The sequence below is a fragment of the Anguilla rostrata genome, chromosome 15 (assembly GCF_018555375.3).
Source record: "Anguilla rostrata isolate EN2019 chromosome 15, ASM1855537v3, whole genome shotgun sequence".
Taxonomy (NCBI): domain Eukaryota; kingdom Metazoa; phylum Chordata; class Actinopteri; order Anguilliformes; family Anguillidae; genus Anguilla; species Anguilla rostrata.
This window is the reverse complement of record NC_057947.1, coordinates 3,985,916-4,056,175: the sequence shown is the minus strand read 5'-3', so window position 1 is coordinate 4,056,175 and position 70,260 is coordinate 3,985,916. Positions and strand designations below refer to the sequence as shown.

Genomic DNA, 70,260 nt, shown 5'->3' with positions numbered 1-70,260 from the left:
TTTCAAAACCTTGTGACAAGAAATATAGCCTACATTGTAGTAGGCCTATGACATCGGTCTATCACTTAATTTAATCAAAAGTAGTGTAACACATTCTGTACAATCATCCTTTGTTTTGTTGTTGAACTGCGTCTCAAACTGTTTGCAGAATAGATATTTAGTTGACTACACTTTACATACTTGATTTAAAAATCCACCTGCATGGGCGGCTTTAACCATACAGGCTACTGTATGATACTGGTCTGAGAGACGTGCAGACTGGGATTCAACATTTTAAATTTGATCACGTTTTAAATTTATTTGAGCTGATCATACATTAATGCTACTTATAGCTGGGAGCAATAACATTGCAAGTTAATCAGGAGGTGCTTGAAGTTTCTTCCATGTTATTATCGAGGGGTAACCAAACTCTTTGTCTCTGACCAGATGTTCGTGTGAAGGCCACTTTGCCTCCCCGAGCTCAGTCTGAAGAATACTGGCTCTTCTGCACACTGCAAAATGCTATGAGTTTTGGGGCGGGGGGGCAGGAAAGAGGGTTGGTGGGACAGAAGCATCTTCTGATCTGTAGCATTGTGAGCCTGGAATGTGATAGGCCTATGTATTGAATGCACACTACAGTGCTAAGAGGCAAACAGCAGTGTTTTGACCTCACCGGTTGGCTACACCCAGTTTATGAGAAACCGAGCCGGTATTAGTCTGCTCTACGCATTTTACGTTTAAAATTTACTGAGACTATTTCTGAAGAATAAGGGGTCCTGTCTTTCAATCAATGGATCCAGATCAGGTGGACAATGGCACAAAATGCTGCACAACTCACATGTTCGCCAGTTATCCTGGGTTTGCAAAAAAATTCACCTGTAAAACAATGAATTATGTGCGGTTGGCAATAAACTAAAGTCATTTATTCTCAACATTAAACGGGACCCAATGTGTGCTGCTTACAGTACTATTTCTTACTGTCTTTCAGAGGATGTGACAATGCACAAACAAAGAATTTTATAGATCTGAAGCACCTTTTGCTATTAGTCAGCTGAATGCAGTTTGTCTTTGGTTACCGCACTGTTTATTACCTGAACTCTTATCGTTTAAGGTAGATTTAAAACTGTCCTCAGGGCCAGTGTAACAGCAATGATGTAAGACTTTATGTATAAATGTTTCGCTCTTATTTTTTACAGTGCAAAATGGCATAATAGAATATTATACCAGGTGAACTGCAGTAATTTGGTCCATAAAATATTACCACTAAATATTTATAGATGGGATACAATTAGAAAAATACAGGCATATTATCCCTTTATATAATTAGTCAAATTACATTAACTGTAGCCCAGAAGTCTTTACGGACCTGAGACTGAAAGGTTGTCACTTTTTATTATTTAAATATTTTCTTGAATTCAAGTCACTGTTATTGAGTAATGGGAGAAATTAGCTGTCTGCCAGTAAGTAATTGAATTTCCTCTGTTTCAGAACACAGCTGGTTCTGTGTACCAGCCTGATATATCAGCATTCCTGTCTTTTATGCATTTTCACAGTATGCAATAAAATAATAATGCAGACATGTTGATTAATAAAAATCTCAAATTCCAATACATGTTTACTTTTAAAATATTTACAAACTCCAAGTGAAATAATTTTGCCATTTATGTGTTCTTGGTGGCCAAACAATCTGGTAAACTGAAAGAGCCATCAGTAAAACTGTCTCTCGGGGTGTTGCAAAGACACCATTTTAATGGCTAATAAATCTGAATGTGATTGAAAAAAAAAACAAAAAAACAAAAAACAATCTTTGAAATCCTCCGACCACAGGCGGTTTATTTGGCTTGGTACAGTGCCCAGACCTTAAATGGCAGCACAGATGGCGACTACTCTTTTTTCCCCCACTGTTCTTTATGGAGAAAAATCACTCAATTTGATCTTTTTTGTATTACTCACAGATGTCTTTGGTATTATAGAGTGCCACTCCAGTAATAATTCATGATGACCTACAAGTGCAGAAACACTGAGAATTATAAGGTTGACAAATTGATCTGAATCATTTATTTTACGGATGACGTAGTTCGAGCGAAATTGTTTGCATTATGAAGATGGATGAGACAGTGAAATGGAGAAACATTGATAAGAGCCTTACGGTTCTGAAACTACTTAATTTTAGAAATTGTATATTGCCATATGCTTCTAGTTAATGAGCCTTTCAGATATATGGGGTTCAAGTCATCACAATGCAATGTTTTAATATTACCACATACAGTATTTTTTCCGACATTTTATAGCCCATATATCCTGAACTGTGCAGCCAATTGATTTTTTCATCTGGATTTGTCTCCAGACACTCTTAATATCAACCTACAGCCTTCTAGAATTTTCTCAGCCCAGTCTGGAAACCTGTGCTGTACTGAGGTGCGGGAGATTTCAGAGTAAAAATGCATTTCAAGATCTGAATCAAATAATGTTTTGTGCAAATATGGACGCATACAATAGTCAGATGACCCAGGAGTTGTAATGAATGTGACAGTAGACATTCACTGCCACACATGTCAACTCCAATCATCACTCAGTCAATCAATACTTAATACTGATAGAAGGAAATGAATAAGATAAATTAATTATGGAGAGTGAATATATTAATAAAAGCATGAAGAACACCGTTCTAGGCAATTAAATGTTACAAGCTTTGGTAAAAATGTTACAAGTTTGGCTGTAAGCCTCTCTGGATAATATTGGTAAGTGACTGCAATGTAATGTGATGTCCATATGAAATGCCTATTTATACATATTTTAATATCTGTTGCTTTAAAAAAATAAAAAATAAAAAAAACAAGTTCAATGTTAGAAGTACAGTATCAAAATAAGCTTAGATATATTTTGAGTTATGCTAGAGTACAGGGGCAGTAACCTATTGTAAAATGTGTTCCTTAGCAACACTGATATAAAATGGAGTGGAATGATGTGGGCACAGTTTTTCTCAACACTGCATCCACTTTCAGAAACAAAAGCACAGTGAAGGTACATTTTTGTTCCTCATGGAACAAATTTCCAGAATGAATCCGGAAAGTATAATAATGTACAAAATTTGGGTACTCATAAGTACCTTTTACAAGCAAAAAATGTACTAAAAATGAATTATGCATTGCTGACTAGGGGTACACGTTTTATGTACCTGTGGAGTACCACCCCTGTGACAAGTGTTTGTACCTTTATAGACACTTCTTTCATACCTTTTTCCTGAGAGTTTCGCTGAAACAGAGTAGAGTTCCCTGAGTACGTAAGGAGAGACTGTAAAGCTGTCTCAGGGCTGGGTTGCCATCAGTATAGGACACATATCGAAGCATAGCATTGGGTAGTAGACCCCTGTGCATAGCATAGTAGATCCCTGTGCGTAGCATAGTAGATCCCTGTGCGTAGCATAGTAGACCCCTGTGCGTAGCATAGTAGACCCCTGTGCGTAGCATAGTAGACCCCTGTGCATAGCATAGTAGATCCCTGTGCATAGCATAGTAGATCCCTGTGCGTAGCATAGTAGATCCCTGGGGTCTACCCACTTCAGCAGAGCACATTTAATTTCTAACTACCATTAAATTTAACCGTCATTTTAATATGATGTCAAAATGATGTCATTACTTACAGAGTTTCAAATGTATATATGTCAGATGGTATGGAACAAATTGTGCTACGAAATTAATATTTGAAACATAAAATGCTACAAGTATCGGCTGATCAGAAAGCACATTGGGCAACTAGGGGTAGGGTACTGAGTGTCAGTGATGCACTTCTGTTTCAGTTTTCATAGACACAAGACTATTTCTTGTTTGATGGTACAAGAAAGGTGAATAGCGCCCCCTATTGTTTTTTTTGTTTTCTTTTTTGCTTAAAGCTCACCTTGAATGGCAGGTTGACAGCACCATAGAAGCTTATTTGTGCTTTCATTAAATGCTCACTATGTTCTAAGTCTGACGGATGTATTTTCATACATGGCACATATTTTTTCTGTCAGTTTGAAAAATCCACATTGACAAGAAGTGTCGCTAATAAACAATGGTGTGGTACCTATCATGATATCTGAAACCTTATCTTCCTGGGTGAGGCTTTCACCATTTAGTGGTAAGAGCTGGTGTGATTATGGTTCATTCCAGATATGCAACATTGTTTTATAAACATATATCAGCTGGATATGCCAGTCGGAGTTCCAATTTCCAATGCATCTCCAATACAGTGTTGGTATTCCTGTTTTAATTCTTCCCAACAATTACATATAATACTCTGCAAGGATGCTATCTTACACATACTGTGATGACCAACGTATCAACACATCCCACGGTTAATAATGACACATTATAATAATGGTAGCTTTACAAAGTGAGATGGATATCTTATATTTTCCAGTTCTTGGATAACACCAGCAGTGTTGTTATCAACTAGCAAGGTCAACCTTTGTAGTGAGACAAAGAAAATAATGGTATAATGCATAATTACATAATTAACAGCTATAATGCATCATTTTCTGATCTCAAGGAATATCCTCATTATAATTTCTATATTTAACTGCAATTTGACAGAATAAGATGGCAGTGTAGAAACATTTCTTAAATCAAAGGGCTAACATTTTTTCTTTACAGTGCAACAACTTTGTAAATCAGCCACAACCAACTACTTTATAATAAAGACCATTCATTCAACATGCCCCATATTAATAACACCAGCACAAACTATTATTTATCACAATATCTAATGATATCATTTAGTTGAATATGACCACTACACAAATACTATTTATTTATGTATACATTCATTTAGTCTGCACAAAACAAACAGAAAGGCACAAAAAGACAAAAAAGATTTCTTAAAAACCTTACATGAATTCACAAGAGGGTGCCCTTATCCAGAGCAGTATATTCTTTTTTGTACTTGTACATTATACGCACTATGAAACCCACAATCATTGAATCAGCTCCTTACTGTGCTTGCTCAAATGAATGTCATTACTGCAATGCACTTCCAAGTAAATTTGTGAAAATTCTCATTAAAATATTTCTTCTTTCATATCCTAAACACACATCGCCATCTAGTGACAGAGAAAAGAATTGTCTGCTCAATGACACCAAGTTGAATCGCCTATTTAGAAAGGTACTGTAAAAGGGTGGTGCCCTCATTTTTAACCACCTCAGAATAACGGAGCAAAACAAATACAATTCATAAATGTGTGAAACACAATATAGTCTTTGTCCATTTTTCTGTCCCAACCAAAATGAAAAGAAATATATTTAATGACAGCTTTTTAAATTTTAAAGAGTTAGCCGACTATAATATAATAAACTACATTTGTAATACCACCTGCCTGTAAGAATGCTTCCAGTGTTGGTGGACATTTTTGTAGCTACACCGTGTGTACCCCTGCATTTGGACATTCATTTACCTCAGGGCTGACTTGCTCATTGAGGGTGTTATTATTTCGATGCATCAAAAATTGTTCCAAGTTGGCATAACTCCCACTATAGGGACAGAATAATAACAGCTATGCATATGTTAAGAAGGCAGTTAATTTGCCTGCTTGTATAACACATCTTAACCATACTGCATATTGTTTCATAAATAGTGCATAAATAGAAAATGTTTGGCCCTTAGATATCATTTTATAGAAAAGAATCAGGCCCCCAAGAAGAGGCAACTGAAGGACATTATTTTAAAATTATTTATATCCACAGTGCCCAGCTGTTCAGAAACTGAATTTATGATGAAGATAGCACAAAATGATATTTCATTTTGTAGTACATGAAATACATTTTAAAAAAACGTATATAATAAATTTATATTTGAAGCAACAGGAGACAGTATGATGCAAGTGAATATAGCCCACAGTTAAATGAAAGGTATTTGGCAGGGCTCTGCCCTCCCCCCAAACTTTGACCATTCACTTTGAATAATTAATTATTTAGATCCACCCCTAGAAACCTGCATCTTTTTCCAAGTTAACATTTCTCACTTTATTTCCTACTCTTTCTCTGCTCAGGAGACTCAGCCAATCATAAAATGCTCTGTTCAAAATAGCAAATATACATATATCAAAAAAAAAAAAAAAAACCTTTTAGATATTGCCTTGGTTTGTGAAGTGCTTACTGCTTCATTACTGAAAACTATCCTGAGGTTCAGTGTAGTAGCTTTCTATGATTGACAGTGATGTACAGTACAGTATATCCAGTCTGTTTGTTTATCTTGCATACACTCAGCCATGCTTTTAGAGTCTTTAAACATATGGAGAAATACTTAGAAATATTGAATTTAGTTATTATTTGCCAGTAATATTGAGTTGGGTTCTATGGTCCTTGGTATTCTTTTGAGAGTAGAGAGTGGCATTAGAGAGAATTACTGTTACTTTTTTAAAAACTTACTGTTACTGTTTCACTGTGACAAACTGGGGGAAAATGACTTTTTTGTTTTGTCACCTTTTCTTATTAGTTTCCAGTAATATGAAGTTGTGTTCTATGGTTTCCTGTCATCATTTTTTGAGAGATTTCTGGAAATCTGTCACATTACAAGTGGATACTCAAGATGACATTGTTACAAATGCGTATTATATTGTAGCTCATTATTAACAATAATCACCAAAGAGGGGAGGTGCTGTGGAAAATCTCAGAGAAACATGGACCAAAAAACAGCAGTTGCAGCAGTCTGACATTAACCTCCTGACCACATACACATAACTGGGCATGTGTATGAACTTAAATAGAAAAGATAGAGTCAATGATCTTGAGATTTTAAAAAAATCACTAAGCAATGCAGGCCTATAAAGTTAGTACTGAAGTACAAGTTGAGAAAAGAGAAAAATGTACAGTGCGGTCAGTATGTATTTGGACAGTGACAGCATTTTTGTTGTTTTGACTCTGTACTCCAGTACATTGGATTTGAAATGAAACAGTGAATATGAGGCTGAAATAGAGACTGTCAGCTTTCATCTGACAGCTTTCAGCTTTTCAGCTTTCACATTTTTACATCCATATCAGGTGATCTGTGTGGGAATTACTTCCCTTTTTACGCATAATCCCCCATTTTAGGGGAGCAAAAGTAATTGGACAATTGGCTGCTCAGCTCTTTCTTGGTGTCTTTGCATTATTAGTTCATACGCAATAAAGCTAACAAAAGGTCTAGAGCTGATTCCTGGTGTGTATTTGGATCTGTTGCTGTTGTCTCTCAAATGAGGACCAAATAAGTGTCAATGTCAGTGAAGCAGGTTTTTGCAAGGCTGAAAAATCAAATGAGTCGATCAGAGACATAGCCAAAAAGTTGGGTGTGTGAGAATCAACAGTTGTATACATCGTTAGGAAGAAAGAACGCACTTGTGAGCTCAGAAATAGGACACAACCGAGTAGGCCATGGAAGGCCACTGTAGTTGTTGACCAAAGAATACTTCAAAATGGTGAAGATAAGACCCTTTTCAACAATTAAACAGACCTACAGCACTCTTTAGGATGTATTCAAAGATGTTTCAAATACTACCATAAAGAGAAGACTACACCAGCAGGACCTCAGAGGGTTCACTACAACATGCGACCCAGTGGCCTGCTTAGAGTTTGCTAAAGAGTACATTTAAAAGAGTTCTAGGACAAAGTCTTATGGATGAGATGAGTACTGACCTCTACCAGAGCAAGGGAAAAAGGAAAGCGTGGAGAAAGAAAGGACCTTTTCATGATTCAAAACACTCCCCCAATGACACATAGTGGAGGTACACCAAAAGGTTAAAAATGACCTGACTTTTACAAGATGTACTGTGACATTAATATTTCACAGTACAATGTTGTAATCAGCATTTTACTGTGCAAATCAATGGTTACCAGCATTTTGCAATATTTAACAGTAGTATTTCACAATGTGATCAGACAGTTACTGTGAAATAAATGCAAGCTAAACAATATTACAGCAAAATATGGTGAAATTTGAATTGAACTGGACCACGCAGCATTATGGGATATGGCAGCTGTGGTTGAAACCTAGTGAAGCGGCACCAACAGCAAACTTTCAGTCGACTACTACATATATGATTAGTATTAAGCAATATTACGTTTTATTTTAGCATTCAGGTTTACAAACAGTGGCTTTCCCTTTATGACTGTAATATATAGCTATGTACTGTATATATCTATATTTTTAAATCCCGTAACTGAGATGGCTGTGCTTTTATTTGTAAGGATTTTTAGCCGGAGTATGTTGTGTCAAACTATGGAGGTAACTGTTAACCTTAACTTCACGTAGGCCTAGCTATCTGAAATTATCAAGTCAACGAATGTATCAGTGGACAGATAATCCTTTTTGTCTAAGTAATTTATCCTTTTCTTTTGAAATAAGGTTGCTCATGAGTTAACTTCGCAATGAACTGCTGTCCAATATCAAAGCGCTAATGTAAAACAGTTTGGGAAGTGGGCATTGGATGATTTAATGCGATTTTATACTGAAATAATTAGCCAACTTGTCAGTTTAATTGAGTGTTTTACAACTGCAGTGCTTCTGATGAGCCATGTTTATCGGGCTGTGTTGTGTGATGAAATAAATGTGACATTAGCCTCACTTGGATCTCAGTAATTCCTTCTGTTGTATTCAGTGTTTGAAGAAAAGAGGCATTAATGCATGTACCTTGGAGGAACAATGGCAAACATGTCTGTGAAACTGAAAGCTTTAGTCATGGTTGACAAGTGTTTTTTGGGCATTGACCTAGAAAGGGGCTCTAAGTCAAAGAAGAGGGCAGGTTTCAACCAGAGAATTCACACTTTTCTGAGAGAACTAGTTGATTTTGTGTGGATGTCAGTGTAAACATAATTTTCTGACTGGACTGTATACAGTGTTTACATTGGAGGATTTATAGATGCATTTTTGTTTATTCACTCACTCACCACTTTAGCTGATGTGTGGTGAATGGGGTGCAATGTGTGGAGCAAAATGGCTGCCGAGCATCAATCAGGTGGATGCTACACATTGGTGGTTGAGGAGAGTTCCCCTCATTCATGACATTAAATGGTCAAATTAACAGTTTTCAACAATATTAACTGTCATTGTATAGTAAATTGCTGGCTACTGAGTTGTATTACTTTTACAATTGATATGTGAAAATACAGGTATATACTATAATTAAGAAACAGCTAATGACTGCAGTTCTACAGTAGAGTACAGCTATATCTTAGTATTCCATGGTCTTGTTTACTGTAAAATCGCAGTAAACAGTTGCCAATTAATTGTAAATTTTTTAAAATAGGTTAACAGTAAATTACTGTGAAGTTTACTGTAAAGATACTACAACGAGTAGCCAGTAATTTACTGTAAATTTACAGCCAATTGTTGTACAGTGTAGTGTTACAGCTTGGGTATGTACAGCTGCCACTGGAACTTGCACACTTGTCTTTGCTGACTGCTAATGGCAGGAATCATCTTATCTGCTCACATCCAACAAAATGCATCAGTACTCTTTGGACAGCGCTTCACCTTGAAGCAGGACAATGGCTCTAAACATATACTCATTCATTGTTTTATTTCCAATCTAATGTGGTGAAGTACAGAGCCAAAGCAACAAAAAAAGTGTCACTGTCCGAATACTTTTGCATTTAACAATGTAAGTCCGTAATATTTACAATTGCATCTGGCAACATCAAATAAATGATCAGATAAATTTCAGTCTCGACGATGCAATCAAACTGTGCTGCGCGCTGCAATCGCTCGCTTTCTCCCAAAGGAATAAAATTTGAAATTCCATCTGGGAATGATTGGTCAGCCGAAGTCACGTTGCTTGTGTAACTCTGTCAGACAGAGCCTGCACCATTGTTTTCTCTAGCAGCCGGAAGGTTGGGTTTAGCTTCAGAGGCAAGTATGCAGATGGGCTAATGGTCAGACCTTAATTACAGAACTCGCATCGCAACAATGAAATAGAGTTGTTTTATGTGTAATACGAGTATGACGCGCAAATGTAAAATCTAATTTTCTTTTAGCATCGTCATTCGTTCAGAGGGATAGTGCGTAAGAGGCAGCGAGTCATCTTATGATTTGACAGGATGAATGGTAAGGTGTCTTCGCTTCATTATATTACCTTTTCTTAATCATCATACATTCATACTCATTTTTCGTATATGCTACGGTTAGTCGTTTTTACTCGCGCGGCGGCTAGACAACAACCGCTGCAAAATGCTATGTGCATTACAACTTATTGTTTATTTCACCAATAAGATTAAAATCCAATGGTATACATGACACAACACCATGAAATAGAGTACATGTCATTCGAATGTCGGTTCGCTGTGATCACTTCAGTAAGTACTGAGCCGCTGCAATGTATTCATAGTCATTTCTTTGTTACCAATCTCCATACACGCAGGATGTACACCACCTCCATCCATACATCCACACATCCGTTCATCCTGTAATTTTAGACAATGCAGTTGGTTCGATTTAGAGTATGCGGAGACGAATGTGTTTAATGCTTAATATTTAGCAATTGGTTTTGAAACAATGCTTTGCAAATATACAATAATAATAAATATAAAATAAATAACGTATAATAGACACTTATTTTAGTTTTATTTAAATATTCTCTGTTCTGATCCTATGGTCACATGGGTGTGAGGTTTACTTTTTAATTTTTTTATGAAACTACTATTGTTATTTCTCTCTCTCTCTCTCACGCTCAAACATGTGAAAGTATTCTAAATGATTCATACAAAGATATTTATAGAAATTCCCTATTTATATTTTTCACCATACAACCACACACGCACATGCACACACACACACACACACCACACACGCACATGCACACACACACACACACCACACACGCACATACACATGGACATGCGCACACACACATTAATGCAAGCACTTAAGGAGAAAATCAGTATTTAATTGTTATATATCTAACCAATTATATTACATGCACGCATGCATGGATTCATGCACGCTTGCACACACACACACACACACACACACACATATATAAATTCCAAACAGAAAACAATATAATAAAATCATTATACATGTGGTCATGTTGTTGCTTACCAGAGTGTAACAGGGCTACCCACATAAGGGTGGAGGTTACTGTGCTTTAAGTGGTACCCAAAGGCAGTACCAGAGAGACTAATAATGTACCAGAGGATTATACCTGAGGGCTGTCTGCCTTGACAGGGAGAGAGTGTGATAGAGCTTTCTTCTCTGGTCATCAGGAGGTCATTATTTACGTCTTCATCAACTGGGGATCTCCACACGAAGGCCACAGTAATCTCCTTCTGATGTGTCAAAGTCCTGCAGGAACAGGGATATTCTTAATTATATTACAGCACTTCCTGTTTTCTGAACTGGGGAGGTGGCTGATTCTCATAACACTGACTGCTTCTGAGTTTGTGACTGTTATATGTAGATCTATATTTCTATTTCTCTCACAGATGCCTCAGGAGCTAATGGTTTATGCATTCAACATATAACACATTAGTGCTATATCATTTACAGGCTTTATTACATTAATTAAGAAAAACAGATGGCATTCAATGATGCATTTTTGGAAATTATGTTGTTTATTTAAAGGTCTTGGTTAATGAAAATGAACTGAATCTGGTCTTCAAATGTAAACATGAATACTAATTTTATTATTCTGTGTAATTCTGTTCACACTGAAGATGGGTGAAATGGGATTTATGGGGCACTTTATCTTCTGCTGTGATACTGAGCCTGTCTGGTGTTCAGGGACATTCTGGTTAGGAGTTCAAGAACTTGCAGAATGATGGCGGTTTTGCCTAAGCACGTATTTTTCTCACCTACAATACTGTTTGCTTTCAGTCAAATATGGGGTGGCATAAGCATAGGAGCCAGTATGTAAACTTTTTAGATGGGTCATAAATGAAGCCTTTGTAGTTTACTGTAATTTACTGTAATCTGTCTTTTATTGGTTTCTTTTTTTCTGCTATGAACCTCTTTGAATAAATGAATTAATTAATTAATGTATATTCTTAAAGTTACTAATAATTGACACACAGGCATAAGCTCATCCACGTGTCATCTCTGTGAATTTTCTTCCAGGACAGAGGCATTTCATAAGAACATAATTTCACCACTTGCCGATTAAGGTAAGAAATATTCAGTGAAAGTGTTATTTCTTTTGATTAAGAGGTCTAGAATTGGACATTCAGGGACACCGTTTTCAATGTAGCAGGCATGCTAATTTTCTGGAGGCCCAGTTTTCTCCAAAGCCATTTTAAAACATCCTGTTGTCATGAGCCAAGGTCAGATTTATCTGTGACATTTTCATGGTCAGCAGTGCTACTGTGACGTCACTTCGGAACCGCTCGCATATTTGCATTGCTTGTATCGGGAAACCTCAGACGGGGCGAAGCCCTAGGGCATTATGGGAATTAAACTCTGCGAATCCACACTTCACTTTTGCTGCAGATTACTGTTTGATCCTCCAATGAGCAGCAGCAGCACTCTCTCTCTCTCTCTCTTTCTCTCTCTCTCTCTCTTTCTCTCTCTCTCTCTCTCTATGTCTGTCTCTCTCTCTCTCTCTCTCTCTGTCTGAGGGAGCTCCAGCACTAGCTTATTCTCTAAGGCAGAGGTCACTGCTGAATGGATGAAGTCGCTTCGGGCCTCTGATTGTCTGGCGCTGCCTGGGGTGTGCTTTATTAAGCCTCATCGATAACGGCTTCAGAACTCAGCGGCGGGTGAAATGTTTGCCTCCGTTTCGATCTTAAGGGGATACAGTGAGTCAGGGTAAGACTAGAGCCTCTTGTACAACAGCCTTGACTACATGTCGTACACACGCAGTACATTATGTACATGCCTTAGGCTTACCAGATCTGAAGAAACCTGGGGCGCATCAATAAAAATCAGTTTAGATGACTAACATGCTTTGAAAATGGAGTCAGTTTAACAGCATGATGCACAGAAAGCAGGGATCATGTGATTCTTTCATCTCTGCTTACTGTTCAGTATGAACACGTGTAAAACAATTAGTTAAACAAGAATTTCAATTTAAATGACCTTGTGTTTAATTGATACTCTGGCTCTGTCAGATTACAGTATTCTTTCAATAGTATCCTTTGTTATTGTTGTGTTGTTTTAAAGTGGTATGAATAATAAAGGGTATGTAGGGTGTCAGTGCTTGGCTTTGATTGACAGGGCAGACCGTGCCATGCTGACATGTGTGGCGGTGAGTGAGGAGGTGGCAGGTGGCGTAAATATCGCGGGGACTTTTGTTCCCAGCATTACCACTTTGTTACATTGCATTACATTACAGGCATTTAGCAGACGCTCTTACCCAGTGCGACTTACACAACTTTTACATAGCATTTTTTACATGGCATCCATTTATACAGATGGATATATACTGAAGCCATGCAGGTTAAGTACCTTGCTCAAGGGTACAACGGCAGTATCCTCTTGGGGAATCGAACCTGCGACCTTTAGGTTACAAGACTAACTCCTTACCCATTGTACTACACTGCCGCCCATCCTTCTCCAAAACAGAGCAGGTGCAGCGGACTGACTGAGGTCTGCAGGAGGACTTTAGCCCAGCTGCCGATTGCCCTGCGTTATCTCACGCACGGAGTGAGCTTCATCTGCCCGTTCCTCTCTCTGTCCAGTCCACCGGCCCGCAGGGACGCAATTCAATTACCGCCTGTAAAAGAGTTAAAGGGGTATTAAAACGTGTTCCCAGCCAATTACCGTGCGCATGCAGGAATGATTAAGCAAGGTCACCGCAATTACAGAATACGCCGTGCGTTCGCTATGGCGTGGGCCGGGAGGGCTGCGGCTCGGTCCCGCCGAGCCAGAGGCATTAAATATTCATGAGCGAAGGTGTCACAGTTAGTTATTTTTAAAGACGGCAGAACAGAGACCGACGTGTTCCGCGCAGGTGAGGAATCTCCGCAACACGGATTCGTATGGCGCGTACAACCCAATCGATCTGGCCTTATGGGCAGCAGCAGGTGGAGCCCATGCATATTCATGAGACCGGCCTGTTGCATCATTCACGCTCAGTTTCATGAGCCAATGAGAATGGCCTGAGCCGAATACTAGTTCGCACCTGGGTAGGGATAGCAGCATCAAGCTTGCAGAACTGACCGGTGGGGTAGTTTTGCAGTAAGTGCATTTATCTTTTTTCACGTTTGAAGAAATAAGGCAAAGAGCAAAGCAGAGATTTCTGGGGGTAGAATTCTGGCCAGCTCACAGCATGGCACGTTGCCATGGCGCCTGGCTGGAATGTTCAGTCTGTCTCGGGCTTATTAAAAGTTCACCCCTAAGGAAAGCGCAGCATCTCATCAGCAGTGGTCTGCTCGCGTAGATAAACAGACTAAAAAAGACTGCAAATAAAAACTGGGAATTATTTCTCATATGAGCTTGTGCCTCCCTAGATACCCCACCCCCACCACACATTCCTCCTCTTTTCTACACTAATGCTGTCGAAATCTGTTCTGCACCCTCATCAGCCACTCAAATTGCAGGCTACCCTGTGGGACCTGCCCCGAAATTGTGTGGGTGGCACAAGTGTGCTGTGCAAGCACAATGCTATTTAGCCACTATAAAAGAACTGTCACAGGCCGGCTTGGTTTGAGAGACATTGGACTGTATTCAGCTCAACATGACTTACTATTAAATGGAAGGTCACGCAGTGCCAGGTCATGTAGTAGAGGCAGAAACTCTGGGGGTTTTCAAGACCAGGCTTGTTACGGTGCTAGATACTATGTAGTCTGTAGGTAAGCACTAGGTACACTTTAGGGGTGGGAAAATGGTGAGCATTGTTGGGCTGAATGGCCTGTTCTTGTCATTATGTTACAGTATGTTATGCTGTTATTTTATGTTATGTTATATATTCTGCTATGTTATGAAGGCATTATACTTTTTCTTCACAAGCTCAGTTTGGCAAGTGCTAGCTTTAAAAAAAATCACATATGAAAATCCCATGTGAACACCCAACATGTGAAGTGTACACATGTGACCTATATAAATAATCCCACTTACATATATTTCAGGCGTTTTCATGTCACATGTTATGTGTAAATTGTAATTCACATTTTAAGATGCAAATTTCAGGACTTCATGTGACCTATTTTATTTTAAATGTGGAAATTTTCACTCACATGTGAAAACAAGCCAATCACATGTGAATATGTCCAGTTCACACGTGACATTGTTTCACTTGTGAATATTTAGGAAAAAAGTTAAATTCACATGTGAAATTGGGATTTTCACAAGTGAAAAGGCAAATTTCATGTGATGGGCAAGGTTTTTGGTTTTTGGACCACTTCCTGTTTCAAGCCAGTATGAACAATAGCGCATCTTCCTATGTGGTTTTGTACACAAAGTACCATTAGGACAATGGGTATTTTGTGTGTGTGCGTGTGTGTGTGTACAGTCTAGGCATACATAATTATTGTATTGCTTTGTGGACGTTGTTTCTTGTGTTGCTTAGATCTGGAAGTGCAGCTCGCTTGCTTTTAGGATAGTGTTCCTTGAATTATTGTTATGGATGTTTGGGTATTTTTTTTGGAAACTTAGCAAGTGAAAAAATGGCCAAATTGGTTTCTCATGGTTCAGCTAGTTCTACCATTGATCCTCTAAATATTTAAATTTCAGGTAGTGGTAGTTTACATCTTGAAGATTGTTTGATCATACTTTGCAATAATAAAGAGTTGCATATGGCGTTTAATCGTTTATCTTTTTACATTGGCTTTCTTGATTATATTTTCAGTATTTAACTTCACATACTAATGCCATCAAGAATGACACTTATTTATTTGTGAAATTAAAAACACCTCATTTAAATGTACAGTATTTTAATTTGTATTAAAAAAAAGTATTGGATAATATATGACAATATACCAACTACTGCCAGTTTGCTCTCAGTAGAATGTATTTGAATAGAACAGAATGTATCGTAAAGCAAAATAATCAATGTACTGTATTTGCATGCATCAGAAAATCCATTCTTGGACAGCCTCCTTAAATTAAAATGTATTATTCAATGTGTTACAATATATTTTCCTTCTGTAAGGGACCATCAACAGTGTATATTTATTTTAAATGCTCACTGTTTTATTGTTCGATTCATAATTTGTAGATTTTACATGATATACCTCATAGCTCATTTGTCTAAAACAGCTACATTGACATGCAGTAATTTAAGGCAGACTGTTTTATTGTTTGCATATATCAAACAGGCTGATGTGTTCCAAATCATCACCAAATCAATGGATAAATGAATATAGTGCGTTGAGTGGGACTGAGTGCATTTCTACTGCTGTTGACCTGAAGCATAAGCAAATTAAAAATGTTGTATTAATTATACTTCATGTTGAAGACTTAAAAAAAAAAGTGTCAAGTGTTATTTATTAAAACATTTTTCACAATTTTAAAAAATAATTTACGTTTATTTGCAACCATTTTGATTGATAATGCTGGTCATTTACAGTTTATTTGAAAAGTAATCTGCATTGGAAGACTATTGGAAGCTTTTACTTCCAAAAGAATGTAATGTTTTTTTAGGCCTGCCATCACTATGACAACCGGTTTTAAAGTGGGAAAATGGCTTGGCAGCACATTTTATTGTTAGGAAATTGAAGAGATTATTTAATCTGCATGTGAGTTAAGTCAAAAATGTCTCACAACTGTCTGATTCATTACTGTATTGCAAAACGTGCCAAAAGGCAGGTGAAGGTATGATGTTTTATCTGTGGGAAACTCTTTATGTCGGTTTCAGCTGTTTTCATTCATTTGACATTATTGGTCGAGATCTACATTTAAACGTATTTAAAAGTATTGTATCGAGGCTCCATAGATGGGCAGTGATCTTTTATGTACCTTGGCAATGAATTAACTTGTCTTTGGAGAACTGTGTTGTGGGCCGTTAGGGAAGGGAGGTGGAGAGTGGCGAGGAATTCAGATACGATTAAGTAAGGCTCAGCTTGCCATTCTCCTCGTGTGCATTCCCAGGGGAGCCGAACACCCATGGAAACGAGCAGAGTTTCAATATTAGTATGCTGCCTTGCTGATGCACATTTTTATGTATTTCTGTGTGAGCTTCGGACTTCAATGAGGTCCAGTGACTACACTGGCTGTACAAAAAGGGGGGGGGGGGTGCTATCCTTATACACATTTTGGAATTTCCCATTAAGTGCACAGAACTGTACTATAAATGCCATTCCCTCCTAGTTTTCAGAACCTTTTTTTAAAAAATAAATTATGGGGGATAGTAATTAGATGTCAACAGCAGAGAACCGTGGTGCTATGTTTGTGAGTCATTGACAATATTTCCATTAAATTTTAGCCACCGTCGGTCACGAAACAAGACGCAGAAACGCTAGGATCATTTGGGAATGTGATGCCGGTGGATCTGAGCGGGTGTCGAGTCATCTTTTGGTGGCACGTGCGCTTTTTCAGGGTCTAATTTTGTGCGTCTCCCTCTGCAGCCCCCTCGCCTTTGTCCATCCCATCAGCCCCCTCTGCTCGGGTCTCTGGCTCTCACCGGCTCTCAGTGCGGTGCGGTGGGGAATGAAGAAGGGGCCCTTGGATCAAGGTAAAACGCGATTCTGCATTCTGAGACCCCGACCCTCAACAAAAGATCAAATATGCATGTGGATGAGAATCATGAACTTTCGGTGCAGGCCAGAGCAATTTCATTTGTGGCATCGCATGTGGATTTTTTTCCCCCATTACAGTATTAATTACAGATGCGACTGGCTTTACAAACTAGCGTGCTGTCAGAGTTACTTTGTACCTTCACAATACATTAAAATCTTACCAGGAAGGTACAGATAAAAGGAAAGTCTATGAAAACTCAGATGCCAGACGGGATCCCTCTGCTTGCATTAAAGATTAAAGGAGCTCTCTCATTGTTAGGGGATTTTGGCAGTACTGTTTTTGCCAGACTACGGGCTTCCCATAACTTTTAGGAAGCGTGATAAAATACAGTCATAAATAAAATATTCCTTCTAATGAATTATTCAGGTAATCATTGTGATTGATACCGGGATGAATGCGTCTGATTATGTCTCCGTGAGACTTGATTTATGAAGAATGAGGATGAAGGTGCCTTTATGTGGAGACAAATAACGCTTCCGTCTCCATCTCCAGCATCAAATTTTAATTCCCCCTCAATCAAACGAAACAAATTCAGGCAATGATGTTCCATAATAATATTTTCATTTCATCGCCATTAGTTTGTGTTGGATAGTAAGCTCTAAAGAAGCAGCATCGTTTTGCAACAGAGGAAACCCTTTTTGGGTCCCCGTTTTAACAATTCAGGAAAGTTCCGCAGTTAAGAAGATGAACACAAACATTGTCGATTTTTGGCCGAATGGAATGTGCTCTGCACCTAGGCTTGTTTAGGGTGTGTATAGTAGGGGCTGGGTCAGCACCTGACCAAATACACTGGAAACACATGCCTTGTGTGTAATGTAATGTAATATAATGTATGTAATTAATTAACTGAAAGATTGGTGATGCAGGTGGCTTCCTGCATGTTAATCTAAACATTAATTTAATTACAAAACACACCACAAACCTTTGAGTTGCGCATGACATCATCCACACGGGTACACGGGTACACGGTGTCCTTAATGGAGCGTTATTACAGTCCAGCGTAGTCACGGTCACCTAAAGTACTATGAAAGATGATCGAGAGGTCAAAGGTGGTGAAGATGAGGCTGCGAGAACAGACCTAGGGAACAGGTAAACACACGAATTACACAGCGTGACGTCATCGTGTAACCAATCGGGAATATTAATTGGAGAGGAAAATTATCTCTGCACGTTGTTCTTTGTGTGTAATTGCAATAGCGACTGCCGTAAGAAGTGATGAACGTAGCATTTCATCTCCATGGTAACAGACAGAGCCCCTGTTTCTGGAGCCAGCTCCGTGGTTGATGTGTGTGTGTGTGTGTGTGTGTGTAGTGGAAGTAACAGGCAGGCTATTCCAATGACAGCCACCTCACCGAATAAATGTCGTCTCATCTCTATCCATCCTGCAGTTACCGCTGGCGTTGGCTCTCTGCACCCTAGAATTAACAAAAAAAAACAAAAACAAACAAACAAAAAAAACGTTTTTTTTTTTTTTCTCTCTCCTGTCGCTGGGTGAAGCACGAGATCGATAGGCTGCGCACGGTCTGCAGCAGCGGGCTCGTCCGTGCGCGGCGTGCAAAGCAGACGAGCAGCCCGACTCCCTCCTCTCGCGTGCGCCGAGATGTCTGCGGCCTCCGGCGACGGCGAGCTAACGCGCGGAGCTCCGCTTCCATAAATCACCGGCCGCGCGCCGTCCGCCCGAATGTCCTGTTTTGTTCTTAATTGCCTCGTTTGTCCTTCGCCGTGATTCGCGCGCTCTCTCGAGCCTTAATGAACACGCGGAACGTTTCAGTCCTTTTGCCTTTTTTCTCCTGTTTCTTTTCATCCTGACAGAATGTTTACAAGCCATTTGTCTTGTATGTAAGCGTGAGATCAAGGATGGAGTATTTAAATGACAAAAAAACGTGACTGAAGATGAATTCGCCATTTGTGCTCTGAATTCTCTCCATGTCAGACAATGTTGTTTTTACAAAACATTCACACATATTTACTTGAATATTACTTTTGGCATTTTGACTGTCCGAGCTGAACAAATGCAGCCGAGGAGTTAAAACTAAAACAATTCAACATAATTTGATAATATGCTGTAAGTCAGACATTAAATTTTATGATGGCATTAACAGCGCTGGCTGTATTTAACTGACATAAATGCATAAATATAAAATAAATTTAAGAAACTTGTACTATAATTCCTTTCATCTTCAGGGCTCACACCAGACACTCACCTGTAGAGTGTACCTTCATTTTATGTGTCTTGAGGCTCTTTATAAAATAATTTAAAGCCAGATTTGCATGCCAGACCATGTGGTAAAAGCACAAGCATGGCTGAAAGGCTGGTGAAGACCATGCAGACTGCAGACGCTTCTGAGTTTCTTTCTGAGCTCAACTCTGCATGGCTGTAGAGGCTGCTGACAGCAATGGTGATTTGTTGCCAAGCTAAAGTTTTGCCCGGGTATGACACCTAACTTCTGTAAATACTACAATTCTGGGCGTCCTACTTTTCTGTAAGCTGCATCACATTTTCTAAAAAAGTATTCTGAAAGTGTGGTGATGTGCTGTACATGGAGGCACTGTAATTTGGTTTGCTAACTTCTATCATGTAATGCTAAAATAATATTTTGCACCACGTGTTTGTTTATGTATCATTATACAACAGCAAGTACTTTTCCCAGCTCTACAGATTTTCTAGTATTCCAATTTAAAATCATGATGCCATGAACCTTATGAACCTATGAACAGATGACATACAGTATACAGGTATTTTTTCAGCTATACCAGCACACCTATTTTGTAATAATGAAAATACTCCACTCCCTGTTTGGTTGAAATGTAATCTTTATACGCATAAATTGTGTGCCATGTGTTACTAATATGCTTTGGATTAGTGTGATTAAGGTATAAAGGCAGCCCTGACAGAACACTGAAATGTAAATCCTACAGTCTGTGATGTCATAATAACATGGGTAGTAATACGCAGAATCCAGAAAAGACTTCACAGTGCTGGAGCAATTGACCCATGGCCTGTAGCAACAATCTCATTGGGAATCCCTCTATCCTTCTGCAGTGCTGAGACTCAGAGGCTTAGAGGAAGCTGAGAGATCTACCGGTCTCTGGCTCGCCAGCACTGGAGCTCAGTTTCAGACTGCCTACTTCAGGTTTAGCTATTATCAGACTGGGGTCTGAAACAGACTCAAGAGGTCCATGAGGTTGAACAGAGTCATTGAGCCCTGACTGTCCGAACGACGAAGATTACAAGCATCTTCTGCCATGATCCTGGCTTACACTGTAATGGCCTTGGTGTTTCAGGTATTTAAGGTGCCTGAGATGGATCTCAGACACCTTTTAAAAACCTTGAGGGCACAACGTGGGCCTCTGGGAGGGTATTCTCATTCTGTGACGGTGTTGATGCAGCTCACCCTGGGTTCTGGCTCTTGTGCAGATCCCACAGAGCTTGAATGACACACCCTTTACCTTCTATATCCCAGAGGTCCCTCTGTTCTGGCCATGAGTAACCACAGGGCCCAAGTCACAATGGAGTATGACCATGCAATCCAGATCTTTCTCCCTGTAAAAATCAATAAAAGGGAAAAGGGAGATTACATTAGTGGATGGTAATGGATATTAGTCCTTCACAGAACAAGATGCTCTACTGTTTATTTGTAATGTAACGTCACAGTATGTCATATAACTAGCCAGGCTATAACATGTCCTCTCAATGCGTTGGAATCCATAGTTTTAAACACCAAGCCCACGTTCTGTACTGTAGTTTCTGTCCATTGAACTCCCTGCTCCCTAAACGGGGAAGTCATGGATTGGCTCTCCTGACACGTTTGCGTGGCGCGCCTGATTCCCCGTCCCCGCGGAAAGGACGGGGGCCCCGACTGGCGCTAATTAAAACCGGCCCGTTCGGGGAGGAGCCCCGCGGAATTCCCGAGCCCCCTTTCCCACACTGTAACGGTGCGTGTGAAAGATTTACCGGGGAGCGAGAGGCTGGAGAGTTTTCGGCGCAGAACCGGTACGGTCTGAGAGGAGAGGGGGGGCGGGGCGGTTTTAACTGAAGCTGACAGCTGGCCAGCTGGACCCCCCCCCCCCGTTCGGACTGCCGGTTGCTCGTGCAGAGTCCTCTCATGGAACCGCGATCCCTTATCTACGAGAGGCCTCGAAGGCTGCCCTTCTGCTTTTCATTGGGCTTATTTTACTGGGCCTCTGGGCTTCCCCTTTTACAGCAAACCCCTGAGCGCCATTATATCTGTTCCTGCATCACATTAAGTTTGGGATTGTGAAGTTTTACGTTGTATTCATTCACTGTCCTTTGATTTACTGTAAAACAATAGTTAGTTGCACTTCCAGATGACTGACTTGAATTTGACTTCAGGATGTTCATTCACAGTTTGATGTTGGTTTTCCAAATTTAAATGAACGTTGTTCATTTAAAAGTGAGATGTAGTTCAGTTTGTGAAGCACCATGCCTTGCCATTAGCACATAGTTGACAGTTCAGAATAAGCAGTCTGAATGGACGTCGAGGCTGATGGGAGCAGTTGCAGTTAGCATGCCATGCACGTTGGCTGTAAGAAAACGGATTCTCGGTCCTTCTGAAGGACCAACAATTAGTTTGCTGACTGCAAGACGATGTGGGGTTTCCTCAAATCATGTTTCCACTGCTTACTCTGACAGCGCAGTTTGGAAATGCCCGTCTCGCTAGGAATTTTCACACAGCTGAAAGTGCCCTCCCAAAGTTCCGATGGAGATGCAGCCATTGGTGTGCTGCAGATATTCAGGGATTGGCTGCGGGTGAAACGATTTTCAGGACTCGTTTCATCCAAATCGTTCTTCAGGCCAGCTAGGAAAAAACACAAACGATAAACAGTTCTGAAATAAGCTACATAGCACACGTTTTTCTTGATCTCCTTCTGCGGTATCGTATACCATATTTTTCTTTCCTTTTTTTTTGCTAATGGAATGACTGGCGGTTGAGAAATGCGAAACACGCGAGAGCTGAGAGTGAATTTGGTGTCCCTTCCTTCATTTGGCGGAGTCTATTTTCAGAATGAGTGATAACCGCTCACTGTGGGCTGTGGGTCACACAGTTATTTTTCACAAGCCCCAGTATAACGTGCCCCACTAATGATGAAAGTGATTCACTCCGAAGCATGCATATTTTATGCCTACTTCCAGAGGCCAGATACACTTGATCAAAACTTAGACGCCAAGACAGACAAAATGGATGCAATTATCAGTGGTTGAGAGATTCACCTGTCTGCACAGCACATTTTAAAATATATACATTTTACATTTAAATGCACATTAACTTCATATCGGAGAGTTTCACAATGTATCATGAAATGGAGAATTAAAAGGGAACTGAATAAACGAATGGAACATGGGTTGTAAAAATTAAACCGTGCCAGGGATTTTATAAATGTTATTGTTACTGAAAAATGAGTACAGCATATATAAGCACTCATTCCGTGACCACACAATTATGTGTACACAAACTACAGCGCACTGTACATGTCTCTTTAAAGAATTGCTAAGCAATTAGGTTGCATGGTGATGCATGATGGCGAAAGGAAATTAAAGTGCATCTGGTCTCCTTCAGTTAATTTACCTCTGTCTGTAGTGTAGCGCCCAGCCGCTGGCGGATCGGAAGAAACACGCGGCTCCCCAAGGCTGTGGCGGCCGCGTGCCGACTGGCTTCCTGTATGCAAATTACATTTTCCGCAGGCAGCGTCATTAAGGACAGACAGATTGAATTTGAACACTGCTGGATTCGCAAGGCACTTCAAACCACCCCCCCACCCCCCACCTTTTTATTTTTTTTGACAAACAGGACGATAGCACTGGAACCACATTTGGTATCATATCTGATTTGGAAATACAGTACGTTGCGCTGCTAAGTTGGCGGTTGAGGTGCCAGCTAGTACGCTACTTCGAGGGGAATCAGTCGGTGGGCATTAAGTGCATAATTGGATGGTCTCCAAGACTTGTGGGATCAGCGGTCTCAAACAAACCTTCGCATTCATGCCAACTCTGAGGGGACCGATGGGTTTCTGCCTCTTGCTTAGCATGCACATGCAGCATTTGTACTTCCTGAATGCGTATAGACCCCTATTTTAATGGAATAAACTCTGCATAAATTTAGTTCAGACGTACTGATTGGTGTGCCTGAACCTGTTTTAGTATTTTAACGGTGAAACGGCAAACAGGACAGGGTTTTAATGAAGGAGTGACCGTGCACTAGCTAATCAGGATAATTTACACATTGCCCTACAATTAATGGCTGCAGTACATCCATTATTTTTCACTTGTGTATTCAGATAGACCTCTGCCTAATATACTACTTGTACACTGCTAGTTCTTGTGCCCTTAACAAAAATAGTTAATAAATTGATTAAGGATTTGTCATTTACAGTAAAATAAACAAAAAGCTTATTTGGTGTTCTCTGAAAGTGTGCTATTTCACTCAAAGCATCTTTCAAGCGAGCTGAAAAAATCTAAATCATAAATAGTGTTAAAGTGTTATATAGCACGCTTTGTTCTTGACATCCTGCTGTGGCGCGGATTCCCACTTTGTCATGTCTTTGTTTCCAGGATGACGGGCAACTGACAAATGCAAGACACTCAAAACATGGGAAGAACAGAATGAATCTTTTGCTTCTGCATTTATTTGGCCTGTTATTAAAGTGAACGGAGGGGGAAAAGTTGGGCTTTGTTTTGGTGATGAAAACACCTGGCACTGGCACAAATACAGCTGTAGATAGCTTACATTACTATATTGGAGGGGCACAAAATGGCTTTCTCTTTTTAATGTAAGCAGTGATGCGGGGCAGAAGGAAAGTAGGAATTGTGATATAGCCTAGTTATTGCAGTCTGCGGTTTAAACAAAGATCCAGTTTGGCCTAAGTTGATCAACTGCATTAGACGAGCTTGATCCAGGCATGAAATTGAAACTTGAGTACCATATTTAATTGCTTTGCTTGCATTGTGGGCAATGAAAAGGAATTAGCTATCTGGCTAGCTAGTAAACCTAAAATGGCTGCGTAGTGTATATGCTAATACACACTGCACCAATTTTCAGTATCTATAGAGATATAGGGGACATCAGGGTGAATAATTAAATGAACTTAATAGCTAGATTACTTTGCACCCATGGCAAGTAGTGAGTGTGTGTAAAATACCATGAGACATTAACTGTCCCATAGCCATTTCCCTGTCTTTTCTCTTTCTAAAAAGAGAGATAAGCAAACAAGAAACTAAGCATAGCCATACACCTAGCAATAAGCAATCATGTGTGTAAAAGTATTTTTCCTCTGTGCCTAACAGGCTGTTCTTTTATAAGAGCCTAGCAAAGTAAAATGTAAGCACCTAGGCTGATTTCCAGTCGCCATATTTTGTGTGAGCTTGTAGGTGAGCTGCTGTTGAATCTCCAAAGATGGTGGAGGAAATTAACAAGATACACTTTATAACCGAAGTCAATGGAAAACAGTGACCGGAAGTTGTAATGAGATTGTAGTCGAGGAGGTTAATGGAGATGCACTGAGACTGAAAAGTCATAAAATATTAATATTTATGTGAATATGCAAGGAGGATTGGGCCATTTGAAAAAATGATGATCTTTAGAGCGAGCACAAAAACAAGCTAGCATGCTAGCTGCTGAATATATTTGGTTGTGAAAATAATGTGACCGCATGGACAAATGAATTGAATTGTTCAATCCGGCAAGGCAACATCCTTCATAAATGTCAAACCTACTTCATAAATTTAGCAAAAGAAAGCACAATGGAGACCAGGGATTGAGTCATCTAAAACTATTTTTCACAAAATTGAGATATTGGCAATATTGTTGTGATCATGACTTTAGATTGTGAGTAGAATAGTTCACTTGTGATGGTAGCTGCCTCTTGCCTAATTGTTGTAGTCCACATGGACAGAAACTCCAGCACACATCCCTCCTTGTCCTCCCTCTCAGATCTTCCTGGGTTTGGGTGAAATTCAGGTGAAAATCGGATCTGAACGCTGTAGAATGGGGAATCTGTTGATGCGGCTTCATCCCAAATGAGCTGGGTTTGCCTTTCATTTTATTCAGCACAAGGGGCCCAGACACCACAGTCACATGTGCATCTGTCTTCTGTAATTTGAAGCTACGCGCCTATTAATCTGGATGGTTTATTGTACACCTTTCTCTGTCTCTCTCTCTTTCTCTCACACGCACCCAAACACACACCCACACACACTCTGTCTTTCTCTCTTTCACGCACACACTCACACACAATCTCTTTCTGTCTCTCACACACACACACTCTCACTCTTTCTCTCTCTCACACACACTCTCTGTCACATGCATACTTACACCCACACACTCTCTCACACGCACCCAAACACACACCCACTCTCACTCTTTTTTCTCTCCCTCTACACACACTCACACACAATCTTTTTCTGTCTCACACACACACACACACTCTCTCACTGTCATATGTACACCCACACACGCACACACACTCTCTTACGCACACCCAAACACACACGCACACACACACATTCTCTCTCTCTCTCTCATGCGTACACCCACACACACATACTCTCGCTCTCTCTCTCTCTCTCGCTGGTGGGAATATCTGCAGACAGCAGGACTGTAGGCACGCCTGAGACTCAGACGTACCGCCCATGTGATCTCGCGGGCTGCCTGAGCTCCAGTCAGACTGTAGCGCTTCAGCCAGCGGCAGCTAATGAGTCTTTGTGTGGGGAGAGAGAGAGAGAGAGAGAGAGTTTGTGTGTATGAGAGAGAGAAGGAGAGTAAGAGTGAGAGAGAGAGGGAGGGAGAGTGATAGAGAAAGAGAGAGGAAGAGTGAGAGAGAGAGGGAGGGAGAGTGATAGAGAAATAGAGAGGAAGAGTGAGAGAGATGGAGGGACAGTGATAGAGAGAGAGAGAGGGAGAGGAAGAGTGAGAGAGGGAGGTAGAGTGATAGAGAGAGCGAGAGGGAGAGTGATAGAGAGAGAGAGAGAGAGAGACAGGGAGGGAGAGTGATAGAGAGAGAGACCTTCATCATTAAACACTAAAGCATATGGTACCGGCAGTGGATCCGGGGCTGAGAAATTTGTCAGTCATCCGCCTGCTCCCTCTCTCCCTGCTCCCTCTCTCCCAGACCCCAGAGCGCTGGGATAGCTGGATTGCACGCCGCTTGAACTGCAGCAGGATGGGAGCTCCTCTTACGGTGCGCCTCGTCTGTCTTTGACCAGCTTCCTTTCGTTTCTTATTTTCTCTCACCACTCCGAGGTGGAGCCGCGATACCCGGAGCGTTCCCTGATAGAAGCAGGTCAGTCGTCTCTCGCGTCGCCGCAAACTTCACTGTCGCTGTATTTGCTCTCCTCGGGCTTTTAACGCACCGGGCCACGTTAAGTAAGCCCCAAGGCGAATCTTTTACAGCCGGCGGCGTCGGGGTGTGTAACGTCATGCTACGTGCCTCGGCGCTAACGCTGCGCTAGGTGGCCGCGTTATTGTTGGTCAGATAAACTGTTTCCGTCTTCAGCTGGAACCCGAATGTACAGTGTCCTCCCGCGCAGGAGGAAGGGAAATTTGGAATGCCCCGGCTCTCTGTTTCGGCGAAGCTGGCTCAGGGAGGGGCTTTTGTAAACGACCGGCTTTTTTGCTGCATTATTTTCCCCTGAAATTCCTGCCCGGTGCTGAGCTTTTTTTTCCTCCTGGTGTTCCCTTATGGTCCTGACAGCGGTGGAAAAACAAAGGCAGGGTCGTGCGCCGCCGTCGGGCCGGCGGGCTTGTCATTTCTGACCGCTCCGTAGGAGAGAAGTCCTGGAAATCCGATGTAATCACCTGTCCCGTTTCGTGATGCCGTACCAATTAGGAGAGAGCCGCGTCTTAGGTGTCATTGAGGGGGAGATTCAAAGACATGTACCTGCTTGTGCAGTAAAGAAAACAAACGGACTGCATATCAGAGAACTGCTTTTAGATTTTATCATCAGGAAACGAGCATTGCATTAGAAACATGTAATGTAAATTACAATGTAAATATATTTTACATTATAATGTATATATATTTATATATTATAATATGGTAAATCGAGTTTAAGTGTGGTTGACAGGATTATACTTCTTTTCCTGAGAATTATAAATGATTCCCTCAGCACTGTGAGCTCATTGGCAGGATTTCATTATTCAATTGATAATCAATCACAGGCACAATCGTTAAGAAAAAGAATAGACTGCAATAACACTCAATCCAAGAGTGATTGTGTATGTGCATGTGGACACATGGTTATGTGCTTCCATACATAATACATGATAAGAATTATTGGTACCATCATAAGGAAAACGTGACATTTCAGTCTTCAGACTATGTAATCTTGTAATTTTGTTGTGTAATTTGAATCGGTAAGGTACATTTTAAATATCCATAGTTTGAACAGGGAACCTTGCGGTTGCTTGATGTTCAATTGTGGAATTGCTTTCACTAATGGTGCAAGTATACTATAGTTGTCATGGAAACCATTTTGGTTATCAAAGCAAAGCACAGCCAGTGCCTTGGGCTACGAACACAAATGGGTTTTCAACAAGGGGCCCTGATCACGATCATTATGGAGTCATAGAACTATATTTCGCAGCCAGACAGACTGCATTATTTCTGTCTTTCTTTGCCTTTCTGCATACTTTGCCTGTGTTTGAAGATCAATAACAGTCCCAGGTACGCTGGCAAAATGTCTAGGGGTAATTGGTAATTTGAGGTCTATGGAACATTATGTGAGAGGAATAGGCACTGAGGACTCTTATAAAACTAATTAATAAATCCATTTTTTGTACACATGAACCAAGTCAGTGTAACTGTTGCAGACAGAGAACCAGCTTATTAATATAATTCACATTTAATTAGGATATAAGAACAATTCAAACAGTAAATCTGTTGATACATAAGAAATAATGAAACAGGAAAACATATTAGCCTTGGAATTTCAGCTGACAATTTTTTGTACCGTATGTGGTCTTAATACAGAATTATTAGTGAACATCATTGTCGATTCATAATTACGGCTGTACACGTCAGACGGTTCTACACAGTACTTTCATACGTTCCATACGGCTGTTGATTCATATTCACAGGAAATATCATATACGAATTAGCGTAGGAAATGATTCTGGCGCCTCATTTAAAGATTTCTCATCTACCGCGCGCTCCAACAGAAAGCCTTCGACCCAGCGATTATTTACCAGTCCGACGGCCCCCTGTCTGCAGGAGCCAAGCCGCCTGGGAGCGGTTTCCTTAAACAGCTGATGACCATGTTAGGCATCGTGCCGCGCTCCTGCCGTTAGCAACCGGCCGGTCAGCGCCAGCGCGTGACCGCGGATTGACTCACAGAGACCGTCCCTCTCGGCAGGTTCATTTGCTTCGGTTTCTACAGTTCTCTCCGCGCTCTACGGGAAACGGCGCTGCCTTCTCTAATCAACTGACAGCGGGGAGCTGTTTCCACGGGAGCGGTGCTCCCCTGAATGGAACTCCCAAACAAGCAGTTTTGGCAGATACCGTACCGAACGCTGACATGTTAAGCTGCGCCCTGAGTCCCCCCCCCCCTCTCTCTTGAGCTTTTCTATTTCTGCTTGAAGTAATACAAAAGTCCCAGTCGTGCGGTTGCTACTAGTATTATAAAGAGCCAAGACTTAGGAATGATAAGGTTATAACATTTGTTTTCAATTATAGGTAAATGTAAATATATGTATATACTAGTGAAAACACACTACTATTACTACTTCTACTACAACAACTACTACTACTACTAAAATAATGATAATTAATGATAATCAGAATAATAACAATAATGATTATTTTATTAGTAATGTTCTTTCGTACAGGTTCATGTACAACAGTATTGTATCTTGTATGCAAAATAATCATGTCTTTTGGAAACTGGGAGGTAAAAGCAGTGTTCCTTCCTGGTAACAAAATTGATCGCGTCTAGGGGACTAATGTGTCTCTCCTGCTCTAGTTTATAGCTCTGTAGACACAATACAATCTAACTGCAGCGTGTTTATGCTGATCTTTTGCATGCTGTCTTCACATTTAAGTCAGTGGCCACTGAGACAACAGTAATTTTTGAGAAATCTTAAAAACTTGAAACACTTGCTTCATTCTGTTTCTCAAAATACAGGAAAACAAGCAATGTAGTTTAAACTGCAGCAGAGCCTTGGCTAAATTCACGGAATTAAAAAGATCAGATAACCAGAAGTGCTTGTTGAGCTGAATATCTGAAGTGTCTCTGACAGTCAGATTTTTAATTAGAACGACCCTATTTAACACCCATTACATTTACCGTCATATCTTTCCATGTACAGTATTTCAGATCGTTCCTGATTTCTGTATGTGTTTGTTCACTTTAATTTAGCATGCCAAACAGCTTTTGTATATCGCATTGTGAATATTCAGTCTGCTTATTTTAATCTGCAGAATCAGAATGGAAACAGCATATAAGATCACAGGAAGTGAATGGAGCACAGTAGACCGTATGATGCAGAGCGGGGGGGGGGGGCAGCCACCCATGAGCTAAGAGAGAGAGAAAATGAACAAAGTAACATAGTCCTAACCAGAAAAATTGTATATATAATAATAATAATAATAATAATAATAATAATAATAATAATAATAATAATAAAAAATGATTTATTTCTATTTATTATTTTTTTACAAGTATTTGGTGTTTATTGTATATCTTGTTGCTTTGTGAACAATGGCTGATTCCCATTCATGCCAATAAAGCCATTTGAATTGGAATTTGAGAGAGAGAGAGAGAGAGAGAGAGAGACAGGGGAGAGAGAGAGAGAGACTTGAGAGCGCCATGGAAACACAATATTTCCATAAGCCCGGCGCCCACGGGGAGGCCTGTGTCCTAAATCTCTTCTGTTTCTAATGAAGTCGGCCGCTGTGGAGGGAGGTGCTGAGCGAGGGCCTGCTACCTGGCACTGACGCAGCCAGCCAATCTGTACCGAGGAGATCGGGCCCGGCGCGCCCCCCCCCCTCACCCCACCCCCCCCCCCTCCCCGCTTGGACACGGTCCATTTGAAAGCGCTCACATTGTTTACCCAGGACTTATCTGCGGTGACTCACCGTGTCTGTCCGGGCCCGTGCCGAGCGGGGAGCCCGTGTGTGACTAAACCGCTTTATTTTCACACGCACCTCACTGCTTCGCCGCGCGACCGAGCGGGTTATCAATTTCACGCCCTCACACTGTAAGAGCTGCTGGATTTATTATTCATATTCATCTCTCTCTCTCCCTCTGTCACTCCCACACATACACACACAGAGTATACACGGGGTATACCCAGATATACTGTCCTTATCTTATTCTGAGCCTGTGCTGGTGTTAATATCCAGTCGTGTCCATTTGAGGAAATGCAGTTTGAGCATATGCGGTTGTGTATAATGATTATTGGTAAACACAGAAGTGCACCCACGCGCATGCACGCACACAAACATAGACACGAACACACACACGCGTGTGCCCACATGCACGCACACACACACACACACGCGTGTGCGCACACACACACATGCAATCACACGCGTGTGCACACACACACACAAACAAATCTGCCGTTTAGAGGGGTCAAAGTGGCTTTTTATAAGGCCCATTGTTGGGGCGCGCTGAGAGAAGGAACTTCACTGGTCACTCAATTAAACGTGACAGAGCGGGCTTCCCGAGCGTGAGGGATCCCTCACAATTAGCAGCCTCTCTCCTCCTGGCCTGCAGCCTTCTACGGCTCGCCGATCAATCGCCTGAGGAATGACGGTGAAGTGGAAGGAGGTGGGGGGGGGGGGGTAGGGGGGTCTCCGGGAGTCTGTACTAATTGGGCGCGCTGAGGGTAGCGGCGGGTGCCAGCTGGGCGCTAAACAATGTTTCCCCTTGTGCGCTAACAGGTGCGGCCGGTCGCCATGAGCGGAATACTAAAGAGGAAGTTCCAGGAGGTGGACGGCGCGTCGCCCTGCCCGTCCTCGCGGGAGTCAGATGACGAGGCCTGCAGCGGCGAGAGCGGGGACAGCAGCGACAGCTTCAACCCTCCGGCCGGCGCTGGAGCGCTTCCTCCCCTACGGTGAGCTGTAGGCAGCCCTTCATACACCGCCTGAACCACACCGCAGCCCCATCGCGAATTGGTCCGCTTTCCCGTGATGGCCCCTTCGCCTTGGGGTACATGGTGTTCATGGTAGGCATTGCACAAGGCTAGCTAGCGAAATACTATTTTTCAACTCGCACGTGAACACACTCACAAACGCATCTAGGGTTACGCTCTGTTCTCCAAAATTTGATCGTGCAAGAGTAATTATTTTTTCGCGACGTAGCACATTGTGTCGTCTCGTCAGGGGCGTAGGTTTTTAACTAGCAGTAGCATATAGGTTAGTCAGTCTCTGATATCGATGTAGCTAAGGCTAGTGGTCAGTCTAGGATCTTACTATGGAGGCAGCTTTTCATTACTGTTCCTCTGTGAATTTATTTAGCAGCAGTCAATGATAAATTTACATTTTTTTGTGCTGGAAATCGTTACCTTAAATTTGGTCGAAAACGAGGGCTAAGGCGAGACCGGATGGGGTGTTTCCTTGGTGGTAATGTTTTACTGTGGTGGTAGGAGTGAACCAGCACTGGTGTATGCAGCTGTTAATTTAGCCAGAATAATTACGTGTAGCAATATCTCCACATTCCACACCCTTCAGGAATGGCGTTGTACACTCTTACTTTAAATTGTGTCCAGAATTCAATGTCTCAGCAGTCTTGCTCCCAACCCATGTAAAACTTGAATATTTTACCAGTAGCTGTATTACGGTATTGCCAAGTGGCTGTAATGTCTTTGGTGAAGCTGGCTCCGTTGTACTTGTCTTACCTAGATGAGCAGTAGATTGCCCGGGAGCAGAGAAAGATTGCGGCGGCAGAGTGTTGACAGGGTTATTATCTCCACCTCTGCACGCTGCGTGTTGAGTCAGCCCTGATGAAGCCCGGCAGTGACGGAGTGACGGAGTGCCGAGCCGCGGAGGCCCGCTTTAATAAAGCGGAGGAGCGAGGAGCGCAGCCTCTCATTAGGAGACGCATCAGTGAGCAGAGCCAGATAAATGAGCCTCTGCTCGCAGCCCACGGGCTGGAGTCCTGCACAGGGCCCAGGAAATGAAGACTTTCTGAAAGGGGCTCGGCTGGCTAAAGCTGTTGTTCTCACACCCCTCTTTAAATAGCCCCTGGTCCTCTTTGCACCTCCAGCAGCAATGGCCTTTCAGTCATGTTCTCCAAAGGCAAATAAAGGAGGACCTCTGTCTGTGAATAAAACAACTCTTTTCTCCAGCCATTACATACCCCTCCCCCCCCCAAGCTCTGATTGGCGGTCCGCTCACCCAATCCGGTCCCTCGGTCTCGCGCTCTTGTCTGGCTGCTGCTCTTCCAGGCTTCCCGCAGGGCTGTGTGTCTGTTCCTGCTGATAACGACAGACAGAACGCGGGGATTAGAGCGCTCGAGTCCGCCCGGCGCAGACGTGCGTGGTACAGCGCCCCTCCCGCCCAAACCCCCCCGGCCCCCGCCCCATTCCCCAATAAAGACGCCTTGCGGAGAGACACGCGTTTCTCCGAAAGATACCGTCTCTACCACCGCCGCCTCAAAGGAAGTTCCCCCTCTCGTAAATCGGCGCGTCCACTGCCCCGCACGGGCATGCGTGCTTCCGGAATAAGTTTCCGCCCCCGGGCAGAGTTTTTTGCAGGAAACGCTGAGTCCGGGCAGCTGTGTTTAAGCCTAATGCAATTTAAATTTGAGACCCCGGCGTGGGAGCCGGCGGGCTCCGGAGAACGATTGCGTAGGCGGGCGCCTGAGACACTAAGCCGCCTCGGGTTTGACTCAAACGCCGCGGAGCCGTGCAGAGTTCTTTTGAGACCACTGTCATGGCAACATCCCGTTCTAATTGTTTGCAGAGTTATATTAAGGCACGCATTATGAACCTAATGGTCGGCAATAAATCTGATTATAATACACACATGAAATGACTCCTGCTTTAAGAATTGCACAAGGAGTAGAATTCATAAGGTACCCATGGAGTACCTGGAAATGCATTCCCAAGGCCCATACTTGGCAATAATTAGTTTTACTTTTCATAAACAGTTATGTGTACTCATTGAATCTATTAGCTTTACAATGCAAAAAGGCAGCTTTAAATTGTTTTTGCAAGCCCGACCCCAGTGCAGTGTATCTGAAGAGAAACATGTTTTCAATAAATAAAAATTCCAAGTTACTCACACATAAAAAACACTGTCTATAAGTCATTCATTCAAACGTGCAAAATGTATTGGCTGTATCTCAGAGCACACAAATTAAACAAGCTGTATTCAAAAGCAGTGCTACCTAATGTTTCCCAAATTATTTCAAGTAACTTAGCCCCGTGTTTTTCCATCTTACCATTTGAAGAGAATGTGGTCATTTGACGTTTTCATCTGTTGACATGAGGTCAGAAGTTACAGAAAGGAATGGTTTTAAGGGGCTGAGAGTCTGTGGTCATTGTGGTTATTTCTGTGGGGAACCCTGAAAAGTGCCAAACTCTCGGTGCTGTATAGGTATGGGGCATGCCGCCCTGCCAAGGCGTAACTTGGCGGGATGGCATACCTTCCTAATATTTGGATGAGTCATGAGATGTTCTCCAGGCGGTCACTGCTATGGGAGACTAGTCCCTCTGTGATTCGGAGGTTACTGCTATGGGAGACTAGTCCCTCTGTGATTCTGAGGTCACTGCTATGGGAGACTAGTCCCTCTGTGATTCGGAGGTTACTGCTATGGGAGACTAGTCCCTCTGTGATTCGGAGGTCACTGCTATGGGAGACTAGTCCCTCTGTGATTCTGAGGTCGTCGCTATGGGAGACTAGTCTCTCTGTGAGCGGAGGTCACCGCTATGGGAGACTAGTCCCTCTGTGATTCTAAGGTCACCGCTATGGGAGACTAGTCCCTCTGTGATTTGGAAGTCACTGCTATGGGAGACTAGTCCCTCTGTGAGTGGAGGTCACCGCTATGGGAGACTAGTCCCTCTGTGATTTGGAGGTCACTGCTATGGGAGACTAGTCCCTCTGTGATTTGGAGGTCACTGCTATGGGAGACTAGTCCCTCTATGACCGGAGGTCACTGCTATGGGAGACTAGTCCCTCTGTGATTTGGAGGTCACTGCTATGGGAGACTAGTCCCTCTGTGATTCTGAGGTCACTGCTATGGGAGACTAGTCCCACTGTGATTTGGAGGTCACCGCTATGGGAGACTAGTCCCTCTGTGATTCAGAGGTCACCGCTATGAGAGACTAGTCTGTCTGTGATTTGGAGGTCACCGCTATGGGAGACTAGTCCCTTGAGGGTCTGCTATGGGAGTAGTCCTCTGGAGGGTCACTGCTATGGGAGACTAGTCCCTCTATGAGCGGAGGTCCTGCTAGTGGGAGACTAGTCCTCTGTGAGTGGGTCACTGCTATGGGAGACTAGTCCCTCTTGATGGAGGTACGCTATGGGAGACTAGTCTGTCTGTGAGCGGAGGTCACTGCTATGGGAGACTAGTCCCTCTGTGATTCTGAGGTCACTGCTATGGGAGACTAGTCCCTCTATGAGCGGAGGTCACTGCTATGGGAGACTAGTCTGTCTGTGAGCGGAGGTCACTGCTATGGGAGACTAGTCTGTCTGTGAGCGGAGGTCACCGCAGGTCCTCGTAACATTAGTTCTCAGCGTGTTTTCCTCGTGGCTCCTCAGCTGTCTGAACCAGCTGGTTCCCATTTATTCTGTTTGTCTGACATCAAGAGCAGCGACGGGGGCTCGGTAAAACGCTTTCTCTCCTGACCCAAGCCGGGAAGAGGGGCATTCATGCTTCGTGTTGACAGCCCTTTTTTTCCCCTTTTGAAGGAGTATAGAAAAAAGGAGAATTTACCGCTCACTGAGCCCAGTGAATATTAAACGGAATGTACACAATGCAAGTAGCAAATGAGCACTTGGAGTACAATGACTAGATACCATGCAGCAATATAAATATTCTAAAGGGATATAGAGTTGTAAATACAATTGTAAGCAGTAATCCAAAGTGTACCGAATTCAGTATGAATCTGAATTACTTGCTGCCAACAATTTTTACTGTTAAAAAATATGGTTTTCTTGGGCTGCTGGGTGGCTCACTGGGTTAAGGCACCGTTCTCTGGTGAATGGATGAGCCCTAGGGTCTCAGATCAAATCTGGACTGTCCCACGGGACGACGTGTAATTAGCGATAGCATTGCCCAGGGATGGCAATGTTCAGTTGTGTGAAGGCCTGTGTTTCATCGCTCTCTAGCGACCCCTGCTGGTTGATTGAGGGCTACTTGCCAAAGCCACACAGGAAATGTGTTCCTCTGACTCTGCTCTGTGGATAGCTGGCAGGCTGGAGACACCGTGCATTTCGGAGAAGAACCACGGCTGTCTATGCCCACTTCAACAGCTGGGGTCGCCCCATGTACACAGCTGTAAATATTTAATTTGCCATTTTCAAATTAAAGTGGGAATTTGATATGCCAAGTTTTAAAAATACATAATACGACAAATTAACAAAATATCAGTGGATAATGGACGTATTTCTTGTGAGTGACGGTGAGCATGTTTATTGTGGATGGTGGACAGTCAAAAAGGGGTGATGAGCGAAGTCAGTGCAGGAATTAAGAATGTAGGGTATTAATGAATGGACACATTTCTTTTGCTGGCTTTGTTTTGACTCTACTGCCATCTATATGTCGGAGGAGTCATTTCACCCCTTTGTTCAAAATCACCTAACGATCCTGCCGTTCACTGCACCCCCCTGATTTGGTTAAAGCAGACTTATTTGGTTAACAAAGCAAGGCCGCTGACCGGAAAACCCCGTGCCTTATCTCGGCTCAGCCGCGTCGATCCTGAAGCGGGAGAAGCGCATGAGGCGGAGGAACGTCCACTTCGAGAAGGTGACGGTGTACTACTTCAGCCGGCGCCAGGGCTTCACCAGCGTGCCCAGCCAGGGCGGCAGCAGCCTGGGCATGGCCAGCCGCCACAGCTGCGTCCGCCAGTACACCCTGGGCGAGTTCGCCCTGGAGCAGAAGAGGATCCACAGGGACATGCTCAGGGACCACCTGAAGGAGGAGAAGCTCAACTCTATTAAACTCAAGGTAGGGTGGCAGTGTAGTGTAATGGGTAAGGAGTTCCTCTGGATAAGAAATGCCTGTAGTGTAATGTAATCAGCATTAACTGAACTTATACAAAGTTATATATGAATTCAAGGTGAATGCAGCTGTACTTGATCAGAATGAAGTTGATTTAACCTCAAAGTTTTGACTGTGGATAAAATGCCTGCTAAATGCCTGTAATGTAATGGACAAATCAGAGCCAAGTATATTTTGTGACTATTTCCAGCTGTGTGTGACTGTTTTTGAGACTTTTCATGTTGCTCACCCTTCCTGCTGCAGTCGAGAGAATTTGATCCTCCTCTTTTCAGCTGACGAAGAACGGCACGGTGGACTCGGAGGAAGCCAGCGTGCTGACGGTGGACGACATCTCGGACGACGACATCGACCTGGACAACGCGGAGGTGGACGAGTACTTCTTCCTGCAGCCGCTCACCACCAGGAAGCGGCGGGCCCTGCTGCGCTCATCCGGCGTGAAGAAGATCGACGTGGAGGAGAAGCACGAGCTGCGCACCATCCGCGTGTCACGGGAGGACTGCGGCTGCGACTGCAGGCTCTTCTGCGACCCCGAGACCTGCGCCTGCAGCCTGGCCGGGATCAAGTGCCAGGTGCGCGCCCCGAAAAAAACCACCTCCTCGTCCTGTCCTCCAAGAACATACATAGCATAGCATAACATAACAACATAACGTAACATAGCATAGCATAGCATAACATAACATAGCATAGCATAACATAACATAACGTAGCGTAGCGTAGCGTAACGTAACGTAACATAGCATAGCATACCATAACATAACATAATGTAACATAGCATAGCATAGCATACCATAGCATAACATAACGTAACATAGCATAGGATAGCATACCATAACATAACATAACATAACATAACATAACATAACATAACATAACGTAACATAGCATAGCATAACATAACAACATAACGTAACATAGCATAGCATAGCATAAATAACGTGCATAGCATAGCATAACATAACATAACAACATAACGTAACATAGCATAGCATAATATAACATAACATAGCATAGCATAGCATAGCATACCGTAGCACAACATAATGATGAGAACAGGCCATTCAGCACCAGCAATGCTTGCAATTTTCCTGACTAAATTGTACCTAGTGCTCTGATTACCTACAGACTAGATAGTATCTAACAGTGTATCAAGCCTAGTTTTGAAAACCCCCAGAGTTTCTGCCTCTACTATGTGACCTAGCTGGCTATTCCACACATTGACTACTCTCTGCGGGAAAAAAATTCTTCCTAATATCTATACAGAATTTACCTTTTACTAATTTCAATTTATGCCCCCTCATTCTACTAATAGAACTCAGCCTGAAGAATGTCTTGTAGTTCACTTTATTAATCCCCTTTATGAATTTAAAAGCTTCAATCAAACCATCCATAAGTCTGCTTTTACTAAGCTTGAAGAGATTAAGCATTTTAAGTGTTTCCTCATAGCTTTTGTCATTCATCTCCGGTAACACTTTACAGTAAGTTGCAGCTATACCTATGTAGTTAAACTGCAACTAATCTGGTAACAATAATAATGTTGTTAATGACGTACCCTAGCTGCCTTCCCCACAAGCAAGTATAAGACCCTTGTCGCTGGAACTGTATGCTGAACACTTGAACTGTATGCTGAACACTGAAATTGTATGCTGAATTGTATGCTGCAAACCCCTGGCGGAGACGCCGTTTGATTCGTCAGTAAGCATCTCGGTCTGGTGTTTTCAGGTGGACCGCATGTCCTTTCCCTGCGGCTGCTCCAAGGAGGGCTGCAGCAACACTGCCGGCAGAATCGAGTTCAACCCCATCCGGGTGCGGACTCACTTCCTGCACACCATCATGAAGCTGGAGCTGGAGAAGAGCCGCGAGCTGCACAAGGACTCCGCCCCCAACGGTTACCCGGGAGACGGCGGCCCCCTGGCGCACGCCCAGCGGGGCCTGGAGTACCCGCTGGCGGACGGGGTCCCGCAGGCCGCCCTCATGCGCCTGCAGGCCGCCGAGGAGATGGACGAGCCCGTCGAGGAGGAGGAAGAGGAGGAGGACGAGGATGACGACGACGAGGAGGACGACGATGACGAGGAGGACGACGGAGACGAGGACGAAGAGGACGGCGACAGCCTGTGCAGCGGCCTCACCGACTCCAGCACCCAGAGCCTGGCCGCCAGCGACACCGAGGAAGACGAGGACGACGAGGACAGGTCGGACGACCCGGAGGACCGGGTCAGCATGCCCCCGGTGTCCCACACCGAGGTGGTGCCCCTCTCGTCCGTGCTCTGTTTCTCCGAGGCGGCGGCGCGCGACGGCCGCGCTAACGGCTACTTCGCCGGCCCCTCCGCCGACTATTACCCCATGCAGAACTCCGGCGCTGCCGCGGTCGCCGTCAACGGCTGCCGAACCCCCGAGCCCTACGCCGAGGCCTCGCCTTTCCGCGACAGAGCCGCCAGCCGCGGCGACTCCGCGCCCCCCCTCGGCCCCTTCGACGCCGGCTCGGAGCAGTACGCCGCCTTCTCCGGGCGGCCCGAGGAACAGTACGCCGCCCACCACTTCCCTCCGGCCAACGGGGGGCCCTCCGTCGTCCTCCACTGCGCGCCCGACCAGGAGAGCAACGTCCAGCCCAGCGGGGTCTACGGCGAGGAGCCCGGCGTCCGCTCCAAGATGGAGTTCCAGAACTACTTGAACAATAACTCGCAGGGCCGCTACGCCGGCGACGGGAACTGCTTCGTGTCCGCGCAGCCCGAGGACGGCTCCAGCGGCCTGTCCGGCAGCTCCTCTTTGACAGAGGGCAAGAAGAACCATCTGTCTCTAGAGAGCTTTCCAAAAGTCACGCCGGTTTAAGTGTGCCCCGGCCATTTTAGGAATATTGGTTTAATCAATTTAAGTGAACAATCGAAGGTAATGATCGTGTGATTAAACGATGCGATTTGCGGGGAAGTATGAATCTGGCATTTACCTAAATTTCAGTTCATTTTATTTGTATAGCGCTTTTTACAGATACTGACACAAAGATGATTTACAGAGAAAATGGAGAAAAGAATAGGGATCATTTTTTTCGTTTGTTGGAAGCAAATGGAAGCTTACTTGAAAATTTCATTTTTAAATGTTTGCCTGTTTTACATGATGGTTCAAGCTCCAAACACATTTTTCCTTTTGGAACAACGATTTAAAATGCAAAATGAGAACCAATAAATACAAATTGTGAGCTTTAGGGCAGTTTAATGTAAGTATCTCAAAGGAAAGCAATCTCAAAACAAAAGTTCTAGTTTTAAGTAAATATTGTTGATAGGACTTTTATATGTCCACGTGTCAGTGTGTTGAAAAAAGTATCGTTGCAGTGTATTTATGGGTTAATGAAGTGTATGTAAAAATATACATTTTGATAATGAAAAGCATGTTATTTTTGAGCTTGATGACATTTATGACATTGACAATATGGGTTTATATAAATCTGTATCAATGTACTGTACAATATTTTAGCCGTTGTCACATCTACTGTGTGCTTTTCTATCGTTTGTAAAAGCATGAAACTGGCACTGAATATTTTGGTTGTCATTTGCTTTTGGCTAAAATGCCAGAAGCACAAATCGATCTGATACATTAATTTAAAAAAACAAAGATACACAACTTGCACTTTTCTATGCTTGCATCTGAGAGGGGGCAGTTGCCATGTAATTTTCTTAAAGTACTTGAACCATGATGAAATTTGTTGACCACAGGTGTAATTTAACTTGATTTTCAGCGTCTCTTCTAATGTTTATTTTTCATGAATTTGCTTAGATCATTTCTAAAGGCAATGTAAAAATGTGTTTGCTATGGCAACATGAAAGAATGACAGAAAGCTGTAAAAAAAAAGGATTAATTTCCAGCAATCACTTTTTGATATAGCCTTATTGTACATTATCATATAAAGCGAGAACACTGATTCTCAATCATGGCATTTTGACACACATTAAGGGCATTGTGATATATCATGAGAAATGCCAATGAACATGTATGTCAAATTGGAACTGAAATTAATATTTTCTGAAAGGGGAACATTTTTTCCAAAGTGGTTCCCTGGGATTGAAGTTTTATGCTCCAAGCACAAATCATTCATAGTGATTGACCACCGTAATGCTGATTTTCAAATGCCTGGTAAATCCAACCAATCATTTTACTGTTTTTTCCCCACCATAGAATGTGCCCTAAAAGTGTGCTGGAAGCAACCTCCTTCTATCAACGATAATACATCTTTTAGCTTAAGATGTGATGGGTCTTACACATATTAGCTACATTTGCAAGTTCTCTACAAGTACAGGGTATATTACCTGATAGGCCAAAATTCTGTCGGAACCAAAATTGAATTTGATGTTTGAATCAGTCGAGGTCATAAGCTGTTTAGATAAAACTGAATGGTTCACAAAAGGGCCAATAGCACTTTCTTGTGTATGGTACTTTGTGTATGAGAGCGATAAACTATAGTAGATTGAACATGGTTATTCATCGTAAGTGTTGTCATGAAGCCATGCAGTCCGCACTTGGAGAAAACATGGATGCTGTTTGTGTTCATACAAAGATGAAAGATTTAAACATAGGAAACGTATTTCTGAATAATTTAAATATCTATTCCTTGAGAGTGCAATAGCATCTGGAAAGAGAGTGCAATGAACAGCTATGTGATTGTTATGTTTACAATGGCTTTGACCGCACCACAAACACACATACATGCACTGTGTGTCTACACTGTAGTAACTTGAAATGAAAATGAGGTTTGCACACCGGACAAAAGTAAAAAAATAGAAAAAACAGGTGCTTGGAGAAAAGAGTAAATGTATTAAAAATATATGCTCCTGCACACTATCTTGCACTGACTCTCTTATTAAATAACAATAAATGTTTTGGGCACTTCGAAACGTTTGTTGTTATTTAATATAAGAGTTTGTGCAAGATACAGTGTGTGGGAGCATAACTTTAAAATATTTTTACAATGTAGTAAAATGGATTTTAAAAAGTATTTTCTACACCAAGGGCATTAGCACCATCTATATGTTGAGTGACGTCACACAGCAAAACAAATCTCCTTATTTCTGTGGCTTTTCCATTACTCTTGATATTATACAATCCTCAGATCATTTATCGTTTTCATCATCTGCACTTACAATGCCAAACAGATCATTGTTGACCAATCAGCATGTACTGTTATCAGTACTCTGTTTATCAGTTATGCCTAGCACACCCATTATGAACCCAACACCTTATGTGTGGCCTGCTCTGGAATTGGAGGAGAATATCACCATTTGTATGACCACCATATGATGACTGCAACACTTTCTGAGCATTTAAGCTTAGTTACAGTGCCACCTGCTGGTGAGCAGTACTATGAAGGTTTTAATTTCAAGGCATACAAAATCACCTACTGTATTTTTGTCAAAACACTATTTCTTTCTCTCTCTTGTGCTTCTGTCATTTGTCTTGATAGGTGTCAGTGGGTAGATCAGAACTTTCCTGACCTTGCTGCAGCACTGACCTCCTCAACTGCTTCTGTCTGTTGTGTACTTTACCTCTGGGTCTGTGCTCATGTCTTGGCTCTACACTTGGACACTTGGTTTCCACTTGCTATGCTATTGAATCGTATATTTTTCATTGGCTGTCGGCAGTTGTGCCATCATCATAGCCAGTGAAGCCCAACACTGGACATGATTATAGAAAATATTAACTCAGACACTTCCTGGCTATTCTTATAAAGTGGATGTGCTCCTGATATAAGTTCTAATATGCTGATTCATAGTACATACACCAAATTTCAAAAGGAATCCTCACAAAAAATTAGCTATTAAAAGAGCCTTTGACAGGTAAAATCACTGCACTGATGGTTTAAAGATTCCCACAAAACTGGCATCACTAAATATTTAATAAAATCTTAACTGCTCCACTGATTCTCTGATAAAGTATTACCATCATTACTTTTTCAAATAGATAAATTATGGTGGCATCTACATGTACTGCAGGGGTGAATGATTGGCATATACCTTTTAGGTTTGAGCCAAAAATATAAGAACTGGCAAACAGGGAGGTGGCATATGAGTCAGTGTTATTCTGCTGTATGTATAATTTCAGTATTTATTACAAATTATATTGAAACGGTGTATTTATTGTGGTTTATTGCAAAAGTATGTATTGGGGGGAAAAAAGGAGTTAAATTCAGTCTTAAATTGTTTCATAATAATTGTAACTCGACTAAATGTGCCTGTTGTGTTCAATTCAGCTTTGATCTGGTTGATCTAACCATGGAAATCAACACAAATGAAAAGATTCCAGATTCTTATTTGCACAAACATTTGCTAAATGGCTATTAAAATGTATTTTGATTTTTATCCCAATGAGAATGAGATCTGCAATGTTTAATTTAATTTAATTACATTTTTGTTTTCCACAAGTCCAGGCTTTTAAATAAATGAAAACAAATCTTGACGCTTGTTGACTTGTTCTTTGTTATTATGCATTCTTCAAGGTATTTTTTATGCAAGCTGAATTTACTCTACACAAGGGTAGGAAAATGATGCGGGTTTAACTGGTTGATTTATTTTATGTCGTCATGTTGCCAATGCAACATCAAATCGTGTTGGTGAGGAGACATTTACAGGTCTTAAAGTATAGGGAAATTTCTGAGCACATATGCCTTCTTCAGGCAAAAAACCTCATTATATTCCACCTCATCCCAAAGGTGCTCTATTGGATTGAAATCCGGGGACTGTACAAGCCACTTTAGTGAATCCCTACAGCAGGGGTGGCCAACTCTGGTCCTGGAGAGCCGCCGGGTCTGCTGGCTTTTGTTTTTACTCGGCACTTAATTGATCAATTAAAGCAGTTGATTACACAGTTAACTCACCTCACCTGGTTTCTTTTGTCTAAGTGGTCGTTGTATTTAAGGTGAAAACAAAAACCAGCAGACCCTGCGGCTCCCCAGGACCAGGGTTGGCCACCCCTGCTCTACAGGATGGCAGATCTCCAGGAACAGGTTTTCAAGGTTTGAAGCATTCTGCGTTCAGAGACACTCTTCTGCACAGCACTGTTGCAAACAGCTGTTATTTAAACATTTGTGGCCTTTCTGTTTGCTTGAACAAGACAGCCCTTTCTCCACTGACCTCTCTCATTAACAAGGTGTTTTTCCCCACAGAACTGCCACTCTCTGCATGTTTTCATTATCTCACTATTCTCTGTAAACTCTAGAGACTGCAATGTGTGAAAATCCCAGGAGGGCAGCTGTTTCCTGTTGGAACCACCATATCTGGCACCGACAATCCTTCACTATGCACTAGTAGTATTGGGCAGTTATATATACAGTACTTATATATACCTAGCCTACTAACTGTATTATTTGCTTTAACCATTTATTGTTGAGGTGACATTATGAATGTGAGAGAACTACTTATTTTCTCTTATTTTTTTTATTTATTTCATTTTGTTGATAATGTGGATTGTCTATAATGTGATGTTTGAATGTCTTATCTTGTCTCGTCTTTTGTGTGGACCCCAGGAAGAATAGTTGTTACTGAGGTAATAACTAATGGGGATCCTAAATAAATAAATAAAATCCGAACAAAAACTAAATTTGGTCAAAGAACAACTAAGCCTCTTAAACCATGTCTGCATGCTTTATATATTCAGTTGCAGTCACATGACTAGATATTTGGAGGCTATTTGTGTTAATGAGCAGGTGTACCTAAGAAAGAGTCCACTGATAGCTTAGCAAATAGTCAAGTACATTCAGGTCATTTAATTTTAAGATAAATATTTTCAAAAAGAACTGTAACGACAGTAGAAGAATACAATTTTATTTACACAACAAATTCTTTGACAAGTCACAGTTCTGGAGCCAATCATAAATTAAACATTTCCATTAATTTTAACATTTTAACTGCATGATTTAATGATTTCACCCTGTGTGTATAAAAAAAATCATAGTGCCATTAAACAAACAATACATTCTGGCCTTTAATAAAGGCATAATTTGTATAAATGTAAAGCAGAAAAGGTTCTGCATATCATTTCAATGTAAGGCAATGTAAGCTCAAGAAGGGGTTTCTATATCCTTGAGGTAATACATTTTAGCTGAATTTTAACTATGCTCTCTAGGTGACTAAGAAGTCTCACTTTACTGTAAACAGAGGGAGACATGGTTGACAGGATCTTGAAAGTTTCCTTCTTCTACTGAAGACAGGACGGCAGTAAACATGCCATATCGCAAAACGTAAGTACAACACTGATATAGCAGAATATCATTTTATGTGTAAACAACGTGAGCAAGTTAAATCACAAGTTCAATGTGAAGTACAATGAAGAAAAGTAGAAAAGTGATTCATTTGCAGCTGGCTGTTGAAGGAAGTAAGAAACTGAACTTGCTAAAGAATTCCATATCGTGAACAATTAACCATATTTCTGGAGCAGCCCCAGTCTTTAAGAAAAATAGATTCTACTCCAAGTTTCATTAAGAAATGGACACTATTACTTACAAGACATATCAATCAATCTTTGCAATACTTAAAACTACCTAATGTGCATTCTACCAAAAATAAACTCTATGCACACTATTTTCAACATGCAAAGAATACAAAACAAGAAAAAACACCATAAACCCACACATAGTGGTAATTACAAAAAGAAACAGGCCACTAGATACTCATAATAAATAAGTATTATAAGTATTATAAGTATTATAACCACACATCTATAAATGGGAGACCTTTATGAAAAAGGCATACTTGGGGCAATCTCTCTTTATATTTCATTAAAGATTATTTCAGAATTCAAATAAAATGCATGACAAGGAAGCACTGCAGAAAAATGATAGAAGCAAGGCCATTCTATAAGTATATTATGTATATCTACATATAGATATGGCCTGCGATAGATTGGTGGCGGTGTACTCCTGCCTCTCTCCCAAAATGATAGGCTCCAGAACCCCCCTGTGACCCTGACCAGGAATAAATAAGTGGGCATAGATAATGGATGGATGGGTATATGTAGATATGCTGCAAAGGTAGCTGTTTGTTAAAGGCAATCACGGTGATTATGTGCTGCCATCCCAATGTACCGTAGCTGTCTCAATAGAGCCATTAATACAGAGTATTATTGTTTTTATTTAAATTTGATGACACAATACCATATCCTAGGGAAAATCTGCTCGTGTACAATTTAAATGAACTAATTTGAAAGGGGGAAAGAGGGGTCTTATATAAGTAAAAAAAAAATAATAATTTTGTTTACGTAGTGTATGCATTAAATCAAAAGATTTAATGCATACACTACGTAAACAAAATTATTATTTTTTTTTTACTTATATTGACCCATCATAATGAGTAATTATTGAAGCATTATCAATGTAAGTGAAATACAAATTATATTTTAAAACTACAGTTCACATTTCTTATCTAACATGTACATTATTTGGGCCCAAAATGTACTGAAAAGAACCATTTGTGGGTTTAATATAGGCACTCACAAATAAGCATGCTAAAAATAAGGGATACCAAAAGTTACCAAAGTTTAGACATAGAAACTCAAGAAAAACCTCTGAAATGTAAGAATGTAAGTTGTTTCTTACATATGAAAAGCATACAGCAAACCCTTATAAATACACAACTGCTTAAATCTGCTAAATTACTTATATCAAAATTATACCACGTTTCAACAAATATTTCATCAAATATTTCACAGAACCATTCCAAAGCAACACTACTATTTGCTTCTTGCATGCATTCCAGTAACTTGACCTTGTGTTTCTTCATTTCGCTCTCCCTGGGGGATTCCATGTCACATGTTCACTTCAGCACCAATAGAATGCCCTATGCCAGGGTTCTCTCATTCCAAACTGTCCGTTTCATTTACACCCCCTTTGAACACACTGTGAGGGCATTTGTCAAAGTGCAAGTGTTTTTATTCGGCTTGTGTTGATGTCTGACCAACAAAAACCTTATTCATCTGTGGAAGGACTGTCAATCAGTGGCTGAGGCCTGACAAACTGTTTATGCCTAAAGTGGTAGTATAAACACGGTGAACTTCACATTACATACTTTCTTACAATAATTAACCATAGCTACATTTATGTATTTAAGCATGTTCATCGCCAGGATGCATTTAACACAGGAAATCCCAAACAGGACATTTTATTGCTGGATTCAATGCAGGTATGGTAGTTAGCTATCAAGCTAGCTATTTGATATCTTGGAAAACAGACAAATAGTATAGATGAAAATAGGAATCATTGGTGTATTAAAAGTATACCAAATGAAAGAATGAAACAAAAAAGTTATTAAAAAACATGTTCAGTTTTCAGTCGTTTTACTTTATTGTACTTTGCTTTGCTGATGTTAACGGAAAGCTTTCATTACCAGAACATCGTATTATTACATTATTGCAAACAGAAGTTACATCCCAGAAGTCCAGTTGTTGATAGCTGCCATATTTGATTCCACTGGCTGAAATAACATCACATATGGACATTCTCATAAATTGGAGACTTGAAGGCTATGTCCAAAAGACCACTCATTGTGTCCCGCGATTGGCATCCAAGAACCAATTTTGGTTATCAAATCTGTCGCCACAAGACAGAGCTTCTCCTCTCTGCAAATCCCTGCTCGCCACAAATCCTTTCACCACAAGACCCGCCTCTCTCCTGAGGTGAGGCCACGCCCCTTTAAGCCATAAGTACAGTAAGTTAAGTACCCATTTGTTGCATCGTAGAATGCAATATATGCCACGCCCACCCGCCCTCCAAAAAAGAAGGAAAAAAAACAGATTCTGTGTGCTCGTGTATCCATACAAAAATTAATTTAAAAAAGAAAAAAATGGTAAACATGAGAAATCCAGTCCATCAGCGGCTCTGGAAAGGGACTTATCTCCATGTCCTTGCAGGGTCCCGGGGGGGGGCGTCTCAGGTGAAGACCCAAAGCTGGAAGCTGTCAGACGGGTTGCAGTCCTCCAGGGTGGGGTGCTCTCCTCTAGCACTCAGACACTGCTTCCACCCATGGTTCCACAGCAGCTTGTTCTAAAAATAAAGAAACGAAAAAGTTCAATTAAGTAACAAATAAATAAATAAATATACAATCATCTGGAATCTGGAAATATATATTGAAATGCAAAATAAGGCTCTAGCGTTGGAAAATAGGTTTACTGCAAATAAATTGTTAAGATTAGATGTATGTTGCCTGATTTGGCATTGCATCGATGTACTTTTACTCTGCAAATTGACTAATGAATGCATTTTTATACCTCAAATATCTATAATTTACAGTATAGTATCTGTATTCACAGTGGCAGAGCAACTGTCAGGAACAGGCTGCGCATACTTGTTTATGCACAGTGCATTCTTATGATGTCAAATAAATGTCCAATTAGCATAAATCCCTTCTGAGCACAAGGGGACAGAGAACAGTGGGAGATGGAAAGCACTGTGATAACAAGAGTGCTGTGATGCTCTTATTTCACTTTCTCCTCTTATTTACTGACTTAAAACATACAAAAAGAAAAGCTTTTTGGTGATTAGGAGAATCTGACATTTTGGGAATTCAGGTCACATTTTAACCCCATGTGTATATAACATGAAAAACTACTTTTATATTTAAGAATTAAGTGTATAAAGGTCCAATACCTAACTCTGTAACCCAGACAAATCATTTTAAAAAGGACACCTACGGTGCTTGCAGAAAGATGCAGAGTAAAAGTATTGCTTTTCCTCAAAACATTACATTGACTATGAATTTGTAATTTCCAGAAGCCATGCTTTGTGTGAAATCAGAAACTGGGGGTTACCGCCTCCAACAATGCTCCTGAGCCAATAGCAAGCCCATCAGGTTCTCATGAGTGAAATGCACAGCCGGTGGCCAGTTATAGTTAGTGATGAAATGGCCGACTTTGTTGGTAAGCGCACGGCTCCATCAGAGAGCCAGCTAAGCCCAACAAGTACTAACATTAGACCCAAGAAACCTGGCAGAGAGATGAAAGTCATGGAAAAAAATAAGAGTGAACATCAGCCTACTTCAGAGGTTGGGAAAGAAGGGCCATCCCGGTTTCTGGATTTCATGCCAACTTCTTAATTTAATTAGCGGAAGCATTTATGCCGGCTGACATTTTAGCAACATTTCTTGACAAGCACATGAATGGCAGCCAAAGACTGTTCCTATCTCCCTATATGAAAAGTTTTACTGTAATCTAACCTACAAGTGAACCAGTCTTGATGCATACGGCCAATTAGCTCACTTAGCCAGGGTAGTTGGTGGAAACAAAAACCTGCATACACACTGACCCTCCAGGACTGCAGATACTCTTCTTCTTGTTAGGTAACGTAAGCTAAGTTAGGACTGAATAGGAGGACCAAAAAGAACATTTGATGATGACATTTTGCTAGCTAGTCTAGCATTATCTATAATCGGATTAGTTAGATGGCCTGTCCAGGGTGTATTCCTGCCTCCCGCCCAATGCTTTGGGTTGAGATTGCAGCTCTTCCTTGTGGACACTAGATTTCCAGTTACCTATTGCTTCGTTAACACAGCCAGTGCTCTCTGAGCACACGAGGGGAAAGAGAGAAGAGGGCGTGGCACGTGCGCTGGAGCATCACCTTCTTAATCTCCCACTTCTGCTCGGGCCCAGGGAAGGTGCTGTGGCCCTTGTACTGGCATTCCTCCAGCTTCAAGGGTCCCTCCGCGGCATGCAGGCACAGCTCCTTCTGGATGTTGTGCCGGACCTCGTGGCGCGTCGAATACTCAAAATACTGACAAATTAGCGTAAATATTCAGTCAAGATTAGAAGGATGTTGCTCATGAAATAGAGCACCCCCTCACCCCTCCATTTTATAACCTCAGCTTGTTGTTGGTATACAGATAAATTAACTGATCACTGAAATTAGGTCAAAAACAGGACTACCAGAAGAGAATGACATGGGAGAGTTTTGAGGGGAGGCGGTTTCTCTCTAAAGCAAGCACACCTGGTTTCCTCCAAGCCCATGGCAGGGGTACAGGATTAGCGGCTTGGCGCCCTCGTTGTTCTCGCCGGCATCCAAGCACTGGTTTTTGCCAATGCTCTTCACCTGAAAGGGAACAGGAATGTTCTTTCAGTGACAAGGCCTCAGATAGCAAGCCAGGGATCTCAGACTGCACACCCGGAAGTCCAATCTCTCCAACGACATCGCCGCAGTTTTTCTGTGGTGTTATTTCAATCAGCAGCCAAGTTAGGTATTGTAAACACGGTGTGAGGGCTCTTTAGACAAGCAATTACTTAAATTAAGCACTTGAGTTCTGAAACACGCCAAAAAACCAGCATGAAACAAGGCCGGGGTTTGAGATTCCAGCTCTGCAGTATGCTTAAGAACTCAAAGGCACTCTGAATGGTTTTGTTTTGCTTTCATACTGTACCATATACGGTTCTATCTATCTATCTATCTAGTCTATCCAACTATCATTCCATCCATCCATCTATCCATCCATTGGCCAGTGTTATCCACTATTTCCCACAATAAGCCCCAAGACATGCAGGTTTTCATTATTACACAGCACGTAACCGATGAGTTAAAGCAGATGATTTTTTACCGAGCCAGAGCGGACAGGCTTGAGGTCAGGCATGAAGACCTCAGGATACACGGTCTTCAGATACCAGGAGAAGCTCTTGCACTGGAGACGCTCCCGAAGCTCCACGCGCTTAGAGATGTTACCGAAGGACCTCTGCAAAAACAATCCCAGTTATGCATCAGAAAGGGGGGGGAAACTTTCCCTAACGTAATCACAAACTTCCATCTCTCAGCCAAGGTCATCCTCAATTACTGCTTTTCCGTGACTAGTTAGCCATGGAATTCCAGGTCATTTGGCCCCGAGCACAGTATCCCATGTTGTACATTCTCATTCTGATGTGAACACTGATCCTTAGATAAAAAAGAACCCACTGTATCGCCCTCCAGCACATCTTCACCCGCAACACATGACTTGACCTTACTGCCATAGAAAAAGCTTTCAAATGATGAGCCCAGCATGGTGCTTCCCAGCTGTGTTTAAGGAGTGGAATAAAACCGGCAGAACTTTATTAACAATTATTAATGCTACATTCTAAAATAAATTAATGCATAAAGATGAAAATAAATACATCTTCTTGTGCCGTAAATGTGTTGAATTTATTGTGCTGATGTATGGGGAAAAGAGCCTAATTGCATTAAAATGTTATGGCATAACAAAATATGAAAAGGTTCAAGGGGGGTTAATACCATATTATACAAGGCTAATTTGCCAGTGGGCATCATTAATCACACACTTAATGTCATTATTTACATAATTACATGGATATTGGTTTCCTCCCACATAAACATCTTTCGCAAAAAGAGCGGAGCAAATATTGAGCTGAACCGAAACCAGCCTGCGTTGACACAACAAATGAAAAGCTCAAGTAAAGCCTCAAAGTTTAAGTTGTTAAGAGGACTCGGGGGATATTTGAAGAGAGCAGCAACTGCCTCTTTTCCCTTGAGGGGTGTACAAAGTAAACCTTTCTGTAACTCTGTAACAAATCTCCAGACACTACTTTGGAGTCAAGGAGCCCAAAGAAGCCGTTTTTGCAGAAGGACAACAAAAAGCCGTTAAGAGTTGCAGCTTCACGGATTGCGTAGTGGTCTGGGTATGGCTTTTTTTTTCCCCCTCTCTCAGCGAAAAACTCTTCTCTTCTTCGCATCTTCAGTCAGTGAGGGTTACACTCTGTTCAGACTTTGTCCAGACGAAGGCTAGCGCAGAGCCCAGCGTGGGCCTGCTAAAATGTGGACCGGCACGGAGAGGAGAGTGGCCAAAGGCCGGGCCCCCCTGCCCCTGCGAAAACAAAGACGACGCGTTCGCCGCGTTTCGCCCGCGCAAAGAAAACATTCCACAGAGAAGGCCTGCAGGAGGAGAGGCATGGAGCTGATTAATGCTGTAACAGGTTCGCCCAGTCAGAGCTGGGGTTCTCGGAGATGAGTCACGTCTGTAGACAGTGGCTGGGTCCCAGTACAGAGTCAGCTGCACCGTTTGAAAGCACCATTTCCCACACTTGTCTTTCACAGGCATGTCCCAAACCGAAGTCATCAAAAAATGCATCCTTCTAAGGTGCCTTATTTTGGTTAAGTCTGAAGGCAACATCTGATTCATGGTTCAGCAGGAAGGATATCCCATATGTCTTTGCAATCTCACTTCCAGTACAAAAAAAACCTAACGTAGTTTTAACCTGGCTATCCAGCCAGCATACTCGAACATGATAATTTGGTCAAAACAAAAAAAGTATCTGAAGTGGCTAATTATGTAGAATGTAAAAGTAATTTTTTCCCCCTTAAATAGAGAATCAGGATACTTGCGACTACAATGCTTGGAACTAGAATTAGTATATATTTGAGTTGGGTCTCTCAGTTGGAAAGCCATCAGCTGTAACAATAAACACTTATATGACATGGGTACTGAACGCTCTGTGACGTCATCATGTCTTCAAAGTGCGTCCCAAATTGGTTGCCTTTTGAGGTTCCTTTACCTTTAGGACACTTCAGAGGTAGCCGCCTGCTAGGGATGCAGGCAGCGAGGCAGCTGCCTTCTTACTGGGACACAGCCAGAGTTCTACAGTTACAAACAACACTATAAGCGGTTATAAGACATAGATTTGCCGTCTACCTCTTTGGCCATCTGCGCGGCCAGGTGGTTCCGCCGGTAGAAGACCTCCTTGTAGTCGTCCATCCAGACCTCGGCCAGGCGCACCTGGTTGCGCACAATCACCTGGGTGCCCTTGGGGAAGGTGTGGGGGCTCTTGGAGCGGAAGACATGCCCCACGATGGAGCACGGGATGATCTCCAGCTGCCCCCCGCACTGCCACACCTGCGTACACAACACCAGCCACTCCTTTAGAAGACTAGCATTCACCTACATGACAACAAACCTGTTTCTGCCGCTGTCAATCATAAGAGGGGGCGGGGATTCACACAGGAATAACAAGGACAGTTCCAGAGCAGCATTTTTTTTTCCAAAGCTGAACTGCTTTCCATCATTTGACTGGAATCTGCAAATATTAACAGATTTAAACAGAGATTTGGTTCTCTCAGTGCCAATACTCTGAGTAATTGCCCTTTGAACAACTCATCTCCTGATTGAGTAGGGAGACAGTTCCAAAAATCACACACAAAAACTGAGAAAGAGGAGTAACAGACAAAGTCAGTGGAGGGTGCTTGACTAATTATATGGAATGTCTGACAGTGACAAATATATGGAGACTTCAGCTGCTTTTAGAAATTCTTGGGGCTTTTGGCTAAATAATCTATCTTATTTGTTCATCTGCAAGAATGTTTACTTCTACATCAGTTATTATTTCATTTTATATTAAAAATAGACATTATAAAACAATGTACAAGAGACAGCTGTTATACAGAAGTGGCTTTAATTGGTGTTTAATTCAGTTAGAACCTGGTCAGAAATCAAATAGCCACCTGAAATACACAGAACTAACCATTTCCATTCTATTCAGAGATACTCTTAGATTAATTATAATTTAAAACAATAAATACCAACAGCAATAATAATAATAATCTTAAAAAATATGTATTTATTTTGGTTCCCTACTGAGATGCATAGAAAATGTAGTGATTTAATGAACGTTTAATGAAGGTGTGGCTCCAACATAACACTGATTTCTAGCAAGTGGAAACTTACTCTGAAAGACATTTCTATATTCTCTCCACCCCAGATTTCCATTGCTTCATCGTAGCTTCCAATGTGATAGAAGTACTCCTTCGAGATAGAAAACAGCCCCCCAGCAAACGCGGGTGTCCTGTAACAGACACGTTATATGTGTTATTTTAAATCACACGTAATCCAAAACAGGTCCGACTATGATACTGCATAAAGACTTTCAAATGAATAGGAAAAAAGTTTAAAAGGCAAACAGAAATACTTTACATTTTTTCCAGTGGAAAACTAAAGAAAATAATCAGGGACTTTAGCTCTGATACTTATAGCTTCATGTTTTTAACAGTGTGCTTTCACGGACAGTGTGAGCGTTCAAAAACAGAGTGTCTCACCTGATTGGACAAGTCTCATCATTTCTCCTGCGCTTCTCGTGGTCGGGCAAGTTCTCCCAGCCAAAGGCCAGACCCCAGTCAAAGTTCCCCCTGTTGTGGTTCTGCCCGTAGGGGGAGGGCTTCATGAACTCGAACGTGTTGAGGTCGATGGTGGTGATGTCAGGACTCACCACCGCTGTGTAGTTCTCGGCTATTCGGGCCAGTAAGGGCTCCAGCCATCCGTGGAAACACTCACCTGCGACACACATTCAGGCCAGTTAACAACGGGGACCTGGTCACCTGACCAGCCCTTCAGACGTGCTATTGCCTGAGTGCACTGCATAATCCAATTTTAACAACAGTATGCTACATGCCAAGCTGAAAACGTGGGAGATTCAGAACCGCATTCTATCAAAATGGCCATCAATTTCTTGATGAAATTATGCTGAATATAATATTGCAGACTGATGTAAAAGGCTGCTGCAGACATTATTAGTCTAAATAACCTGTTCTGAAAGGAGAAACAAAAAAAAAGTTGTATGGTAAGATATTTTGCAACGATAGTCATCTGTAACAAACAAAGCATGTCTAAAAATAACTAGCACGACGGTGGCTTGTTTAAAGAGTGACGTGGGCGCCGGGTAGGATTCCTGAAAGGGCGTGGCTCGGGTAGAACGCCACGTTTCCCCACCGCCCGAGGACTCGCCAACTGACGTCGGTGAGGAAGACTCACAGTGCGCATCAAGGAAGGTGAGGACGTCCCCGGTGGCCTCGGAGGCGCCCAGCAGCCGGGCGGAGATCAAGCCCTTCCTCTCCCGCTGCCGAAGCACCCGCACCAGGTGCAGCCGCTTCAGGTACTCATCCAGCTGCTCGTGGAGGGCCTCTGTGGGCACGCAGCGACCCAGAGAGTGAGCGTTTTACACAGCAGCTATAAACACTACAACAAACACTACAACAAATCTACAAACGCTACAACAAGAACTACAACAAACACTACAACAAATCTACAAACACTACAACACGAACTACAACAAACACTACAACAAATCTACAAACACTACAACAAGCACTACAACAAATATACAAGCACTACAACAAACACTACAACAAATCTACAAACACTACAACAAATCTACAAACACTACAACAAGCACTACAACAAATCTACAACCACTACAACAAATCTACAAACACTACAACAAATCTACAACCACTACAACAAATCTACAAACACTACAACAAATCTACAAACACTACAACAAGCACTACAACAAATCTACAAACACTACAACAAGCACTACAACAAATCTACAACCACTACAACAAACACTACAACAAATCTACAAACACTACAACAAGCACTACAACAAATCTACAAACACTACAACAAACACTACAACAAATCTACAAACACTACAACAAGCACTACAACAAATCTACAAACACTACAACAAGCACTACAACAAATCTACAAACACTCTAGCCAACACTACAACACATCTACAACCACTACAAAACACTACAACATGTCTACAAATGCTACAACAAATCTACAAACACTCTAGCCAACACTACAACACATCTACAACCACTGCAACAAACACTACAACACATCTACAAACACTACAACAAATCTACAAACAAACACTACAACAAGCACTACAACAAATCTACAAACACTACAACAAATCTACAAACAAACACTACAACAAACACTAAAACAAATCTACAAACAAACACTACAACCAACACTACAGCAAATCTACAAACACTACAACAAATCTACAAACACTACTAGAAGATGTTAATAGAAGCCATTTAAACATCCCTATATAATGGTTGCTTTTGTTGCTTTTCACTGACATAAATGGACACAAAAATTAACAGTTCATCATGTACGGTATACCAGTACACACGCACGCACAGACCCACAGACAGACACACACAAACACACACACAGCGGACCGTCCTTTCTGCCGGGCTGCTGTCTACGGACGCAGATACGATGAGAGAGACACCCCCAGCGATAAAGCCCAGCGTGGCCTGCTGCCAAGACGGCCCGGCCAGTGCTTCCACTGGAAGGAAAGGGAATCGTTTAATTACTGAATAAATACAGCAGGCCCATTTCCTGCTGGAGGACACGCTGCAGACAAGCAGAGAGGACATCTTACTCTGCCTCTCAGGCCAGAGCTCCGTGTACGAGAGTGCCGACCTCCACACAACCCCTGCGCCTCTACTGTGCCTCTGCAGTAACTCTACTGTTCCGCTGCTATTCCTCATACTCTCTGTCAACAAGCTAAGCAGCGTGTGGTCTAATCACAGAGAATAAACAAAAAACAGTGAAACTCTTGAGTACTGAAGAAATGAAATTTGAAATTTATGAGGCTTAAATCGCACAAGTAGCCACAGGAGCAAAAAAGGCTAACTGCACTGCTGTATATGTGCTGAGGCCACGACGTGTTTCGAGACCATATTCTCTTCCTCAGGCACCATTAACAAGCCTGATCATTTTCTATTTATTTATTCAGCACTCAAGAGATTCCCCAGTTGTTGTTTATTGATTTTGGATTGCCTTTTTTGGAAAATGCTGGCTTTGCTCCAACTCCGGACACGTCCCAGATCCCGGAGACCGCGCTGGCCTCCCCGCCCGCGTCTTACCGTCCACGCTGGCGTCGTCCACCAGCAGGATCTCCTTCAGGAAGATGGCGGGGGAGGAGTGGAGGACGCTGTAGACCGTGCGTAGCAGCGTGCTCCACGCCTCGTTGTGAAACACGATGATCACGCTGGTGGTCAGCAAGGGCGGGCAGCGCTTGAAGGTCTGCTCTATGCATCTGCAAAGGAGTTTAAAAACACACCTCATTACGCTCCCTCTTGAAGTGGCCTCTTGTGTTTACTAGTTCTTTCTCCAAAGATGTATATATTGGGACGTTATAAAAAATTCCAGCCGAACAATATAAACAAGAGATTGCTTGTAGAAAAGAAAATTTAGACACTAGGTCTTTTTTCCATCACCAATACCAATTAGACAGATGTCTTGGGCAAAAAAATATAGCCAAATTATGCTAAATAGCTTCTAGGAAACTCAAATAAAACATTTTTAAAAAAAAATAAACATTAGGTAGTCATAGGTAGTTATGGTTCAAATTTTCATCTGATGGACACAGAACATGAAACTGGCTGATCACTTTCCTGACTGCAGTATTTTACTCCTTACACTGCCAACTACAGTGTTCAAATGCCCTGATAGCTTACATTATATATTTACTACCAATTTAAACAGTTGAATACTTGAGTGGAAAAATCTCCATACTTTGCTCAGGGGCACAACAGCACTCTGACTCAGAAATCAAACCTGCCTCCCTCTTATTATAAGCCCATTAAAATTACGCCGTCTTTTTAAAATGTAAATTGCTGAATAAATGTGCTTCATCATAAACCGCCTTAGTTGGAGATAATGAGTATATAGGACCACTTTATACATCCTATCACCAGATGGTGCTGTTTCCATATGAAATAGTACTTCCATGATAAAAATTTAAATATGCTTATATCACAGTATCACATAAATATAATAGTGCCAACTAACCAACATTCCATCACCCCTTTCCAGTCCAACTAAAAAAGTGCCAAAAAAAAACCACATGACTTATTCCAGACCTGGATCAAATACATATTTGTTTTGGATTCAAATACTTTTCTATGCTTTACTGATCTTGTCTGGTGTATTGGAAACACTCTCAGAAAGTGAAAACTCCACCTTCTAGTCATATTGGCAGGCTCAATTACATCAGGCAAGATCAATAGAGCACAGAAAAGTGTTTGAATCCAAAGCAAATACGTATTTGACCCAGGTCTGCTATATTCCATACTGGCATTACTGGCTATGCTGCAGTTTGGCACCGAGCCGTTTCTCCTCCAGGCACTAATTGTAGTAATACTAAATGCGGAACAGATTGACATTGGCAGCAGTGTGTGAAGTGGCGGGACATTCCCGAGCACGTACTCCGGGGGCCTGGTGTCGGGCCCCAAGTCGCGGCTCAGGGAGATGCGGTCGGAGGCGTAGAGGTTGAAACAGTGCTTCTTCTCGCCCCGGTCCTTCTCCTCCTGCTCGGCGGGGCCCAGCTCGTCCGTGAGGAAGGGCTTCCCCGACGCGCCCGGAGCGCCGGGGTCCTGGGGCGGCCGTTCCAAAGCCGGCTTCAGCTCCGCGGCGGTGTACCGGCCCGGCAAACAGGAGACGCCGCCGCCGCCGTCCGCGTCGTCCGGCTTACGGACGGGGGCTTTGATCTGCATCTTGGGCCCCGCGCCGCCCCCCAGATTATGGACGGCCCCTATCACCATGTCCAACACGGTGTCCCGTTTGACCGCGATCCCCCCCAACAAGGGGCCGTCTTCTTGAGTCTCCATCACTACTTCACGCTGGATCAGGAACAGGGATGTGAGAAAAATGAGGGCCACAATCAACAGTTTCCAGGGCTGCAGCCGCCGCCTCAGTAGCCGGCGAAAGACAGTCATGCCTTCAGGGGACGTCCAACAAATTCAGAGGCAGCTCTGGGGTGGTTTCATAAAACGTGTGAAGTTGGTAACATCATTTGTAGCCGAGACTAAAAAAAAACAATGAAAAGAAATATTATAGTACTGACCTAATATATAATACAGATTAATTACTTTTTATTATTTATTTATTTTTTAGGCTCATACAAACAGCAAGTCACAACATAATATATAAAAAATGTTTTATTTGATCCCATTAAATAGTTCAGCATGATAGGACATTAACATCATTTAAATATATTACAGAGGCCATAAAATGCATTAATTTCACTAAATTTAAAGCGAGAAGAACATATTCTAATATAAAAACGACGGACACTTCAGAAGATAACAGACATAGGCTACGGAAAAAAAATGAATGGACTGACAACAGACGCGTCAAACTCCAATGTATTACACTAACCAACCTGTGACATAGTGACAAAAAATATAAGTCTGCTTTCACCGTTTCTAGCCTAAAAACACCATACCATTCCAAAATGTGGCTACCGTGTACAACTGGAAAAGACGGAATAGCTGAGATAAACCGAACGTATAGGCTATTGCTTAAACACGTATAAATTACTTACCACATCAACACACAATACCCGGCACAAAAAGCATTTTAAAAATAGCTCAAACGTTTTCAAACTGTGCGTTGAGCACCCTTACAACGTGGGAGTATTATTCCAAACTAAATCTGGTGACGTCCACGACAGGACCTTTTTCACAGTAAGCAGCGTTGGCTGCTCAATCTCTGCGAACTACTTCCGTCTAGTTGGATCCAGGTGGGATATTCTCAGGTAGAGGGAGGAGACTTGGTTTCGCGCGTGCGTAAACAGCACCCTGTCCGACGTATCCAATCCGTTGAGGGTGCGGTAAACATTCAGGTAAATATATAAATGAACAATAAATCAACTGGCGCAGCCCAGTGTTTATTTTCGAGACTGTCAATCGATTTTCCTGCGGATCGTTTGTCCGGTCTAATAACCATTCAAATACAAAAATAAAAGTCTAAGTTTAGGTAGCCTGGGGGAACGGGCGATCTACCTTTGGGAAGTCTTATTATTCTAAGGAGGGACAGTCGTCACGATCACAATTTCCATACACAGTGCTCGTAATTGTAACCTCCTCCATCATCAGTTTTATTACATAACAGAATGCAATAAATAACTGAGTTATATCGAAATAAGCAATGGCGAGAACTCTACTTAGTAGTTTGTGCAGTTGAAGCCTTATTTCGTTTTTACATTTCAGGGTAATAATTTATGGATATCTACCTAAGAAACTTGAATAAATATATTTATAATTCATACAAAGAACAGTACTATGTCTAACAATTGAATGCATTGTATCAATATTGATACCATATGTAACGAACTAGCATATTCTTTTACGTAATTATTAATAGCAAGTTCTGTGTTCGAGGAAAAGTTCTGAGGGGCCCACCATATCCCGCTTGAGTTCGTTTGGAACAATCTTAGAAATACTATCGCCTCAGCATGACATTTCTGCTTGTCTATAGCAATGTCACTATTGTAAGTAATAGGATTTGTTCAACCGGCCATTCACTGAAAGTGTTGCTGGGTTACAGACATCCGCGGAACGTCATTCCTTTCAGTTGCCCAACCGGATACGCTTTGTAGACCGCGGTGCTTTGTAGAACCTTACCTGAACATTAACAGTTGATGGATACAAATATGTTTTCATTTTAGGGTTGCATATTCAGACTGGAGTGAATTTTATGCATTTACAAACTGTGAAAGTGCCCAAGACATTAATGTAATGCTTTGTAGAACCTAACCTGAACATTCAAAGTTGATGGTTATTATACTTAAAAAAATAAATATATTTATTTATTTATTTTAAAGTAGCAACTTACCATTTTAAGTAGCAACTTCAGACTGGGGTGATTTTTTTATTTGAAAAGTGCCAAAAAGTTCCAGAGACATTAATTTACAGACTGATCAAAAAGTAGACTAGACTCTCAGTTTGCCGCGGGGAATAAAGAAGGCAGAAGGCATACAACTGGTGCCAGGGCAACGCATTCATTAAAACAACACAAATTCAAAGTGAAAATGGCAAAAACACTGTTTCCTTAGTGAAAGAAAGCGTAGGCTACCTGGTTTTAATCATTTAACAAACGCAATTCATGCTAGAAGCGCTGCCCCATGCCGATGTAGGCTTAAACAACTTACCAGTCAGTCCGGTCGATGGACACATCCTCCGCCAACGTTAATTGCCGACACATGGTAGCTAAAGTGATAAATTGTCGGAAGACAAGCACAAATCGGTGGCCATTCGAGTGAAAAGTCCTTGAGCAGTTTATAGTTTTACGTACGACACGCCCACGTTACACCAACAGCTAACAAGTCTCACCGGTATTTTTCTCTCTCTCGCACGCACTCCATTAGAACCCGGCGAATTAAAAGCTGCTCAAACATGTTTTAGAACGTAAAATTTCGACATCACCGTCGAGATACAGACAGATGTGTGCCACAGTTTCCAGTTTTACGGCCGCTCTGCCCATTCATTGTCCAAGAAGAGCGATAGCGCAGTCCCCGGAGTCTAGGACCCAGAACAACGAGCAAATTGTGATCAGACCTTTATTCAAGCTCAGCAGTCTTTTTTGTATGAAAAATTCCAGAATGTACTATACTTTTATGGACATTTTAATCCCCAGTATTAATGTTAATGTCAGAAGCACGGATTAAAACATTTCATAATTTTGGTAATTTAGGCTAGTGCTTATGACAAAATAAATAAATAAATAAATAAATAAATAAATAAATAAATAAATAAATACTTTGAGCACTTTTTAAACAAACGGGTAATACAAAAATACTACATGGAAAAAAGATTAACCTATTTTTCTTGAAGAATTCTATATTTGTAAATTACGAATAAATTAATGTTATTAAAAATCAGAAAGTACACCTCTCTGTGAAGTTGGAGACACACTTCGGTGACTGGCGAGAGGATTTAGATAATTACAAATCTATTCTGCTCTAGCACGGCCCGCCCTTGGGATGGTGCGTTCGCTTGGATGCCTGAGATTTAATACAAACCACGAAAACGCCCTTCGCATCACGTGACTCACAATTCTACCGCGTTCTTATGCCTTTAGTCCAGTGGTGTCAAACTCGTGCCATGGAGGGCCGTGTGTATGCAGGTTTTCATTCCAACCAATTAATGCTTCCTTAATTGAGTCCAATTACTCATTCAGCCATATGCGTTTAACTGCATTGAAGCACAGAATATAAGAAAATTTTTATTTAGACAATGCGGGTCACCATAGACGTCGGGTCACCATTGTGCACAAACCTGCATCCCTAATTCAGCAAATAATTTAACCAATTATATAATCAAGATCTGAGGCTGGAATGAAAACCTGCATACACACGGCCCTCCATGGCACGAGTTTGACACCACTGCTTTAGTCTAAAGAAGGACTGATAACGATAGATTATATCATGATTTTCTTCTGCCCCCCAACACACACTTTTAAGTGAGAGTAAACGAACTTGGTCCAGTCGACCAACTTTCATGAGCTTGAAACAGATTCATTTGATTTTTACTTTAAAATTCCTGAACTTTGGACATTAGTTATCCATTGTTGACAAATGATAGCAGTCTATACATATACAGCCTGCTCCCATTTTAGAAAGATATCTAGCAGAGCTGTGAATATAAACAAAATAAATAGAAAAAGCATAAACTATTTATAGGTTATGACAGGCTTCTAAAAGGCTGATGAAAAAATAATAGCATCACAAGGGAACTGTTCATTAGCTTACCTGTTCCGAATCTCAGCAAATTCAGTCACTGCATAAATTCTATTAAGTAATTATCTGCTACTGTACGGGCATAGTAATGTATGTAGTGTTAATTCAACTCTATCAGATAACATTTGGTCTCACTCTGACCTGAGAAGGACCAAATGTTATCTGTTAAGAGTTGAATTAACACCTTTAGAGGGGAGTTAATACTGGATGTTTTACCGTGTGGCCTTTCAAAATCACAAGACCTGAGGACAAGCATGTCCAATGCTAAACAGTCAGAAGTGAAAGAACATTTCAAACACAGGTGTAATCATCATACTGACACATTTGTGGTTCAGTTTATCCATCCATCCATCCATTATATATCCACTTATCCTGGGCAGGGTCGCGGGGGGTGCTGTTTACCATCCCAATGTGCATTTGGCGAGTGGCAGGAATACACCCTGGACAGGCTGCCAATCTATCGCAGGGAGTCAGGGACACACACCATACACCCATCATTCACTCACAGTCTCATCCCTACGGGCAATATAGAGTTTCCAATATAGAGTGAACAAATTAAGTAAAATGGTCCTTGCGATGATTAATCAGCTCTGTAACAGATTTAGGAGATTAAATGAGCAAACGTCAACACACACGGCACGAAAAAATAAATCTTAAGCCTTTGATAATGTATGCCCTTTACCCGAGATACATTTGCTCTAGGGGTGTAAGTACACATATGTCCTCCTTGAGAAGCTGACTCACGTTAAAAGATGTTTTAGAAAAAGGACTCGGAGCCTTTTCAATGCTGGCTTTCTACCTCGCTGCCGCGAAGAAGCAGGTAGAGCGATCTGCAGCTGCTCGTGTCCTCTGGGAGTCTGCGGCTTCCCCGCCGGTTCACTCAGTCCTCCTCACCAGCGTCCATTTTAACTCCTGCTACTACCCAGAGGAACTTTTGAGCTGAAACTACTCTGGAACATCCACCTGTTATCTATACCTGCTAAACCTGGTCAGGGTCACGGGGGGTGCTGGAGCCTACCCCAGCGTGCTACTGGAGAACAAGCAATGCTAAATAAAAAAAAAAAAAAAAAAAAAAAAAAATATATATATATATATATATACCATCAAATGATCTATTGTAGCTCGAATTATCATTTTGATTTATTGTGCATCATTGTGGAAGAACAAGAGCAAAACTGAAAATGGTAATGTTTTTAATGTAAATCCCATTCACATTTCACACTAACCTATAATTTGTATATCACCGCTGAGGATCACGCCTTCGCAGTGCTTCACATTGGACATTTTCCAGAGGGAATCAAAAAACAGAAGACACCACGTGAGCCAATGTGCGAAAAGCTGATAGATTATTCTCTGACCTCCTAAAGGGGCAGCGCATTTACACACTATACATGAAATATATATTAAACAAACTGAAACCAATTATGAGAGTCAGGGAACCGCAATCACACTGTAAACAGAAGCAGTGACTCTGTCAGGGTTCAGGCAGATTGCGGTCATTTTGAACTGCACAGAGCTTTCTCCCTCCCTTTCTCCCTCAGTTCTACTGAGGTGTTGCAGCCAGCCAATATACCTACCTGGGAGTACCTCAAAAATCATCCGGCCACAGATTCATGTTTATGTAGCTGCCTGCCCTACTTTAAACAGGTAAAATCATGTGATGCAAAGTTTTGTAGTCATGGCTTAGCAATTTAGCTGGCCTGAACACCTTGGGTTGTCTGCTGTATCTTAAACCAGTTCACTTTCATTTTAAAAACTGTATAATTAGTTATTTCACGTAAAACAGTGGTATGGTCAGGTTTGTTTTTATGTAATATATTAGCGCCACCAACTAACGTAAAGTTGCGCAAAGAAAAATGGACGCACTACTGAGATGTTTACGCCCTTATTTAGTTTTCAAACGAAGGCAAACACTCCAGGCTGGAAGAATGTTTATTTAAGAGCTACTTCCATGATCCTTTTTCCTTTAAGCGGTTGTAAACCTTGGAACCACCTGCCTGGTAGAGCTGTTGGATCTTCCGGTTTGAACCGGATTTCAGATTTTCCTATCTGAACAGGTTCAAGACCTTATAAAATGAACTGGGAATTTGGATGCATGTGTTTGTGTGTGTGTGATGGCTGTTCTGGGTAATGCTACAGGTTGTGTTGACCAATGTTGACATCAGATCTGGGTCAAATACGTATTTGTTTTGGATTCAAATACTTTTCTGTGCTCTATTGATCTTGCCTCGTTTAATTGAGCCTGACAATATGACCAGAAGGCAGGGATTGCACTTTTTGAGAGTATTTCATTGGTTCCAATACACCAGACAAGATCAGTAAAGTATTTGAATCCAAAACAAATATGTAGCTATTTGACCCAGATCTGGTTGACATCACCGGCAAGTTCACAAGAACACACGCAACTTAACTCCAACAGCGTCTGACGAATAGAGGCATCATGAAAGCGCTTGATAAAAAAACGCAATAAAATCATCCATTTATATTTACACTAATTGTGGTACTGGATGACCAACATCCCAGGCAAACTTAAATGACATTCATTTGAGTACAAGTACACATATAAAAAATTTATTAATTCTATAACAAAAACATAGCTGGTGTTTAAAGTGACATGAGGTCCATTTCATCATTTTTCCCTGAAAGTTGCAGCTGTAAACGCTCCGTCAGTCCCATCGCTTTGTTGTTTCTTCGAGGCCTTTTCTCTTGCGCTGCCATTTTGCAGCGCTGTTGATTTGGGGAGGCCATGCCACATCTTCCATTGAGTGTAGCCATCTCGGCCTGCATGAACCATGGGAAATGGTTCCAACAAAATAAGATTAAATATAATTATAATTAAAAAATATATAGATACATGTACAATCTCTGGAGACAAAACCTTACTGTACAAGCTGCTTTGGCAGTGTTTTGTGTTTATTTATTTATTTATTTTGCCCAAGCCTGTGATTTCCCCATACCAGCCATTGTATAGACACGGTACTGACAGTTACATTACATTACAGGCATTTAGCAGACGCTCTTATCCAGAGCGACTTACACAGCTTTTATATGGCATTTATATTGCATCCGTTTATACAGCTGGATATATACTGAAGCAACGCAAATTAAGCTCAGGCGTACAACGGCGATGTCCAAGCGGAGACCTTTAGGTTACAAGACCAACTCCTTACCCATTATACTACACTACCATTTTAATTTAAGCAGATGAGTGGGCACTAGCAGAATGTATTACAGATTACTGTCTGGATCTGAGCTACTCATTCATACAAAATAACCATTCAAATTTAATTCACAACAAACAGCACAGTTTTGTGGAGAAGTGGTAAAGGGGAACTGAATTTGAGTGACTCATGTGTCTACACTGTCAGATGAGCAGGCAGTACCTTAGCAGATATCACTGTTTGTCTGTCTCTCTCTGTGTGTGTATGTGTGTGTGTGTGTGCTCTGTTCACACAGAGGTCAGTCTGAATACAGAGAGCCAAAATTCTTTTTGAAGAGGTGACTACAAAAGCCAGCCTTGAAATATGGCCAACCCTGGCAGTTGTAGGTAGCTGAGTTACAACTGGGTAGCTCATTGATGAAAAAAGGATAAAGTTAGCCTTTAACCCTTAGCCACATGGCTGCAAGCTCAGTTTCTTAACCACAGAATAACGACTCCACTCCTGTAGCCAATAAGCATTCCTTACTGAATATTCTGTTCTCTAAGGACTGACAGAGTTCACCCAGCTCTAGCACACGGGGTGCTATGTGTGTCCTGTATGCAGAATACGCATCATCATGCATGTGATCAGCAACGAATGTACTTGAGAATCCTCCAGCTGGTCTACACTACATGGCCAAAAGTATGTGGACACCCAAGCACCACACTCATATGTGCTTGTTGAACATCTCATTCCAAATCCATGGGCATTAATATGGAGTTGGTCCCCCCTTTGCTGCTGTAACAGCCTCCACTCTTCTGGGAAAGGTTTACACTAGATTTTGGAATGTGGCTGCGGGGATTTTCTTCCAGTCAGCCACAAGATCATTAGTGAGGTCAGGTACTAATGTTGAGTAATAAGGCCTGGCTAACAGTCAGCATTCCAATTCATCCTAAAGATGTTCAACAGGGTTAAGGTCGGGGCTCAGTGCAGGCCAGTCAAGTTCTTCCACACTAAACTCAGCAAACCATTTCTTTATGGACCTTGCTTTGTGCAAGGTGGCATTGTCATGCTGAAACAGGAAAGGGCCTTCCCTAAACTGTTGCCACGAAGTTGGAAGCATACAATTCTCTAGAATGTCACTGTATGCTGTAGCGCTAATATTTCCCTTCACTGTAACTAAGGAGCCTAGCCCAAACCATGAAAAGCAGCACCAGACCATTATTCCTCCTCCACCAAACTACAGTTGGCACTATGCATTTGGGCAGGTAGCCTTCTCCTGGCATTTGCCAAACCCAGATTTGTCTATCAGACGGCCAAATAGTGAAGTGTGATTCATCACACCAGAGAACGCGTTTCCACTGTTTCAGAGTCCAATGGTGTGTGCTTTACACCACTCCAGCTGACGCTTGGTATTGCACAGAAATTTTACCAACTGGTTTGTTGGAAAGATGGCATCCTATGACAGCGCCACATTGAAAGTCACTGAGCTCTTCAGTATGACCCATTCTACTGCCAATGTTTGTCTATGGAGATTGCATGGTTGTATGCTTTTTATGCATCTGTTAGCAAAGGGTGTGGCTGAAGTAGTCAAACCCATTAATGAAAAGGGGTGTTCATGTGCCTTTGGCCAAGTAGTGTATATCTGACTTTCAATTAGTGCAGTCAGATATCTCTTTAGGCCTCTTTAACTTCCTCTTTAACCCATTTAACTGTTTAGCTACCCTTGGTTGCAGTCTGCTAGCAAAATATTTGGTTATTTAGCCTGTTCTTTATCTTGAGATGTTGCTCTCCAGTGGAATCTATTTCACTCGCATATTCTGTAATACAATAATATAGATCAATAAAATGTTATTTAGTAGACTGACAGACAGGTTAGTGTTTTTAACCTCCAGTTTCTAATATAATTGGCTGCTCATATTGCCGTTGAGTACTTCAGTTTCCTGAGGACCCGATGTCAATGCCCTGATTGTGAATTTTACGCATTGAGTCAGCTCATCAAAAACATAAAATAAATAAATAATAAAATAAATAAATAAAAGAAAAGAACATGCACACAGCACACCGAATACTTATTTCCTGTTCTCGCAGTTGTCGGCAGCTCAGGTGGAAGCAGGCTCCGGTCCGGAACATTCCCAAGCACCACCGTACTGCACATCCGGACCCGAGCCAAAGTGCTGCGATCGGGCTGCGGCCGCGAGCTACCAGGTTCGGAGGAACCGCGCGCCGCGGGGGACTCTGGGGAGCTCCGCAGCGGCGTATCCGAAATCGCCCCCCCCGGGGACCGTGGCATGTGAGAGCCCATTCACCCGGGCTCGGAGGCACGGGAGCGGCGGCGGAGGCCAGCGCGCGCGGAGAATACGGGCGCCTCAGAACGGCGGATCAAAAGCCCCTTGTGTGCTCGCGCGCCCTGGCCTCGGGCCAGCCAGGGGAAAAGTCAGCGACAGCGCGCTGGTTATTCAGCGGCGAGTGGCATCGCACACGGTGTTATTCCAGCCTCATTTTCAAGTCCCCCTGGCTCTGCCTTTTTAAAAGAATGCACAGTAGCTCAAATCATCCCTTTTTTACCAATCTTATGGATTTATCCCAGTTTTACTTATCTTATGCAACTCAAATGTATAACGTATAAATGTATAATAATAATAACAATGTCAAAATGTGTTCTCTTGTGCATGTAAACTGAAATAAACTTCTTCAGCATTATTGATAAAGCAGCGAGAATCCAGCTGTATGGTTGTAATAAGAGCCCTCCCTCCCGGCCCTTCCGTAGCCTGTCTCCCTGACCTGGCAGCCCACGTCTCTGGCCCACCACCTGCTCCCAGTCGTACAGCCACAGCTGCAGGCAGACTGACAGCACACAGAAACTACAATGCAGGCTGAAGAGAATAGGATGAGAGACTGAACATGACCATATTAAGCAGTTAAACGTTTCCTGTGTTTCCTGGCCATACAATTATGAATTAAGAAAAAGTTTATACAGAGATTCTAAATTAGGCTTCCAAGCTGAAGAGCATTGTTCTTTTGTTCTAAGCAGTTTTTTTTGTATCATCTTCTGTTGATAATTCGTATGAAACATGTTGGGTCACGGTGGTCAAGTTGTTTATGGCAAATACACAGTAATGGAGAGGAAATATGTTAATTGTATAGCCTCCTGGCTAAAACTTACTTAATTCAGCATCCCTTTGAAGCATTGAGTCAGTTGCTCTTTCTCCAACAGTCTGGGAGGTGTTTTTATTGCACAGGGTTCAGAAAACTGTGACATTCCCAGCAGCAACACTGAACAAAAAGCTTATGAATCTAATTGACAGTCATTCATAAATAAATAATATGTTGATAATACAACTTAATAAATAGGTGTGGGTACTGAATAAAAGTGCAGTCTCGGCATTAAGCATTAATGGGTACAAATGGTAGTTTAACTCATACACTGCCCTCAATAACATTTGGGACAAACACATGGCTTTGCTTGATTATTATTATTTATTTTTTTTGGCTCTGTTCTCCATAATTTTTTATTTTTAATTAAAAGCATTCACATGTGGTTTAAGTGCAGATTCTCAGCTTTTATTAAAGGGAATTTTTATATATTTTGGTTCCACCAAAATGCAGCAGTTTCTATATATTCTGACGCACCAATTAGCCTACATGCATGTCTTTGGTCCGTGGGAGGAAAGCAGAGTACCCGGAAGGGAACCCACATGGATATGGGGAGAACGTGCAAACTCCACACAGCAATATAGCAAACACATCACCATGGCTGAAAAACCTGCAACTACCTGAAGAAAGGCGAGAAAGGCAATTCATTTCTTGAGTTATAGTGGATTAGCTTTAGTAAGTTAACCATTTGTAAAAAAAAAAAATACTATTCAGCACCACACACAAGCCTTTTGATTTAGGAATACACCCCCCCCCCCTAAAAAAAAACAAAAAATTTCCCAGCCTTCTTTTCAAATGCATATTTATTAGATGTGAGACCTATATACCCTAATAGAATTATCCCAGAGCAAATGCTGTTACTAAAAGGGAAACAAGGCAAGAGTGCAGTTTGATTTGTAGTCCTTTCTTTCATAATGGCTGAGATTAACATGAAAAAGAGAGAACGGGCTTTTATACCAAAACTTGAAGGACCACTGGCATGGGTGCATAAGCACCAACAAAAAGTGATGCAATCTGATTCAAAAGAGGGCATCCCTCAAAGAGCGAATACCTAGAAAAATATCTGCAAATGTATTCAGACATCGTACTAAAGGGCAACAATAAAAGGTAAAAAAACAAAAGAAAATTATAAAATTTTATAATTCAAGCTCTTTTAGAAGGTTACAGACATTGCCGGCGTATAAGTACATGCCATTGATCATCAGTGTCTCCTTTCATGGCCTGCTGAGGCATAAATGGCTGTGTATGTATTGATTAGACGAAGAAGTCTCACCTCTTTAGCCCTGCTGGAGACTGACTGTCTTACTCATGTACTACCTGGTTTTATGATGCTGCATCACATGCCAGAGGCGTTGTCCTGGGCAACAGAGACACCTGGGCCGCGAGCTCCGTCAGCCTTGCGGAGGTCAGGTAAGGGACAGATGCTAGAAAAAAAAACATTGGACCTTGAAAACGCTGAAGCAGCTTTCTGAGACGGTAAGCTCAATTAGCCGCAGGACGGGCTACAGTATCAGTACAGTATCCAAGGTTGAGAAACTTCGTACGTGTTTTATGCTCTGGCAGGGAGGAAGCTGCCTGATGACTAAGGAAAAAGCACGAAAAGGGGACTTTATTAGGCTAATATCAGAAAGTTAATGTCAGAAACGGAAGAAGAACTTTATAGAGAAATATTAGAAATTTAAATTGGTTATGAGTTCTTTGTTACCGAAAAAGGTGTTAGTACAGTATTTAATTTATGTCCGATGCCAGGAGGGCAACAGCCTACATAAATCACAACTTTCCTTTTCGAGATTAAGTATGCATGTACCCAGTAAAATTTTCAGTGTTAAATAAACTCGATAGAGTACACATGGTTCCTATTGGATT

At 41.8% G+C, this 70,260-nt stretch overlaps 2 protein-coding genes and 1 long non-coding RNA gene across 5 annotated transcripts; 2 read left to right on the top strand and 1 right to left on the bottom strand.

Annotated features, from left to right (window-relative positions):
* Positions 1–9,535: 9,535 nt before the first annotated feature.
* Positions 9,536–26,888, top strand: LOC135240805 (uncharacterized). The gene is made up of 4 exons (XR_010325794.1): positions 9,536–10,032; positions 12,040–12,086; positions 17,424–17,530; positions 26,722–26,888. It is a non-coding gene; the product is annotated as an uncharacterized LOC135240805 (long non-coding RNA).
* Positions 26,889–35,107: 8,219 nt separating this feature from the next.
* On the top strand, positions 35,108–43,216 carry LOC135240804 (cysteine/serine-rich nuclear protein 3-like). Its single transcript, XM_064310744.1, has 3 exons — positions 35,108–36,724; positions 37,051–37,347; positions 38,498–43,216. The coding sequence occupies exons 1-3, from the start codon at positions 36,494–36,496 to the stop codon at positions 39,602–39,604; spliced, it is 1,635 nt and encodes a 544-aa protein (XP_064166814.1). The 5' UTR covers positions 35,108–36,493; the 3' UTR covers positions 39,605–43,216.
* Positions 43,217–47,069: 3,853 nt separating this feature from the next.
* LOC135240334 (polypeptide N-acetylgalactosaminyltransferase 3-like) lies at positions 47,070–60,907 on the bottom strand. Of its 3 annotated transcripts, none has more exons than XM_064309680.1 (11): positions 60,512–60,907; positions 57,787–58,384; positions 56,442–56,614; positions 54,517–54,666; positions 53,805–54,039; positions 53,437–53,554; positions 52,408–52,608; positions 50,329–50,460; positions 49,728–49,829; positions 49,362–49,514; positions 47,070–47,792 (listed from the first exon to the last, which is right to left on the bottom strand). In XM_064309680.1, exons 2-11 carry the CDS (start codon positions 58,293–58,295, stop codon positions 47,679–47,681), a joined length of 1,887 nt encoding a protein of 628 aa, XP_064165750.1. In that variant the 5' UTR covers positions 58,296–58,384; positions 60,512–60,907; the 3' UTR covers positions 47,070–47,678. The 3 variants fall into 3 exon arrangements, with proteins under 3 accessions (XP_064165750.1, XP_064165751.1, XP_064165752.1); XM_064309681.1 differs by lacking the exon at positions 60,512–60,907 and adding an exon at positions 60,196–60,502; XM_064309682.1 differs by lacking the exon at positions 60,512–60,907 and adding an exon at positions 58,904–59,077.
* Between the last annotated feature and the right edge of the window lie 9,353 nt (positions 60,908–70,260).

What these genes read in the sequence shown, in the direction of transcription:
- LOC135240804 (XM_064310744.1), top strand. Translation starts at nt 36,494, where the DNA reads ATGAGGCGGAGGAACGTCCACTTCGAGAAGGTGACGGTGTACTACTTC. An exon ending in TCAACTCTATTAAACTCAAG is followed by an intron (nt 36,725 to 37,050) that starts GTAGGGTGGCAG and finishes TCCTCTTTTCAG; the next exon opens with CTGACGAAGAACGGCACGGT. An exon ending in TGGCCGGGATCAAGTGCCAG is followed by an intron (nt 37,348 to 38,497) that starts GTGCGCGCCCCG and finishes TGGTGTTTTCAG; the next exon opens with GTGGACCGCATGTCCTTTCC.
- LOC135240334 (XM_064309680.1), bottom strand. Translation starts at nt 58,295, where the DNA reads ATGACTGTCTTTCGCCGGCTACTGAGGCGGCGGCTGCAGCCCTGGAAA. An exon ending in CACCTTCCTTGATGCGCACT is followed by an intron (nt 54,040 to 54,516) that starts GTGAGTCTTCCT and finishes TGTGTGTCGCAG; the next exon opens with GTGAGTGTTTCCACGGATGG. An exon ending in ATGGGCTTGGAGGAAACCAG is followed by an intron (nt 49,515 to 49,727) that starts GTGTGCTTGCTT and finishes CTAATTTGTCAG; the next exon opens with TATTTTGAGTATTCGACGCG.